At 45.3% G+C, this 72089-nt stretch overlaps 1 protein-coding gene across 1 annotated transcript; it reads right to left on the bottom strand.

Annotated features, from left to right (window-relative positions):
• Nucleotides 1-24910: 24910 nt before the first annotated feature.
• On the bottom strand, nucleotides 24911-28772 carry HEY1 (hes related family bHLH transcription factor with YRPW motif 1). The gene is made up of 5 exons (XM_080799940.1): nucleotides 28518-28772; nucleotides 28141-28216; nucleotides 27931-28014; nucleotides 27561-27642; nucleotides 24911-26657 (listed from the first exon to the last, which is right to left on the bottom strand). The coding sequence occupies exons 1-5, from the start codon at nucleotides 28604-28606 to the stop codon at nucleotides 26074-26076; spliced, it is 915 nt and encodes a 304-aa protein (XP_080656066.1). The 5' UTR covers nucleotides 28607-28772; the 3' UTR covers nucleotides 24911-26073.
• Nucleotides 28773-72089: the final 43317 nt, after the last annotated feature.

The raw sequence follows: 72089 nt of genomic DNA, 5'->3' as shown, positions 1-72089 counted from the left end.
ATCTAAGTCAATATTCCCCCGCCCCAAATCACCCCGGGGCCGGCTACCAGACAACCAAGGACAACTCAGGCACCTCAAAGCCTGCCAGAGTGATTTGAACTAGGCAGTCTTAAGTGGTTTCCCCTATCCTGCCTTGCCTTTCCAGCAGATAACACAGTAAAGGCTCTGGCCTCTGTTTCTCTCTCCTTTCTGTCTCCTGTCCAACACTAGTGCTTCCCCAGGTGACCCTGCGTGGCATAGTATACCCCCTCCTCTTGGGACATGTAAGGAATAAAAATCTCCTTTCAGTGGCGTTAGCCTGTCTGTGCTGTCACTCAGTCACTTCTCGAAATGACAATCCCATGGGCACCATCAGGACACAGGCTCCCCTTCTCCAGAGCTTAAAACGTGGCACTAAATGTGGATATGCAAAGTCCCCGTTCTGTCCATGCCCATCATCCAGTCCGTTGGCTCAGGATGTGTGCAGTTGGGTAAGTATGACATCTAACAAGAGAAAAATATTTTCTCAACTGTGTAAGGATATCAGAAAAATCTCATCTCACGTGGACCCAGTACAGTTTTCCCCAGCTTTTCTCCTATGCTGAGAACAAGAAGGAGGATCCTTACAGAGAGCAGGTGTAGCTCTCCTCACCAGGATGCAGGCCTCAGTCTCAGACCCTCCATACTCTCTGCCTGGACCACAGTGGCCTCCCAGACTTGTCTGGCAGTAACCAGCGATGGCCAAGTGTGGCCCACAGATGTGTCTTATTTGGCCATCACCAATCGTATGTTTAACTACATTTAAGTCAACATGTTAAAATCATGAAATTTCACACACAAATCTAGATTTCCATCCTCTTATAAAATCTGAAAACTAACCTGAAACTCACCCACATGGTGACCACAAGCTAGACAAACGAGAGCTGTGGAGAGGGTGCCCCTTAGCTGGGACGTGTCCTCTCCAGCCCACCACAGGCCCCTACACACTACTGGTTGGAGACAACCTCTCTCAACTCCCCAGGACAGTAGTGGGAGGTGAGTCATGGGAGGTGGGAGGGGCAAGCTTTTGGGAATCGGGAGGAAAGTATAACACATTGAAGACTGGGGTACATTCAAGCGATTGCCAGAACTGAAAGGAATTTTCATCAACTTCAGGAAAGTTGGCAGTCCAGAGGCAGTCCCCTTGAAACAGTAAAACAGCCCACCTGGCAAAAGGTGGGAAGATCTTTAACCCTCTCTGCCTCTAATACATGGTCATAAGTGCAAATTCTGAGAAAACAGAACAAAAGTAACAACATAAAAAGAAAGGAACGACAACCGGGAAAGAAACTAAGAAAGCTATGAATAAAATGACACTCCCTTCTCCCAAAAATTGCAAAGGCAAAGACATCATAGAGTTGAAATTGTTGAGATTATGGATTGCTTTTCCTCTCTAGTGCTGATTTGTAGCTTCTCATTTTTCCAGGACCGCTTTTGTAATAACAGAAAAGTAGATATCATTACTAATTCTTGAAGTTTTTTTAAAATACAAAATAAAATGTCATGAGATGTCATATTGCCCATTACAACAGTGTAGTGTAGCCCTTTTAACTCTCAATCATCCGTATAACTAACATTTATTAAGTACTGACTGTGTATTGAATAATATGGTAAATGACTTATTACCACCTCAGTTTGTCTTCATGCCATCTCATTGACATCTGAGAAACTGAGGTTTGGCAAAACTAAGTACCTTATTTCAAGCCCCACAGCGAGGATATGATAGAGACCAGGCCTACCCAGGCCCCTCAGATGCCATAGCTTCTGCTCAGACCACCAGGTATGCGGCTTCCTGGAGCCCAGTCCTGCAGGGGGCGCCGGGAGACACGGGCATCTGTCCAGGGAAGTGTAACTGGGGACGATCTTTCTAGAAAACAATTGTGCAATACATGTCAAAGGCTTTAAAAATGTTCCCATTCTTTGTAAGTAATATCTCCAGGAATACATGCTGAGAAAATAAGATTTGTTAAAAAAAATTTGCGAACAGGACGCTCACAGTATCATTATATATTATAATGAGAAAATGAAAACAACTCTATGTCAAAGGAAGGAAATGGTTACATAAATCACATGGTTTCAATTTAAAATTGTTTTCCATGACTTCAATGACATGGCAAAATCTCAAATAGAAAAGCATCATATGAAAGCATATTTCGTATAATTCTGTTGTATAAATATAAAAAAACCTATTTACATACCCTTACACAGAAAAATGACTGGGAGAAAAATCACACAGTTGCTATTTATTGTGATGAGACTATAGATTTTTTTTTAAGTTTGTGCTTTCCATATTTATTATGATGAATACATTCATGTTCATATACATGAATTTTCTTATACAAGATTCATTCTTAAAATCCTGGTTTATACTCAACTTCCTGGATTGCACCTGTTGCCTCAATAACACCTTTACTTAAAAGGAATGTTTTCATATTTTCAGAATATATAGAATATATAACTAAACTTGAAGCATATTCCATATGGACAACATTATGTTAATAATGTAACATAATAAACTTAACTCACATAGAGTCCAAAAAATTAAAATGCAATCATTATTAGAAACAATATCAGAAATTGTTTCATTTGCAGCAAAAGTCTGTTTATCTTGAATGCAGTCTACTAGAAGACTAAGATAAACATAATTATTCCATGCTGTACAATTGAAGGGTAATTACTGTTCATAATGATAACTCTAAGGCATTGGAAGACACCAAAATATGGCCTAAGTCACCAAAGAAAGATTGCATTACATTTAGAATAGCTGCATTGTTAAGACCGTTTCATTGTGCTGAATTCTCTGAAAATTGGCTAACCTACATTTGGCAGGTGAGTTTACTTTCAGAAGGCTAAAATTATTTGTTCGTCAGGATACCCTATTCCCTGATATTTTGGAATAAACCGGAGTACACTATATATTCACCGAAAATTGTTCAGAAGGTCGAGAGCATTAACTGCCTCTGGGCTCTTTCCACTGAGCTTACCCTTATGATATGGGTGCTGGGAGTTACAAAAACATAGAATTCATGAAACCAGTAAAAAGAGAAAGAAACCCGTGCAAGGTGGCTCGAGAGAACTTGGGAATGGCCCTGTCTGCAGATAATGCGATGTTGGGACTGTCAGTTTCCATTAGCAAAGGGATGTGAAGGGAAACTTCAATGCAACTGCTGAAAAGAGGTTAGAAGCCAGGAGAATTTTGGCAAGCTCTGAGCTTGGAGTGAGTCCTGCTGTGGGAACTGCACGATGCTCTTGGCAGAGGACAATGGCAGCAGGAACTATTCTTCTCAGAGCTGCCTGGTAGAAACACAGTGCACGGCCATCCTGAGAGATGGAAAATAGGGCTGCACAAACTTCAAGTTTGGGGCAGCAGCCTGAGCAGGAATCCCTGTTCAGGCTGCTGTCCCAAAATTGAAGGAGCTTGTCCTTCGGAGGAGCGTCCTTAGGTTTCCTGAAATCAAAGGCTTGCTGAGTAGGACCAGACAAGGAGTAAAGGGTTTTGCTGACGGAGACAGGGAAGCTGCCGGCAGGTGAGTGGCACTCAATGGCGGTGGTGTTTACCTCTCCCAGGCGTCCCAGAGCCCCAGAGAGAATGCCAGGATAGCCAGCATCACAGCCACCTTGTAGCCTTCTAGATTTACTCATGGACAACTCAAATTGAGCAATGAGGGGAGTAGTTGTCCCCAGAAATAATATTCTACTACAGGAAATCCCGGAAGCCGGTGGCTAAATGCATGGTTTCCAACTAGAGCAGCACTGTCCAATATGGCAGCCGCCAGCCATAAGGGGCTAGTCAAATTGCAGAAAGTTCTATTAAACTTATATCAAAACCATAACGGATATATAAATGGGGCAGAATACAAGAGTCTTACGAATTTTTAAGACAAGATGCAAGAAGTCAGTGACCGTTTGTGCTTGCCCCTGGCTGCTTTGAGCTCAGCCTCCAGGGCCTCAAGGTATACCAATTCATTCTCTCCTTGCTGGAAGTGATTCAGCAGGAAAGTTTGAGACGCATCCTGATAGTGGTCAGCATGTGGAACATTGCATCGGGAATCCAGTATATACTGCTTACCAGGTTCATGAACCAGAGGAAAAGCAAGATTTTGAAATAAAGACGATTCCTTTAGGCTCCTTCTGCTTCTAAGCAGCTCCCTACTCACAGGTAATAATCAGCTACTTTCAGAAGCAGAAAAAGAAGTCTGACATTTTTCTCTACTCCAGATCCTCATGACCCTGTCATCCCTCCCCTCCAATCATTCGGCTGAGTTCAATGAACTGGTGGAGAATCACAGGCAGGCTCCCTCAGATCCCTCCAGCTTGAAGATAGTTCAACTCTGTTCAGAAAGGGACAAATGTGTGTGTGACTCAAGGGTTCTTTCCAGAGTTATTTTAGCATTTATTAGTCATTGTGTGCTCTAGAATGCTCGGGTGTCTCTAAGGACCTCCTGCTTCCTGCGCCCGACGTTTTAACCTCCACCCCACCTTGGTGAGGTTCACGCAGCTCAAGAAGAATGCACTCTAGTCCAACAATTGACTGTATCTTGAGCACAATAAGCCAATCTTAAAAAAAAAAGAAAAAGAAAAGAAAAAGAAAAAAAAAACAGGTTGAAAGTCAAACCTTGTAAAATAATTCAGACATTTTATAGTGTTGTTCTGATTACATACAATTCCCACAAGAAGGGAAGTACCTTTAAAATAAGGACTATTCAATACTAGTACAGGATATCCTCTTGTTGTTGATAATTTCCTCCTAACAGAAGACACGACGCAGTCCAAACCAAATTCAAAGGAGGTGTCCAGAGACAACGCGGCATCGACATTCGGCAGGGAACATTGTTCAATCTAATTGATGTTTTCCTTGCAAGGCAATAGAGTGAGTGGAACTATTTTTATCCAGAACAGAATAGGTTCCCCCTACACTTAGGATTCCTGCATCCCGCACCCCCAACTAGTTTTATATATAGTCAGAATCACAAAGTGTACCTTTCCAGAGTTGAACATTTCCATGAAATAAGTTATAAACAATAGGCAAATTTAAATGCCAAACTATGTTCTCACTCAACAGGCGAATTTTTACTAGCCATAGGGTTTTGAACTGTGGAAATTCTGGTTCAACCATTCTATCTTCAATGGATTCATTCTACCTTCTCGGCAGATATGGTGCCTAGAAAAGGACCCTCCACCTTCATGAAGTTGAATATCTTCCTCTTTGCTAGAACAAGGGCACATATATCTACATATCAGTTTAAGTTACCTGCAGAGGCCAAGGCCTTTAGTTACATATGATCAGTCTCTCAAAGCAGACAATAAACCTTGACTCTTATACACGCAACAGGATTATATCAGTAAGAGTGTTTTGGCAGAACATTTTTCCAATTTCCTCCCTTCAGCCAGAGAGACACAATTCAACCTTCACAATCTGGCCTGACTTTCTAGAAATAAATGAAGGTTAGCCTTTTGTCCCAACTATGTAAACATACCTCATGAAGAAGGTGGTCCTTACTTGAGCTTGAATTAGATAAAAGCTATGATTATGAGGACTATCACTGCCTAGAAGGGGAGAAAGGTAGCAAAATAGTGATAGGAAACATTTATGAGCCTATTGTCAGGCAGACTTTCTAGAATTTTAACATGGGAATGGCATAAAGTAGGACAGCAGTCAACGTAGCCCAGAGCTCAACTCTAGGCATTCAATAAATGTTTTAGAATAAATAAATGAAGAAGGAATGCATAGTCAGATTAATTTTTGCAAATGTTATAAACTCACAGTAAGTGCAGAAAACGCTTGTCATTTGGCTTCATTTACTCCCATTACGATGTAGGTGAAATTTAAGAAGTGGGGCTCAAAATGCAGACAGACTGATACCAACTTGCTGTGTGCTAGTCCTGGGCAAGTTGCTTTCTCTGGGGACTCAGCTTCCTCGTCTGTGGGGCAGCTCTAATCCTGGAACCTGCTTTACTGTCCTGCGGACATTAAAGAAAGGTGTAGAGAGCTAAACCAGATGCCTGGCCCATATAATCACATGCTGTTAGAAACTGTTGTATTATTATAAATTTTATTATATATTGTTAAGTTATTGTCATCATCATTGTTATGTTGTTGTTGTTGTTGTTGTTGTTGTTTTGTGCTGACTGTGGTCACTACATCCGGCTCATTTGTGTTAGTGGCCCAGAGAAGGCTCATGCGTTCTTTCGGCCTCAAGATGACATTGTCCTCTCCCAACTGCTTCCAAAAGTTGCCCGTGTCACCTCAGAGCTGCCAAGACCATGGGAGCATCATGTCTTCCAGGCATCCCTTCCAGATGCCTTGTGTCAGAAGGCTCCCCTCGCTGTTCCATTCTCCACTGGGCTTTGACCTGTGGAGAAAATATTCTTCACCCCAAATCATGCTGGGCTGTGTGGTTCAGCCTGGGGATCTCAGTACCATACAAGCATTTTGGTGAAGTGCCTTTTTAATTTTCTGGACACTTTTTTTTTTTCTTTAGAGAGAGAGTGGGAGGGGCAGAGGCAGAGGGAGAGGGGGAGAGAATCTTAAGCAGACTCCACTTTGAGCTTGGAGCCAGACAAGGGGCTCAACCTCACGACCCTGAGATCACGACCTGAGCAGAAATCGAGAGTCAGACGCTTCACCGACGGAGACACCCAGGCACCCCTCTGGGCCCTCCCTAATGCAGAGCCCTACATGGATCGCTGGGGATGGAGCTGGAAGAAAATCTAGATGGCAGACACCATGTTGTGTTCCAAACAACCGCTTGTCTGGCAAGGCTGTTGTCCTTGTTTTTCTATTTCCTCTTCCCTTGAATTCTGCCCAGAAGTCACCTGAGTCCTTCCTATAAATCGGCTACTCTCCCCCAGATAAGCAACCCCAGACTGCGTCCTTAGGCAGAACCAGCCTGGGGACCCTGATTGATTGAGGCCGAGCACCCTGACCCAACCCTGAAACCAACATGAAGAGCAATTGTTCAAGCCTGGCATTATTTGGCCAAAATATCATTAAATACTACACATTTGGTTTTTGGAAAATACCAAAGTGCCAGTCCAGATTCCTGCATAGGCCCCAGAAGAGTTTAGCAAGTAGAAGTGCCCATTTGGCAGCATTACCACTCTTAGGCAAGGGGACCCCTGACCCCAGCTCATTAGGGTCCCCCCAAGTTACAGCTCTTCAATCATCTCACTCCTGAAATACACCTCTTGCCCCTGGGACTTGCAACCTGGGCCACGCGCTGTGCGTGCAGGCCCCTGTCATCCTTGCATCCTGAGAGCTGAAGGGGGTTCTCATCAGTCAGCAAGGACTTGTAGCAGAAGCCTTAATAAAGCCCACACAGGGTGAGCCCTGAAACCCCCCCTGCATACACCTCCGACTCCGCTCCCCAGCCTTGCTAGCCGCCCCCCCCCATGTAAACACAAACAGAAACAGGCCGTCCTTTAATTGTTTTAAAGCCGGAGACAGCCTTGTAAGTAGTGGGGAAGGGGGGGTCGTCCCCCATCATTAACTCTGGTGGCCGTGTGTGGAGCTGGACCACAAACATGCCCAAAGGTAACATTCTCATGTCATTTTAACTTGATTTGGCCCAACCTTCCTCATTGTCTGGTAGCCTGGAAATTTTCTTTTTGTTTGTTAGTTTTAAATTTAGTTTCTTTGCTGTTGCGTGTACTGAGAAACGATCTTTTTCATCTTGATGTCCTGAGCATCCTCGCAGCACACCGCCCCCCCCCACCCCCACCCCAGACGGGAGGAGTGCCGTATTGTTTTGTTTCGTTTTGTTCCTGAACTCTACAAATAATAGAAGAAATGATATTGTTTGTATTGGGTGCACCTGCTTCCCTAAACCAGGGTGAGGTGTTTTGTTTTGTTTTTTTTCCTCTCCACCCCAACTGTCCTTTTATCTCGGCTCCGCGGGCTTTGTTGTTTGGTGGGAATTTCGTGGCTCCTGCTTTCTTAGGGAACTTCCTATCCCAGGGAATTCAGAGATTCTCCCCAGGGGCCCCCAGACACTGTATTGTTTTATTGCCCCCAACTTACCTCACCCCCATTCCACATAAACCACATAAACAGGCACCCAAACACACAAGATGTTTTTAAAGGAGCAAAAGAAATGCAAATTTGGAAAGTTTCCTGCATATGCGCGTGTGCGTGAGTGTGTGTGTGCGTGTGCGTGTGTGTGTGTGTGATTGACTGTGTTTACATACATGTGGGAATGTTACAAAAAGAAAACATTAAGTCTGTGTGGTTTTCTCTGTGCATTCTCTGTAGTCTTCAGTACAACTAAAGGAAATCGAATCGTTTCTTCTTTTGCTACATTTGCTTTGCTCCAGGTGACAAGACAGCCCCAGATGCTCAGCAACCTGTCCCTCCCTCTTCTTCGTCCCATGCACTTCTGTCCCCAGGACCAGTCTCAGCCCCTGGTTAAGAGTCTCAGGACAGCACCCACCCCAAAGCCGACCCCACAGACGATGCTGGGTGTACAACAGAGGAAAAAGGCAGCAGGAACTCTAATCTCACTTTGTGGATCCTGCCGGAATCATACTCCGCTTCACCTTTGTGTCCCCAGCTGCTGGCAAAGAGCCTCACCCACAGGACCTGCTTAATACGTATTTGTAGAATGAACGCTGAATGATGTGACTTTGGGCCAGCCACTTCCCGGCCTTGGCTCTGAGTTTCCTCTTGATAAATAAGGAAGATGATTCCTTGAAACATTTTCTAAAGATTCATTTTTATTTGAGAGAAAGAGAGTGTGTGTGTGCGTGCGCACGCGCGCGCGGGAGAGGGGCGGAGGGAGAGACTGTCAAGCAGACTCCAGCTGAGCGCAGAGCCTGATTCGGGGCTTGATCTCACATCCCATGAGACCCAGACCTGCTCCAAAACTTAGAGTCAGATGCTCCACCAACTGAGCCACCCAGGCGCCCCGATCCCGTGAATTTTTGTCTGACACTATTATGATGCTCTTTGTCTACAATGCATTTGTATTTACCTTTTTATATCAGTTGGGATTAGAAGCCTGTAGCAGGGAAAAAATAAAATAGTATCTCAGATAAGATGAAATTCCCTCTCATGTAAAATAAGCCCAAAGGTGGGCCATTCAGAGTTCCAAGGTGTCATGAGGGACACAGGCTGCCATCTTCCTGCATTGCCATCGTCAGTCTAAGACAGACCCTAGAGTTAACAGCCACCATGTCTTCCTGCTAGATCAGAAGGAAGAGAAAATGTAGGAAGACAAGAGAGCCCCACTCGCAGCTGAGCCCCAGTGAAGCCCCTTCCTGAAAACACCACCCAACATTTTGCGTAGGTCTCATTGGCCAACTGGTAGTCACGCAGCCAACCTTACCTGCAAGGACCTACGTATGCTCTTTTAGCTGAGCACACTCTTGCCCCAAATACAAACCAGGGCTGTATGACTAAGGAAGAAAGATGGCGCAGATATTGGTGTCCCATCGCCACCTTACCATACCTCTTCATCACTGTTTGGCCTACTTGAATCTTGAGGCAGTTTTTCCCCTTTCTAACTAGCTACCCCTTCTGATGATCTTAAAGGTTTCTCGAACCCTGATGACATTTTCATCAGTCCTTGAAAAGCATGAGCAAGAGAGGGGGAAAATGCATTGTACTTTTCAAATACTAAGCTTATAATTAAATTTATCTGGCTTAAAAAACTGCCCTTTATTTTGTGATTATATCATCTTTTCTCTTCTATGAACATTTGCTTTTTCATCAAATATTCTTCAGGGCAGATGATAGTTTCTTTTCATTAATGCCTTACTGTGAAAAATAAAAAATTGTGAACTCTATGTCAGTCACCTGATTTTTTTTTTTAAACAGGATCTTTCAAATTCAGAAGTCTAGGAGTATTGCCTTAGGTCATTTCCTTTTTTCTCTCCCCTACCTCCCTCCTCTGAGGAAAGATGATTGAGGAAGGTAGATTAGAAAAATCTCTATGCCATCAATAATAATAGAAAAATAGAGAACAGAGCTGTGGTTCATTACAGAGGAACATAAACCTTCTGAGCCCTTGATGTCAAAGGAACTGCCTAAAAGGGGTGTCTTCAATATACAGAAACGAGGGCCCGGCTCCTGAATTCTGCCTACGGAAGATCAGATACCACCCCAGATCATACCAGCTGAGTGAAATTAAACAAGTTACTTAACTTCTTTATACCTAATTTAAATCTGTGAAATGGGGCTAACAGTAGAATCTCTCAAATGATTTTCATGAGGCTTAAATTAGAAAATATGTAAACAGCTTGGGTGGTGCCTGACACGTGGGATATAGTCAATACATGTCTCATATTATTATAGGATTGGAGTCAGCTGTGAATAACCAAAAAGCCAAAATTATCAATGGCTTAAATACATAAATGTTTACTTTTCTCTCCTGCGGTGGAAGCCCAGAGCATGACTGGGTTAGAAGTTACTGGGACACCGGAGACCCCAGTCCTTCTCTCTCTCTGTTCCACCACCCTGAGCTCCTTGTCTCAGGAGCCAATGTGGCTCTGGAGCTCCAACCAACACATCCATGTGCAAGAAGCAGAAATGGGGGAAGACGACTACACCTTTACCTTTGCTTTCAAAAACTCTGCACAGCACTTCTGAGGATAACACATAGAACAGAAATGAGCCTCATGCTCACACCACCCCTAGAGGCTTAAAAGACTGGGTACATTGCTGTCTTGTTAAAAAAAAAAAAAAAAAAAAAAAAAAAAACCTGAGATTCGATTCATAATAAAAAAGAGCGAGAGACTATGAATGGTGTCATAGGCATACAGTCATCTTTGCCACCGATATGTGTTGATGTTGTTATTACAAAAGACGAGATTCTGGGAAAGAGGAGTAGGTGGGAGCCAGGGATTCTGCGAGTCACCAGCGCCGCTGCTGGTAAGGAAGATTAAGGGGGCCAGGAGTATCCTGAAGCAGTGATAGGAACGGACATCCCAGAACCATCTAGGACCGAACACCTAGACCTCCAGGTTCCAAACAATTCCTTCCCCCACCCTCACCCCCCCCCCCAATTCTGATTCAGTAGACCTGGGCGCAGCCCTGAGTATTTCCGGTTTTTTTAACAAGCACCATCGTGGCCAAAACAGCCGTGGGCCCAAGAGCAGGCCTGGTAGGTTACTTCTCTGCTGCAAATTCCAGTAGGATTTCTGCCTCACTGCCGGTACAGCATTAGGCCTACCCCTGGGCCCTGGGAAGGGGAAGATAGTGACGATAGAAGACCCTCAGAACATTTTCACCCCCCTCAAAATTCACTTAGAGATCCGATTTTTTAATCAAATTAGAAAGAATATACATACGTCCTGTGTTTTTAGTTCCAAAATAATTAATCTAATTATATTAAATTGCTCAGTGTCTGATATAAAATAAGAAGAATACAGAAATGCCTTTATTAGCAGAAAAATTTAGATACATTAAAGAAAAACCACAATAGCCTTTGCAAGTTTGGCTCAAGGGCCAGCTACGGATTATAGTCCCGCAGACGTCAGGGTTGACTAGACCGGTGTTTGGCCACACGGTACAGAGCAACTCGCTTCTGGAGAGCTGTCAGCTGGAAAGCCGGGATGGTGGCTCCCTGACCGGCTGCTCCTCAGCCCGCGGGGCCGTTCCCATCCTTCTGCAGGACTCTCGGGGCAGCTCCTCGCCGTCTTACTGACGTCCTCACCTCCAGATCTGCAGGGATGCCAACCCACACCCGGGAAGGCACCCGCAGTCGGACCGCACGGCCCGATCCTCCGCCAGACGCCCCGCCTCCCATCGGAGCGTTTTCTCCCGCCTCCCAGGCCCCGCGCGGAAGCTTCCGCAGGGTCTGTGCTCCCCGGCTCCCGCCGCCCTGGCTTCTAACGTCACTTCTCCGTCTCCCGGTTCCGACCTCCCTTGGCCCTTAGACTTCATACCCCGGGCATGTTGGCTCACGTATCGCACGGGCACTTTCTTAATGAACAAGCTTCCAGTCAGTCCGTGTGACCTCCCTAATCAAAACCGACTCTGTCCCCTCCCCATCTCCATGCCGCCATGCTTTGTGCAATGTGTCTGCCCAGGTCAACCCACACCGAGGCAAGAATGAGGTGCTTTGGGGGTGCCTGGGTGGCTCAGTCGTTCAGCGTCTGCCTTCAGCTCAGGTCCTGATTCCAGGGTCCTGCGATCAAGCCCTGCATCCGGCTCCCCGCTCAGCACTCAGCGGGGATTAAATAATTAATCCCTGTTATTATATTATATATATAATATAATTATATATCAAAATTGATTTTGATATATATAAACATATATTATATATAATATTATATTATTTATATGATATATATTATATATAAATATATATTATTTATATGATATTATTATGTTAAATAAATAAATAAAAGCTTTTTTTAAAAAATGAGGTGCTTTGGTAGTGATACAATAGGAAGAGGACATAAATTTGAACGAAAAACATTCCACAAGACACCGCAGCTCCTTTTATTTCCCTGGATGCAATTTTCATTGGTGTTCTATGCACAGAGCACCTCATCACAGAATAAGCACAGGAAGGAAAGAAGGAAGGGTAAACAGAAGAAGGAGAGAAAGAATGTTTACCAATAAATAATAATAATAAATAATAAATAATAAAATGAATAAATTAAATAAATAATAATAAATAAATAATAAATAAAATAATAATAAATAATAATAAATAAACCTCTCTTTGGAGGTCTTGCAAATCCCAAGGCCCCAGAAAGTTAATCTTGTAGCCCAGGGATGAAACAAAGCATGTTCACTTAAAGTGACCAATTAACCAAGTCACACATTCCTGTATCCAGCTAAGCGACCACAAGAGTCCTCTGGACATCACTACAGGAGCTCAGAGCAGGGTGAAGTAGCGGGCTGGAGGAGACAAGAACGGGGGCAAATCTCCTAGGCCTGATTATGAAGAACTCAGCGTAGTTGGGAACTTTTATTAAGAGCTGGACTAATTCTGTATGTGTCCTTTGTTAGCCCTCTACCGCTTGGCCTCACTTTCTTATTCTGACAGCCTGTCTCTCCAGTGAGGGCTTAGCTACACACAGTGGACTTCTCTGCCATGTTTCTCGAGAGGGTAGCTGTTGACTTCTCCGCAGGAGGATGTGTCTACAAGCCACATGGCTGGAGCAGGGTAAGGGGCATTTCCACAGCTCCTGCTCAACAGCCAGAGCTCACTATCTTTAGAAGGGAGTCAAGCTCCAAATTGACTGAGAAAGGAAAGTTAGGTCAGCTCAAGAGCAGTCATAGTGAGAGTCAACGTCAACAGTGAGGACCCAGTCTCTTTAACTGCTGGGCCAAGTCTGCCACTCTTTTACAAGTGTCTGGGATGAAATCCCCCAATCCGCAGCTTGCCTGGGTGCTTGTGATCAGCTTCACCTAGCAACCTGCCTCTCAGCAACCGGTCTCTCCCTTGTTGCCTGAAGAGTCTGCCCCAAGCTCCACAGCACTCCCCTTCCAGCGTACTAAAGCAGCAAGTAACAATGGCGGCTGCACATTTCTCTAATGGCCTGAATGATTTGTACGAGTATCAGCACGGCCTCTAGAGCACCTGATTTAATTGGTCTGGGCTGGGGACCAGCCGCTGGGATTTTCCAAACCTCCCCAGGTGACTTTGGCATGCAGGCAAGTTGAGGTCCACTCTCCTAAAGCATTGCTAACAAGATGTCACTATTTTTCAGATTCTAGCTGAAGTTTGGGGGTTATGAAGACATAAATGTGGCAGAAGATGAAAAACAATTTGAAGGGACACCTGGGTGCCTTGGTTGGTTAAGCAGCTGCCTTTGGCTCAGGTCAAGATCCCAGGGTCCTGGGATGGAGCCCCGCATCAGGCTCTCTGCTCAGCAGGAAACCTGCTTCTTCCTCTCCCTCTGCCTGCAGCTCCCCCTGCTTGTGCACTCTCTCTGATAAATAAATAAATAAAATTTTAAAAAAGAGAGAGAGAGAGAGAGAGAGAGAAACAATTCCAAAATCAATTTTATGGGGTGCCTGCATGTCTCAGTGGGTTGGGTGTCTGCTTTTGGCTCAAGTCATGATCTCCAGGTCCTGGAACCTAAGGCTCCCTGCACAATGGGGCATCTGCTTCTCTCTCTCTCTCTCTCTCTTTCTCTCTCTCTCTGCCCCTCCCCCTACTGCTTGTTTTCTCTCTTTCTCAAAAAAAAAAAAAATAAGATCTTTTAAAAATCAATGTGAAATTCTTATGTCTTAAAAAAAAAAAAATGCGCTCAGTCTGTCCTCTCCCTTAGGAAGTTCGTCCTTGCTGGAGAGAGATGAACACCAGCAGCCACTTGTTTCCACCTCCGCAGGCCCCACTCTGCCCCACAAGTCCCCTTTCCACCCTGCTCAAGCACCCTGCCTCCAGTTCTGGCACTTCTGCACACCAGTCTCAGCCATGATATGATGTGGGGTGCCCCAAAACTGCAGGAGCAAAGGACAGTGAGGTTAATGAAGTGACCGCTTGAACCCCAGCAGTTGGCCAGCTGCAAATCTGGAGATCTGGGTATCAGGCTGTGCCTTTGAAAGACAGCTGCAATATCCACAGGGATAATTCTGGATGCTCCAGCCGGCTAGGACTTCCAGGACTACACAGGGATTATAGGATCTCTGGGTAGCTGGCAACCCTTTCTTCCACCAGGTCTGGAGAGATTGAAATCCTCACCTCCCAACATTCCAGAATGAGGTGCCCCTCCTCCTCTGATCTGTTGTCTCTGCTCCCATATCTCCTATCCCTGTACTTCCCTCCCCACTACTTCCCTAACCCCTCACCCCACCCTAACCACACCACAGAAGCTGAGAACTTTTGGCGGCCCAGGCGAAAATGAGAGGTGAGCAGGCAGAAGAGAGGCACTAGGGATTGGGTTTTGTTATGAAGAGCCCATCGAAACCGCCATATCCAGCTTGTCACAGCCACACCCACCGACCAGCATGCTCTACACACCAAACAACACCTTCTCCTGTGTGGAATTTGGTGTTCCTTGGAGGTCATCCAGATCAAACTCAAATAACTTCTTAAGTGAGTATTTGTCTTCCTGACACCCTATAACATGCCAGCCACTGTTCTAAGCACTTTAAACACATTGTCCGCATTTATCACAGCTACCCCAACCCCATGAGGAAGGTTCCGTAGATACCCTATTTCTCAGATGAAGATTAAAGCTTGAGAAGTTGAAATAACTCACCCAGTGTTTCAGCTAGTAATCTGGATTTGAACCACATTTAATTCCAGACATTTCTCTATAATAAAAGAGTTTCAGGCTTAAGATCATCTAGATCAGTGGTATGAAAGTTTTTTGGGATTGTGTGATATTGTTATTTATAATAAGATAAAGATATATTTTCTTATAGTTGGCAGAGTTCCTAAAACCCTTGGAATTTCCTAAGTGATAAGTGCAATAAACTTGTCTTTTGATATCCGTAACAAGTCCTTTACAATCACACCTGCATTTCTGTTAATAAGATGACTTTTGGAAAAAGCATCTCAGGATGGAGGCTGGTTGCCAGAGCCAACCGTGTGATTAGATGGTGGAAACTTTCTATCCCACCCCCAAACCTCTAAAGAGGGGAGAGGACCTGGAGATTGAGTTCAATAACGAAGAGCCAATGATTTAATCAATCATGCCTACATAATGAAGCCTTCATAGAAACCCAAAAGGGCAGGTTTCAGAGACCTCCCATGTTGGTGACTTCATCCATAGGCTGTAACAGTGAGGCAGCCCAGTTCCACGGGGACAGCCACTGCTGCACTGAGGACCCTTCTGTAGCTTTTCTCTAAGAAAAAAAAAAAAGATTGTATCTATTTATTTATTTGAGGGAGGGAGGAGTGGGGCAGGAACAGAGGGAGAGGGACAACCAGACTCTGTGCTAAGCACAGAGTTCAACCCGGGGCTTGATCTCACAACCCTGAGATCATCCCTTGAGCTGAAATCAAGTCAGACACTTAACCCACTGAGCCACCAAGGCACCCCCTTTCTTTACCTTTTCATCTGACTATTTATCTGTATCCTTTATAATATCCTTTATACTAAACTGGTAAACCTAAGTGAATGTTCCTCTGAGTTCTGTGAGCCACTCTAGCAAATTAATGGAACCAGGGAAGAAGGTAGGTAGAAACTGGTCAAAAGCCACTAGATCAGAAGCAAGGTGACAACTTGGACTTGTGATTGTCATCTGAAGCAGGGCAGAGAACTGCAATCTTTTTTGGGAATGAGCTCTTTACCTGTGAGATCTGACACTATCTACCCCTCAGAACTAAGTTAAACTATAGGACCCTGGGGCTCCTGGGTGGCTCAGTCATTAAGAGGCTGCCTTCAGCTCAGGTCATGATCCCAGGGTCCTGGGATTAAACCTTGCATCGGGCTCCCTGCTCTGCAGGAAGCCTGCTTCTCCCTCTCCGACTCCCCCTGCTTGTGCTCCCACTCTCACTCTCTCTCTCTCTCTCTCTGTCAAATAAATAAATAAAATCTTTTTTAAAAATTATAGGATACCCAGGCAGTGCCCCCTGAGAGGGAGGTGAGGGAATGGGTGAGACTGGTGGTGGGTATTAAAGAGGGTACGTATTGCATGGAGCACTGGGCGTGGTACATAAACAATGAATCTTGGAACATGAAAAAAAAATAAAATCAAGATGTTAAAAGATAATAATAATAATAATAAAATAAAATAATAATAAAATACAAATAAAGAAAAAATACAAAAAATAAAAGATTTATTTATTTTAGAAGCGATGGGGGCAGAGTGAGAGAGAAAATCCTCAAGCAGACTCCCCGTTGAGTGCAGAGTCCAGGACCCTAAGATCATGACCTGAGCCAAAACCAAGGGTCAGACGCTCAACCGACTGAGCCACCCAAGGGCCCCTAGATCTCATGTCTTGCCCATAACAAAAATATGTGTGAGACAGGCCGAAAGAGGAAGCAGAAGGTAAGTTTCTACTTCCCCAGTTATCAATAAGGAAACCAAGTTTTGGAATTGTCCCTTTGTTCAGTATCCTGTAAGTTTCTGTGTCCTTAGATCTGGGATGGGTAAGAGGCATGCATGGCTTTCTTTTGTAATATAGGGGAAGTCTGCCTAGAGCAGCGAGTTGGGAAAGCTGGAAGTCAAAAATTGCATACATGTGGTGCTTTAGCATTTGGGGATCATGCTTCTAAAATGTGTATCCATGTATCCATTGCCCTTGAAAGTCTTAGGCACCCTGGTCCGTTTCCCACCTGAAGCTCTTTTACGCCATCCAGACTGGACCAGCCTCTGCTTCATCGCTCTCTGTCCGGGGAGCTCATCCTCTCCCAAATGCGTTTGTTCCATTTTCAAGTTGCTGAAGTCATTAGAGAGTGTCACAGGGGACCCCCTACCAAGCTGGAGTCAATCAACCAATGAACTGAGTTGGTGGATTTACACAACAACAACACAGACTTCTGATCTCCCTGATTGAATCCTGGCTTTGCTTCTGAACATAGGATTTTGGACAAGTGTCTTCATCTTGCAAAATCCCATAATCAGATCATAATGCTGACCTTTCAGAATAATCCCTGTTAAAGATCAAAGATGATGGATGCAAATCCCCTCGCCCCGTGTCTGGCATATTGCAAGCATTAAATAAAGAACTGTTGTCGTTCAACAGGTGACTGAGCCTTCTAACTGCTCCATCATCCAGCTCCCATTTCTCTGACTGTTCCGGAAGATAGGGAGGCACTCAGTGAAATGAGTCACTGTAGCACAGAAACATTATTCTGCAGTATGTCCCAATGGGCCAGCAGCGGAAGCCTTTTCAAAAGGAATGGAGGTGTGCAAGGCACAAGAGCAGTGTTTTTCTTTACTTCTTGTAAGTGTTCCAGGTGACAATGTGAAACTTTGTCTTAAAATTTTGCCCTGTGGTAACACTAAACTCCATGATTTGCAGTATAGAAAATCCATATTCTTAAAAAGATCCAGGTTTAAAAAAAAAGAAAGAAAGAAAGAAAGAAAAAGAAAGATCCAGGCTTCTAGAATCTTCCTGAAAGAGGAAAGTCTTCACCATTGCCCAGGATCCCCATGCCTATTTTGGCAATCTCGCGCATTAGCTCCTTTCATGTACTGGGATCTCAATATTGTAACTATGTGTGCATTTCTCCACTAAGTAAGGAACAGTTAATAAATATTTGTGGGGGGATTGTTTGTGTTTTACAGTAACTGCCTTCAACCGTATTCTGACAAATCTTCTGCCTTCTTCTAATGACATCTTTGACTAAAGGACATTCTTGTCGCTTTCGCTAAAGGAAACCAGTCCCTTTTTGAAATGCCAATCTCCTTTCTCATCTGAAACTTATCTCCCATCCCATCATCAGCTCACATGTGGAGAGGAGCCTTTGGAATGGGGGAGGGCACTGTCTGCTTTTTGGCTCCTTCTCCCCCCTCTAGCACCTTGAGGGGCAGAAGTGAGGGATCCATGTTCCAGGTCAGTTCTGGTTCTCATATTCTTTCACCCCTTACCTTCCCCAGTCTGACTACTCTGGTGTTGAGGAAGAGAGAAGAAAGAAGAAGACATCTCATATAAGTTGGGGTGAGGAGCAGACACCCTCTTCTCACTCTGACTCTTTTGCTTTCCCTCTGATGCCCAAGGCCTCTGCTGACGTGATGTTTTTGAAATAGATGATGTGCGTGGTGTCTGGGGGGAGACGTTTGGCTTCAGTCTCACACCTTTCATGTCTAAGAACCCTCCTATAGAAGGTAGCTCTCTCTGCCTTCAGCCTTCACAGCGGTCCAAGCCTCAAACCCACTTTCTGTGACTCCCATACCCACACTTAGCCACTACCATCCCTCATGAAACCTTTCAACTTGCCTACTCCCCACAGGGAGGGGAGAGAAAAGCCCCCCCAGGCCAGGTCCACAAACTGCAATCATTTCCTTTGTTATCTTCCTTACGTAAGCCGGGATGGGGGGTCAGTTGTAGGGCTATTGTAGAACATGGCAGGGATAGTTTGACCTCTGATTAAAAATCGTGAAAGGGTTTGGGCCCCATGTGGGCTTTGGTTCTTCAGAATGTGAGGTCCCTACTGCTCTGTGCCCTCAGCAGAAAAAATCAAAATCCTGCTCAAAATCCTGCTACAAACCCATTACTGCTTGATGGTCAGAATTAAGGTCAAGAATGAAACCCCCTTCCCCATCACAACCCTACACTGTCCTGTTCTCTATGAGAATGTGTGTCTCCACCTGAGAATCACTGGCCTCTACTTCTATAAGGCTCTCTCTTTGCATATTTAAAGCAATACTTTATGTATCGGTTCTTCGGCCTCCAACTTATTACACTATACTTCCTTTAAACTTGTCACATTGAGCCTAAATATTTCCTCTGCGTTGCTCTCCTGTGAACCCTGAATGGCTATAGTCTGTCTTCATGGTAGATCTTTCCTCTTTTCTTTTTTTTTTTCTTTTCCTTCTTTTCTTTTTTCTTCCTGAGAGAGAATGAGCACGAGCTGGAGGCGCAGAGGGAGAGTCAAACAGACTCCAGGCCCAGAGCAGAGCCCCATGAGGGACTCAATCCCATGACCCTGAGATCATGACCTGAGCTGAAACCGACTGTGCCACCCAGGCCCTCCATGGTAAAACTTCTAGTCTCTCCATTTCTATAAATGCAGATGCTGTGCTCCCCCATCCCTACCCAACCAGATAGACGTCAATGTGACAAGATCAAAAATGCTAAAACCCCCTAACTGGCCAGAAGGCGGAGGTGATGATGAGTTAAAACTGAAGGTCTTCAGTGGAGATTAGGATCTTCTGTGGGGAATATAAAAAAGTGACCATGGGACACCCCGGGTGGCTCAGTTGATTAAGCAACCAACTCTTGGTTTCAGTTAAGGTGATGATCTTAGGTTTCTGGGATGGAGACCTGCATCAGGCTCCCTGCTCAGTCGGGAGCCTGCTGGTCTCCCTCTCTTTCTGCCCCTCCCCCTCCTCACACCCACTCTCTAAAATAAATAAATATTCTTATAAAAAGTGACCAATGAGGGCACCTGGGTGGCTCAGATGGTTGAGCGTCTGCCTTTGACTCCCGTCATGATCTCCAAGTCCTGAGTTGGAGCCCCATGTTGGGCTCCCTGCTCAGCGGGGAGTCTGCTTCTCCTTCTCCTTCTCCCTCTGCCTCTCCCCTGCTTGTGCTCTTTCTCTGTCTCTGTATCTCTCTCAAATGACAAAAAAAAATTTTTTTTAAGTGACCAATGTCCCTCCAAGGAAATAGACTCAAAGGATGGTGGTCCAGTTGAATTTCTTTTAAAGCAGAATTTTATAGCAGTGAAGAGAAAATACTGAAGTGAAACATGAATTTGCTTTCCCTGGTAGTTTTTAAAATAAAAGGCTGGGGGAGGGGTGGATAGAGACCTATGTGTTTCAATCTGCTTTGCTATGCTTCTTAGTGGTAACAAAGGAGCGGCTTGGATTGACAAATTCATCCCACAAATAGGGATTGGGTGTTTCTTATATGTGAGGCGCCTTTGAAGGGACAGAGCTCTAGAGGTGAACAAATCAGGCAAAACAGAGAGTAAACAAGTAATTGATCAATATGCTATTGGCTAATGCGATAGGAGAAAATTCCGGAGAAAAACAAAAGGGGGCCAAGGGAGTGGGGAGTGGTGGGAGGGGGCAGAGGGCTCAGAGGGGTGACTGTTTTAAGTAGACTGCGAGGGAGACTGCTGGGGAAGGGGGCTGTGTGAGGAGCCCCGAAGAATCCTTAGCAGATCCCAGCTGGCTTAAGGGAGACCTCGGGGGGAGGAAGGGTGCAGGCAAAGGGGAAGCCAGTGTGCCGGCCTGGAGGTGAGCGCAGACTTGGCCCGTTCCAGCATCCGCAAACAGGGAGCGTGGCTGGAGCAGAGGCAGAGGACAGGGAGCGGTAGGAAACAGTCAAGGCAGATGATTAAGGGCTCAGATATGTCATTCTTTAATTTTATGATTCAATTCCGCATTCATGAACATTCCTACGCACCAGAAACAAAACCATGCTTGGGGGAGGTGGGGGATAGTGGGAAAAAAAACCCACTAAAAGTAATTACAGAAAATTCTCAGTTATCAACTCTTTCGGGGGTAACCTTTGTCTCTCTTTCGGCCTAATACAATGTTTTTACGCTGCTTCTGCTAAACCAAGACCTAGGCCACCCTAACTCCCTAGGAATCATTAAGTTTTCAAATTTAGGCACGGTTTTTAACTTGACTATATGTCAAAACCCAACACAAAGCACTTGACGAAAAATGCTAATTTAAGAGTAAATGTAATGAGAAATTTTACAACATAACTCTGAAGGAGCGTAATAGGACAGCGTATTCACACAAAATCCAGAAACTTACGCAGATCGCTGTGTACCCCGGATTTCCCTGGGACTTATGGGCCTGGGCAACAATTCTGCTACAAATGCTCGTCAATCTCTACAGACAGCTCAAAAAGAGGAGGCCTGGGTTTCTTTTTCTTTTGCTTCCTTCTCCCCTCTCCCCGCTACCCCCCCCCCCCACTCCAGCAGAGCACTAAAGCATCTGAGTGAAAAGCCCTGCAGTTCATCAAGATCAAGGCAGGCATCATGTTTCAAGTTGAGGTTCAAAACAGCTTGCGCTTTGCTGAGACTTCTTACTTCCTGAAATCAGATGGCGCCTTTTAGGGCGACAGTGTGCTGAGTCATGGCGAGCTGCACGCTCACTCTTTCACTGAAGGCCACCACCAGGCTGAGACCCCATCTCCCTCCTTGGTAGAAAGGGAACGCAGGGACCCAGGTACCCCTTCAGAAGTGGTTCCTGTGAAGTGACGAGACTCAGAACAAGAAGAATGATTTTACCTTCTCTCTCCTTGAGGAAATTCGACAACTCAGAAGTAAGAAAAATTCTGCTGCTTATCTTTACATGATAGTCTTGAGAGGAAACCACCTTCTGCTGCCTAATTACCACATTGTTTACGTGAGGTGGGTGTTCATCCATTAGGCATATTCCTAAGCCATGCATGACAAAAATACTAGAAAATTCTAGCCCTCAGAGAGCCATTCGGATTAGGGCCCTAGAAGCTGAGGCCCAGCCCCACCTGCCCAGTCTTATCTGCAGACTGGCTTTGGTGAGTTAGTTTACCAACCCGTATAAATTAGCCTGTTTCACATAAATATCAAAAATTGGACATGTTCTCAAAAACTTGAAGGATCTGGCAACACTGGACCAAAATTCCAGCATAGATACCAGTGGTGTGGCCCTTCGGACAGACCTTCAGATAGAAGGTGCCTGAAACACGTGTTCCCTGGGTCGGCACCCACCTGGCTGATGTTCCTGCCTCCTTTCCCCACTAGCGCCTGTCCCCGTGTGTATGTGCCCAGGAACCCCGGCTAGTCCAGCCACTTTAGCTGACAGATGAGGAAGGCGGGGTCCAGAGAATTTTACATTTTAAATTTAAAGGTCACTCAATTAGGTAAAAGCAGAGCAAGAAGCAGAATTTAAGTCCTCTTTCCAAGACATCCCCATCCCCCAGAACTCTGGTTGTAAAAGAAATTGGGCCACATTTGAAGCAGTGTCTCAGATGGTATTAGCTCTGAAGTTGTTTTAGTTATAAATCATCACTGGAAACTAATGAAGGCATCAAAGCTGCGATACTGGTATAGACCAGAAGGGCTAGGGAGAAGTATAACTAGGAGACAGAACATTTCCTGGGGGATTTTAAATATAAGTAATCTATATTTAAAATATCATGATTTTAGCGAGTAACAGAGTTGGGGGGGCTGAACAAAAATCACATCCTTATTTAACTATACTGAGCAAATTAGAAATGATACTTCCCAGATTTTTCTTCAAAAGTTTTTTTTAATGCAAGAATTCTGCCCATCTATTGTTGATGTCATTAATCCATGGGAATACCTATAATGAAAATAAATGAATAATTATTGAGACCTTCCAAGATTCTTTGTGATGAGTGATATTATTTTCTTCATAAGGGAAATTTATGGGCCACATAAAAAAATTTTTGTTTTCTAGGGGTAGGAATATAATGAATGTAGGTATAGTATAAAAGTATGCTGGCGGGGCGCCTGGGTGGCTCAGTTGGTTAAGCGGCTGCCTTCGACTCAGGTCATGATCCCAGCGTCCTGGGATCGAGTCCCGCGTCAAGTCCCGCATCGGGCTCCTTGCTCGGCAGGGAGCCTGCTTCTCCCTCTGCCTCTGCCTGCCACTCTGTCTGCCTGTGCTCGCTCGCAATCTCTCTCTCTCTCTCTCTCTCTGACAAATAAATAAATAAAACCTTTAAAAAAAAAAAAAGTATGCTGGCACTAATGACCCTGATGTTTCTTCTTTTTCTTACTGCATCAATTTGAAATAGAAATGAGTTTTCCTGCATTCATTTTTCTGCATGCCCCGGGTGTATCATGATCATTCCATCCTGTTTCCCAGGAACATCCCGTTCCACCTGCACCATTTCCAGAAACTTGTCACCTTGAAGGGGTTTAAAAAGAAAACCAAAATATTTCTTTGGAAGACTTTATGTAATCCTGAAAATGACCCTCCACACCCCCTCCAAACAAAAAGAAACAATTAGTAGCCAAATGAGGATCCACAAGCTGATCCTGACACACACATGTCACAGGTCCCCAGTGTTCTCCGCAGAGCCAGCAACAGGACTGGCTTTACTTCTGACCACTTTAGCAACCCTCTAAGCTTAGGTTCGAGTAAGAGAATCTAAGGCAGTCTGAGCACAATGCTGTTCAGTAATGCTTTAATGCCATTTGAAATCACGGTTGCTAAAATTAAACTGACACTTGGCAGAAATTACCATAACACTTTCCATCATGGCGTCATGACAGGCAGAAAGTGTCTGCGTGGCACAGGCGGGTGATCATCAGAACGGAGCAGTGCACTCTGGGAGGGACCAACATGGGAGGCCACGTGGAGAAAGTCTGAGGGGGAGGTAAAGTTGGAGATCCACAATCTCCAAAATCCCTTTGGAGAGACCCAGAAGTCGAAGCTCAAGTTCAAAGTCCGAACTTCTCTCTGCCTTCCTGTCATGTTTTAATTAGAGCAGGGAGGAGGAGCTCAGCGGTCTGGCAACAAAAAACAAAAAAGCAGGCTCTATTGTGTCATCTGCCCAAGTGGGTTTTCTCCCTCTCCTCCCCACCAACCTCAGGATCAAGGTGAACTTGTTTCAAACCAGGAGACAGCACTCCTGCACTGGCAGGGGTACTTTTAAGGTAACAGAAAGGCACTGTTCTTCCCCTGGGGCCCACACTACTGCCTCTGTTCTGGCAGCATCTTGTTCTAACCTAAAGCACATGTCAGTTTCCTCACTACACAGCTCAGGAGTCCACTGCAGCGAAAGGGTTAAGCAAATTCCTTGCAACAAGACAAGGAAAGACTCCTGGAGCTGTGCAGGTGCAGAATTACAGCCTGCCAGAGCTCATCATGCCCGATTCCCCAGCTCCTGCACAGGGTATGAGAGATAGCAATGCTAGGCTTTTCTTGTTTCCCAGCTTAAAAAAAAGAAAGAAAAGAAAATGAAACAAATTTTCTGTTCTCTCGGCACAGAACAATGCACACAGTAGATGCTCTCCAAAAAAAAAAAAGAAAAAAATTGTTGAGTGGTCAACATGGTGTTCGAAGATTTCATCAGGGCTTTCTCCCACCCTGCAACTCCCAGCGTGACTTGAGGCTTCCTAACCCCCACAGGGCTGGCTCAGGGCAGATGGCCCAATGCAACAGTCAAAGGACTGTGTCTCCTGGTGGGAGTCAGGCCAAAGCTCGGCACCATAATGGAGTCACCTTATTCAGCGCAAATTCACAGAGTTTAGGATTCCAAAAATAATGAAGTCATTCGACATAAGAAAACTGGTGATCAGGCAAAATGAAAAGGAGAGAAAATTTCTTTTCTGAGCCAAGAAAGGGAAAGGCCAAGGTATGTAAAACATATGCAGCGAACACTTTGTTGTTCTTTTTTTATTTAGTCACAACACATCAGTACAACAGAGGCCAAACCCAGTTCAGTGGAGGTCGTTTACATTATACCTGCTAAAAGAATAAAGCTGTAAAATGATGCTTTTCCAGCCTGAACCAAATTAAATCAAAAGAAGGCCGGATAGCCCTTTGAATATCTCAACAACCACATGTCCATGCACCGAAAAGGAAAATACAACACTAACAATTCCAGTTAAAAGAAAACCTAGCAGTTCTGGGAAGAAGTAGGTTATGCATTTAACAGGTTCCACTGGACTGTTCCATTGACCGCTTGCAGCCCGAGATCACTTATCCATGTTAACACTTGTGAATTTGAGATCCGTGAGACTGGAACGTCATTGCATTGCTTGGGGCTGGTGAATGCAGGCATATTCTATGCAATTACCTTCCGTCTCCTCCCCACCAACTCCAAATGAGGATCTGGCCTACCAGAGGCTCTCTCCTCCCTAAGCCAGAACAGCCAAACCCTGGCAGATGACACCAGTTGGTCATATGGACTCAGGGCCCCTGATGGTTTATACACTCACCTGACTGCCGCAGGAGGCAGAGAATTAACTCATCTTCTTTCTTGGATAAAGCTGATCATCTGATTTGTCAACGCTTTGTTCAGAAATATAAAATTCAACATAGATCCTTCCCCCCCTCCGCAAAGGAATATTATTCATACAACACCTTAATTGTCAAAATATTAACAAATAGCATCATGTTAACATTGAACTTAGTGGTTTGGAAAATTAATTCTAAAAACAGACTTCAACTATACAAGAAGAAAAACAGACCGAAATACTAAATGTTAAAATTCCCCAAACTTTGAGGCAAAAACGGGATCATTCTGAGACAGAGAGGTTTACAAAATAATGAGGCATAGAACAAACCTATTACCAAGTGTTGGTTTATACTCACTATTTCAATTTACTGTTTGGAACAAAATTTAACAACTAGTTTTTTAAAAACTGCTAATACATGACATGATAAAAAAATTTTAAAAAGAAAAAGTAAACCAACAAACCTTTAGTCTTTCAACAAAATTTATCTGAAAGTGTACCTTTTTCCTTTTTACTGTTACTGACGACTTTAAGGTGATGTTGGCAACAGCCCAGCTCAGCTGGGATTTTAAGTGTTCCCCTCCCTCATTCTACAGCACCAGTTCTTTAAAAAGCTCCAATTTCCGTTCCCCAAGGTCTATAGGGTTTGCCAAGGTTTGCTGCCTGCGTGGGTGTCGAAGGGCTCAGTGCATTGGGAGACAGTAAGTGAAAGGAACCAAAGGAGAAGGGGAAGGCCGACAGGGAAGCCACCGAGGAGAGCAGGGGCGGCGAGAGTTTGGAGGCGGTGGTGACCACAGGGAGCACCGGTCCGAGGCCGCCGCTAGGGGGCGCCCGCAAGGCGGGCGCCTCCGGATGTGCCGAAGCCAATCTGCCCTGGTGGTGTGGTTCCGTGGGCGAGGCCGTGGTGCCAGTGTTCCCGTGGCCGTTCTGGGGCAGCAGCAGGGGGTGAGCGACGTGCGGGTGATGTCCGAAGGCGCTCCCCCAGGGAATGTGTCCAAGGCCTGCGTGGGCGCCGCTGGCCGCTTCCCGCTGGGAGGCGTAGTTGTTAAGATGTGAGACCAGTCGAACTCGAAGCGGGTCAGAGGCATCTAGTCCTTCAATGATGCTCAGATAACGGGCAACTTCTGCCAGACACTCCCGAAACCCCAAACTCCGATAGTCCATTGCAAGGGCGTGTGCGTCAAAATAGCCTGAGGGAAAGAACAAAAGAAAAACCTCAAGGCTTTGCTCATTTCCCCGCATGCCTTCAGTACCAAAGGCAGCCCTTCCTAGTAAATAAATACGTACGGCCTTAAAAACGGCATGCACGGGTTCTTATGAAGGTCCAAATATTCGGGAGTCGACCAAAGTCTTTGCATTAATCAACAGGAGAAGTATGTCTTTGCTAATGCAAGTTCAAAGCCCAATTAGAAGCTGCTGAGCAGAAAGTGGAATTATACCCTACCAGCAGATGAAACTATGTTCATTCCTTTAATGTTTCCCCCCAACAACAACAAAAAATACATCAAGGACAGAAAAACCACAGAACAGTGAAATTCATTAGACACACAGATGTAAGTTATCATCATGGAGCTTTTAGGCACTTGGTCCTGAGTAAAGCATTTTCCGGCTGGAGACAGACACACAGACCCTGGTCTCCTATCTTCTGTTAGGTTTTCTCTAATTAACCACAACAGGTTTCTTTCCTCAAGAGTCATGTAGGAGCTTACTTTTTAATGCTGTCGATAAAATAAAGACCATATACTTTAAAAAAAAAAAGTAAGTCTTTTTTTTAAAATGTCAATAAACAAATGTGAAATCTACCTGATCTTAATCAGGACTGTTACAACTTTAAGGCACCTTTACACATAAAAGGTACTCTCCAAAAGAAGGCGCATTAGCTCACTCTGAAGAGGACTAGGGTGAGGAATTCACTGGAGAATATGTGCATTTGCAAATGCCTTGACCGGGGACTGTACACGCCACAGCATTCTCTCCCCACCCCCAAAGCACGCAGCAAAAAAATAAGGCAGCGACTGCACCAAAGCTGGCCTGCTGCGGCTGTTCATTCTACCCAGAACACTCAGGCCCGCCACTAGACTAGTGACATGTACCTTTCCCTCCTGCAGTGTGCAGCATTTTCAGGTGATCCACGGTCATCTGGAGGATTTCGGCTTTTTCTAGCTTAGCAGATCCCTAAAGAATATGACCAAAAAAGAAAAAAAAAAATTATTTGGCACCAAGTACCTTTGGGGGAAAGAATTAAAATAGATACGCATGTATATGCTCTCTAAATCATAAAAGTACAAACTAAAGCAAAATGGGTTGTCTTCGCAAAATATGTTGGAATCCATATGTGATTCATCTCTAGTACAAGCAATATGGTTATTTTTCGAGACACATATGAGGTTCAGATTAATGAGGGTAAGGATTCCAAAGGTATGGACGGCTACGGTGAGAGCTCTATGCACTTTTCTCCATTACCTGCTTCTCAAAGGCACTGGGTACCAGCCGCCTCAGCTCAGACAAACTGTTATTAATCCGGTCCCGTCGGCGCTTCTCGATGATCTGTAGAAAGCAGGCAAAACAAAGAGGGATATTTCCAAGAAGACTGTAAATTTCAAAATGAAGCAAGGTAGTTCTTTCCATTAATTAATAACAAAACAAAACAAGAAGCACTGTAAATAGACTCACGCCTCTTCGTCGTTTCCTGGCCAAGATCTGTGAAGATGTAGTTGGGGACATGGAACCTAGAGCCGAACTCAAGTTTCTGAATGAAGGGAGGGAAAAACACACACACACACACACACACACACACACACACAAGAATCGCTGTTAAGCGAGGGGAGGTGATATGAGGGGTCTCCCCCACGCCCTCCCCGCACTCAAGACTGTTTTGGCAACTTGGGTTTGGAAGCGCCTCGGGGGTCCTTCACCCCGGACGGCGGCCGAACCGAGATGCGCAGAGGTCAGCGGAGGGCACCGACGTGCCCCGGGCCCTCGCCCGCTGTCACCGCGGCCAGCCGATGCTCGCCTCCTGCCCAGGTTCCGCGCGGCCGCGGCCAACTCACCCATTCTCATCCGCACTCTCCTTTTCCACTTCGATGGTCTCGTCCAGCTCGCTATCCGAGGAGCTGTACTCGGGGTGGGCTCGCTTCATGCTGGCTGCGTGGGGGCTCCGGGGGAGGGTTGGCGCGGCGGGCAGGGAGGAGTTAACAGCAGCGGCGCCTCTCCGCGCTCGGGGGCTAGCGTTCCGCACACACTGATCCCGCTCACGCTCAGCCTCCGGTTAAAATTCAACCATCCCTTTCCCACGCTGCGCCCCTACTCAGGTCCCGGGGGAGGGCAGGAGGGGTGGAGGAGGCGGGCGAGGGGGCGGAGGGGCGGGGCGGCGGCTCCAGGGCAACAGCCTCCCCTCCGCCAACCGGTTTCTCGCTCCGTTGATTGGCAGCCACTCCGGGGAGGGACCAGAACTAGGCTCAGGGCGAGGGCGAACCCCGCCCCCGCCCTCCACGCCGGCCCCTGCCCGGCGGCGGTGCGTCGGCTCCGCGGGGGCTCCGCTGGGTCTCCGCTGCGGGGGGGTTGGGCAGAGGAGGCGCGGGCGGCTGTGGGCCGGCGGCGGGCAGGCGGGGGAAGCCGGGCCGGGACACAAGCCCGCCGGCGGCCGCGGCCCCGCCCCGCCCCGCGCGCCCCGATTGGCCTGGACGCGCGCCAGGGCCGCGCCTGCAGCGCCGCCGGTGAGCCGCACGCGCCGCGGGCCGTGGGAAAGTGCCGGCGCCACGGCCGCCAGCCAATCCGGGCGGCCGGCGGCGGCGACGGCGGCCGCGCTGGCGGCGGCGGCGGCGGCGCTGGGCGTCCGCATGAATGGAGAAGAATGGGCAGGCGGGGGAGCGGGGCCGCGCGAGGGCGCGCCGGCGGAGGCTGGGCGGCCGCGGGCCGGGCCCCCCGTGTGAACCTGTAATCGGAGCCCCGGCGCCGGGCGGCCCCGGAAACCGCCGCCCTGCGCCGCGGTAAATCTCGGCTGCGGGGCCACCCGTGCCCGGCGGCGGGAGGCGCGCGCCGCTGGCGGAGCCGGGTCCGATGCACCTGGCCGGGTGGCGCGCCGGCCGCTCGGTGGGGGCCGCAGGGCGCCGGCGGGGAACAGAGCCCATGCACCGCCGCAGTGGCCACCAGCAAGACGTGGTTTCTGGGGATGTCGTTTTTCGTTTTGGGGGTGGACCGTGTCCCCACATGCAGCCAGTCTCGCTTCTGCAGGGCTTCCCATACTCCAGAGTGGAATGAGTACCCTGTGCATCTAATTTCCGGGCAAGTGGAACGCTTGTTTTCTCGGCTGACTAGGTGGAAAAAAAAAAAAAAAGACCCCTGGGGATATCCATTATGGGTTTTTTTCTGTTGTTGTTTTTTGTTTCCAGGCTTTGGCGGCCAGATCTCTCAGCGGGCGACAGGGTGGCGGGGCTGGGCATTTGCGTCTGAGGCCGCCCTCTCTGCGGGAATGCACGTCTCTGACCCTTACACACACGCGCGCGTACACACACACACACACAGACACACGTACACACACACACACACCCCACATCTCCGGCTTGGGTTCTTGGCGTGTACTGGGAGCTCTGCGAAGCTACCCAAGTCCTCCAGAAGATACTGGGGGAGAAAATTGTGTATCTCTGGCCTGATGCCCTATTTGAGGATTTGTGGAAGCAGCCGGATGGGTGTTTTGAATTTGGAAATCCAGGGTTCTCTACCCCTTACAAAGGAGCAGAGCAATTGGTATTCCTCTCAGGTCCATTCTTTGGCTGCTGACCTTGCAGTCCTGTCAGTGAGGGAGCACTTGATAGATACTGAGGATAAGAAACGTTTTCTCACTTTTGCAAATATCTTCACCGTTTCTATCCCTGCTTAATTAGTGAGCCGTGAGCCCAGTGCCATCTAACACATTTGAGGCGCCACATCCTCTGAATGGCCTGAGCCTAATAGGTGTGTTGGATTTTAACCCCTCACCTCCACACACATATTATTCCGCCTCCTGGCTCCCACTGAACTCTTGTTTCACTTCACCTTCACCTCCAGGCCCTCACTCCTTTTCCTGATCTCCTCTGCTTCCCTGTCTAGGCTGGGTCCCTCCCTCAAGCCATGTTGGATTTTTTTTTCTTGCCCTTGCGGCCTGATATCCCCCTACATGCCACTTGTCAGTTGTCCACCCAAGATCAACCCCATTTTCTGCTTACTCTGCCCATACGCACAGGTAACAGCTCTTTGGGGGTTGACAGAGGTTCAGCCTCCCAAACTCCTTTCCAACCTCCACAGTCTTCAGTCAGTCCTATTGCTCACTGTCACCTGCCTCTTCCCTCACCCCCAGAAGCTAATGGTCCAGGCATAGGAAACCCTCCACCGCTCCCCTTTGCCAACCAGAAGTCCCTCTGACATTCGGTTTCTTCCCCCGCCTACCCCAGAAATTAGTGTGTCTCCTCCCTCTCTGTGATTCCATGGTTCCCAGCCTCTGGAGTCTACAGTAAGTGAGCCTTTCCCGCTTTGGCCCATTCTTGCTGCCTTGCAGGGGCATGGGCGGGCTGCAGATAGGTGGGCAAGAGGAAGGGACAACGCTGGGGTTGAGGATTCCTGATTGCACACGAGTACCTAGGCAAATTATTTCTCTCACATTCACTTATTACTTTCTGTCAAAAATGAGGTTTACATTAAAACATTACCTTTCTCCTGCTTCTCAGTCTTGACTCTCATTTACTCATCCATCCAACTAATACTGAGGTCTGTGTGCCGGGCCCTGTGCTGGGGCTTGAGAATGCAGTGGTGACCCAAGAGTGGTATGGCCCCTGCCTTTCTAGAACTCACATCCTCCTCTGGGGGAAGGGGAGGGCGGGGGGGAGCTAGGCAATGAACAGGTGAAATCGCTGTAGATGTGCTAATGCTCGAAAGCACCTTTTGCTAAAGAAAAACAAGGGGGTGAAGATACGCCATGAGGTCTGGAAAGGACTTTTCTGAGCTTGGGAAGGCACTTAAGAACTAGGCGGTTCAGTTAGAGCCACCAAAGAAAGGGCTGAGGTCCTGCCATGGGTAGCAGAATCACGGGAGAGAGTTGGACTGAGAGTATGAGGCCGAGTTTTCTGCCACCTGCAGACTGGAGGGGATTTATCCCCGGAGGCCTTGAGTAAAGCACGGCTGTAAACTTCTTAGCAGTCCCCTGAGCAAGACACAACCTGCAAAAGTGACCCGCTCTCCAACCCAAGGGGGGCTGCCTAGACCTGGCCCCTCAGGAAAGGGCCTTTTTCCAAAGAGGGAGTGTTTTTCATAGCCCACCTGTCCTGTGGTAGCAGCCTCTCCAGATTTGCACATGAGCCCATCTCCTGGTCCGTCTGTGGAATCCGGGTTTATTTACTCACTTATATCCAGCGCGTTGCCTTTCTCTGTGTTCTCTTGCAGAAGGGATGCTCCAGACACCTTGGAAGGTATAGGTGCTCCGTATTTTGGAATTCACTCACAGGGCCAGGCCCAGGTAGGGCCTTCCCACAGTTGAACCAGTGAGACCTCCAGAGGGAAAGAGCCCATCCTCAAACTCCAAGTTCCAGCATTTCTGGATGAAAGAGCATTAAGGGTGGCCAACTGGCTGGAAGCGACACAAACAGTGGTTGGGTAGGGGACTGCCCAGGAAAAAGCCCTGAATCTTCAGTTGTCCATTCATCAGAGGTTTGGCCACTGTCAAGGTCCCTACCTGAGTGTCCTAGACGAGACCCTTTCTCTGTCAGTTTGCTAGGGAGCACAGGCGATCTTGACTGTAAGTGCTAGAAATGGTATGCAGGAAGGCAAGAGACTATACCAGCGCCCCCAAAAGAGAGAGGGGCTGCCTCACTCTGGTCTTTTAGGCAATTTGCTTCTTTATCAAGGCTGAAACAAAACACCTTTGTTAAAACCACTTTCAGGTGAAGTCAGCCAGTGTTGGAGACATCTGAGTCTTGCTTGTTTATGTAGTCACTTGTCACACTTGTATAAAGCCCCTACTGTGTGCTGGGCACTGAGCCAGGCCTGGAGCAACGAGGGAAAAAGCCCACAGTCTTCATCGAGCTGCTCACACGAGGGTGTGGTAAAGATTCCGTCAGACTAGCCTTAGCGGCACAATAGTGGGCAAGTTCCTCAACCTCTTTAAACCCTGATTCTCGTATCTGTAAAATGGGGATATTCATAATCATGATTTTCCGGTGTCATTTTATATAAGATCAGGTCTATCAAGCATTTTAATGGTGCTTGGCCAAGAGGAAGCAAGCACTTAATAAACAGCTGCCGTCTTTATGAGCTATTAATATGCCTGATTCACCAATGAGTAAAACTGAGCACCGGGTTACCCCTCAGTTTTCTTCTGATGCTCTGTTACACATCTAATGAGGCTGAAAGGAGGAAAGAATTATTATCTAGTAATTGGATATATTAAAAACAGTCTCTGGAAGGGCACCTGGGTGGCTCAGTGGGTTCAGCCTCTTCCTTCAGCTCAGGTCATGATCTCAGGGTCCTGGGATGGAGTCCACATCAGGCTCTCTGCTCGGCGGGGAGCCTGCTTCCCCCTCTCTCTCTGCCTGCCGCTCTGCCTACTTGTGATTTCTCTCTGTCAAAATAAACAAACAAAATAAACAAAACAAAACAAAAACAGTCTCTGGAAAGTAATGTCCTTCAAAGATGACGAAAAAGAACCTGTGCATTTTGCTAAGAGCACTAGACTATTTTGAGTAGAGCTTAAAATAAGCATCTGCTATTCATTATTAGTGAAAGTTGTGTTTTTTGAGTTTCTTATTAAGGAACATCCCCAAGCCCGCGGTGCTATAAATGTGTGCATAAATAAGTTGCATACTTAGGGAGTTCAGAGATGGCTCCTTTAGGAGAACACCCCAAATCAGAAACCGCAAGACAAGAGTCGCCGAAAACTGTCATACCAAAATTTTGACCGAACGCCAGTTTCCCTCTGTGCCTCACTCTCGCTGTTTTCTGTGGCTGCTGCCTCAAACGCCAGATTGCCTTGAGGCCTGTCATGCCACGCAAAAGTGCATTTCCACTATCAACTCCCCTAATTGAGGTCAGATGTAAGACGCCTTGGTGTTCGCCCCGGGGGAATTGCTTAATTGGAAACCCAGCAGGCAGCCGTGGGTCCACGGGGAGAAGAGGCTTCCAAGCTGCCTGCTAGGGTTAAGGGACCCTTTCCTAGTTCTGCGCCCTTGAGCCCACCTCTTTCCTCCCAACCTGTTTCCTCATCGATAAATAAGAATAATCCCTCCGCTTTGGTTCTGTTTCATTTTGGTTTTTTTGAAAGGGAAAATGAGACAAAGCATTTTGTAAAATGCTGCACACGTGTTATGTCTCATGCTTGTGAGTTATGATGATGATGGTGGTGGTGGTTGTAACACGGGCTGCTCCTCCCGAGCTCTGCCAGGCTACCTAGGAGAATGACTTCTGTAAACTCTCCTTGCTCCCGCCAGAGAATTCCTCCAGGAGGAGCCACTCTGTCTTTCAAAGGTGGGGGGGAGGGGTATTTAAAATGCTAAAGTGCATTTCACAGACCATTAATCTCTCAAGACCCTGTAAATAAAAGAATCTGTTTTCAAATACATTGGGGAAATTCTTGGAGATCTCAGGGCGCGGGAGAGAGCGAATGGCTCTGAGAAGTCCTTAGTAAGGGACCCTCATGGACATGTGTCTAACTCAGCACTTCCCCAACTTTGGACCCAGAAGAAAATTAAGCATAAGTGAAAAGCAACTTAATAAAAAGTATTGTTGAGTTCTGATTATATAACTTCTGCTTTGAAAGTTCTTTGCTAACTACTCTGTGAAACCAATTCCTTCTAGAAATTTACAAAAACTTTTTTTTCCAATATGGAACATGCATTTGTGTGTTATTCTTGTGCTCGGGGGCCATGCTAATCTTTCTGCATAAATTCTTTGTAATAGCAGACATTTTAATGGCACTTACCATATGCCAGGCACAGTTTTAAAAACCTTTTCTATAATGAATTGAATCCTCACACTAAACCAGGAAGGAGGAATTATTGTTTTTCCTGGTGTTCACGGAGGAAGATAGGAAACTTGCCCAAAATCGTATCTGACTCCGTTAGGGGTTTGATACTCAAAAAGTAATTTCCAGAGTATTCTTTCCTCCATTAAAATGACGCAAATAGTAATTTACAGCACAGTTTTTGCAAAGTAATTCAAGTACTAACTTATAATATATTCTTTTCATTATTTAAAGAATCCAACTACTTTTTATTTCCAGACTTTCAAGACAGCTCTGGATATAACTGAGATCAATCTTAAGGTGTCACAAAAGCAAGTGTGCAGACTCTCAAACTTGTGTTTGTGGACACCTCTGAACCTGTACCCAGTTACCTTCAGTGGAAGGGAAGGCTTGTGATCCTAGCCGCCGAAAGGCTCACAGGGAGGCCACAGTGAGGTCTGCAACTTCACTGGACCCCAAGTATTCCATAATTTGGCATTTCTGCCTTCATAGATACTTATTACAAATAAGTCTTCAATGATTTTAAATTATCAGAATGCAAAGTGTGGCGGGAGGTACCAGGTGAGCCCCCAATCAGAACTCACAGACTCTGTCTTTGAAAATAGCAGGCTAAAAAAAAAGAAAAGAAAAAAGAAAACAGCAGGTTGCTAACCTCCTAGCTTGTCTGTGTTCCTGAACTGATATACACTGGAGCTTTGGTTTTAAATGGAAAGGAATGTTGTTGAGTGTTTTTGGTTTTCTTACGTTTCAATTTAGGGGCCCAGGGCAGAGATGAGGAAGAGAAGAAGAGCTGAGGGCATCGACTTTGAGTCTCAGAAGAGAGAAGGATTAGGACCCAAAGCTGAAGGAGCGGTTTGTGTGATTACTCTGGGGGAAAAAATAATGCTGACCAGCACCCCAGTGACAACATGATTCAGACTGGGACAGGGTCACTCTGCAACCCGCACCCACCCCTCCATGCACACTTACCACCAAATGGCACTGTAAGTGTGAGGGGTAATGTACCAGCGGGAGACTAAGGGCTCGGCAAGGCAGAGGCTTAAGGCAGTGATGAACTCAGTCCTGAATATCAAGGAGGCACGGCCCAGGTAGGGCTGAGAACTTAGAAAGGGGTCAAAATCTGACAGGCAGGAAGGGTTACATTGTAATCTGGGTATTGATGTGACTTTGTTTATACTCCAAGGCTAATGGGGCCAGGCAACATTCCAATTACAAGAGCAAAAATGAAGTGAAAGATGTTTGGATATGATCCCTCCATGTACTGAATTATGTCCCCCCCAAATTCGTATGTTGAAGCCCTAACCCCCGATGTGATGGTATTCGGAGATGGGGCCCTTAGGAAGTAGTTGGGGTTTTTTGTTGTTATTGCTTTTTGGGATTTGGGGGGTTGGGCAGAGAGACTCTGAAGTGGGCTCCGTGCCCAAGACAGAGCCTGACACAGGGCTTGATCTCATGACCCTGAGATCGTGACCTGGGCAGAAATCAAAGAGTTGGACGCTTCACTGACTGAGCCACCCACGTGACACAGCAGTAGTTAGGTTTAAATGAGGTCACAGAGCGGGGCCCTCATGATGGGATTAGTGCCCTTAGAAGAGACACCAGAGAGCTTGCTCTCTCTCTGCTGTGTGAGGACACATTGAGAAGGCAGCCTTCTGCAATCCAGGAACTGTGAAAAAATAAATCTGTGTCGTTTAAGCCACCCAATCTATGGTATTTTGCTACGGCAGCCCAAACTGAGAAAATTCCTATTTCAAAATTTATAGAATGTTAATATATATCTCTGTAAGTAGGCATTTCTGTTATAGATGTGTTCTATTCCACAGCTTTTAGAATCTATTTTCCTTTTCAGTAACTGAAAGAGCTAAACAAAAGGTTTTTACAAATGTTTCTACTTAAAAGGTCCCATTTTATAGCATCAAAGATATATTTCTATTTTTCTCTTTTTTTTTTAAGTTTTTATTTACTTGAGAGAGAGAGAATGAGAAAGAGCATGAGAGGGGGGAGGGTCAGAGGGAGAGGTAGACTCCCTGCTAAGCAGGGAGCCGATATGTGACTCGATCCTGGGACTCCAGGAAGTGTGGAGTGTGACCTGAGCAACTCAACCAACTGAGCCACCCAGGCGCCCATATTTCTATTTTTCAGTGACTTTTCTTTTTAGAACACCTTATTAATTATAAGTTAATGAGATCAGATAAGTATTTTCCCCCAAATAGCAAAGGGCTTAGTTTTTCTGGTTAGTATCACCATTTTTTTAAAAGATTTTATTTATTTGACAGAGAGAAAGGGAGAGAGCACAAGCATGGGGAGCAGCAAAGGGAGAGGCAGGCTCCCCACTGAGCAAGGAGCCTGATGCAGGACTCGATCCAAGGGCACTGGGACCATGACTTGAGCCAAAGGCAGATGCTTAACAGACCAAGCCACCCAGGAGCCCCAAATCTTTTAAAATTATAATAAATTATTCCATCCCTTAGACTACCCACAAAGCAGGGAGCCCGACTGAGGGCTCAATCCCAGGACCTTGGGACCATGACCTGAACCAAAGGCAGATGCCCAACCGACTGAGCCACCCAGGTGACCTCGTATCACCATTTAACAAGAGCTTGGGTTTTCAGTCTGGAATCTTCCTTCCCGTCCCTCTCCTTTTTGAGATATTCATCAAATGACAATGAAATGAAGAGATAGTTCATCTCTGCTGCAAGTTCGCCCTGTAAGGAACTACTGAGCCTCTCACTGGCACATGAGACACAGGAACCCAGGAAGGCCTTCTAACTCCTCTCGCCATCATACGAAATCCCCAGAAGTGGGACGGAGGTTTCCTTTGGCCAGTCTAGCAACTGTGGCCATTCCTTTGTGAATGACCTTCTGGACTGCAGCGGGCAGATCACTAACCACCCCCCCCGCGAAAGTACCCTCTGGAGAACACAACTTGTTTCCTCAGATTTTCATAAAATGTACAATTGAATGAACTTTTCTTTTGCCATCTAAAGACACTATAAAATATTTAACTATTTTGGCTGTTTGGGGTTTATGTTCATTACACTGCATTCAGTAATTACAATACAAAGTATATAGAGTAAAGTTAATGTATTTTTTCCATTGGGGGAAAAAACAATAGAAACAGAAAGATGAGTTGGCAGAATTTTTCATAGGATTTAACACATGCCAGAATTTTTGAAAAGCACAATGTATTTGGCTCTTAAGGAGCTTGATTTGTCTTTGTTTCTATGAGCTGTAACCCATCCTACCTCTGTCCATATACTGTTACCATAATAAATACTGAAGTGCTTCTTAAAACTTTTATCAAGGGGCACCTGGGTGGCCCACTGGGTTAGGCCTCTGCCTTCAGCTCGGGTCATGATCCCAGGGTCCTGGGATCGAGCCCTGCATCGGGCTCTCTGCTTGGCAGGGAGCCTGCTTCTCCCTCTCTCTGTGCCTGCCTCTCTGCCTACTCGTGATCTCTGTCTGTCAAATAAATAGATAAAATCTTAAAAAAAAAAAAAACTTTTATCAAAAGTACACTTATTTAAGAATCCACAGCTCTGAGTTAAGTTTTTGTCCTCTGTAAGATATATGACTCTCAGTAAATTTCCATACCCAGTTTCTTTTTTTTTTTTTTTTAAGATTTTATTTATTTACTTGACAGACAGAGATCACAAGCAGGCAGAGAGGCAGGCAGAGAGAGAAGAAGCAGCAGGATCCCTGCTGCGCAGAGAGCCCGATGCGGGGCTGGATCCCAGGACCCTGGGATCATGACCTGAGCTGAAGGCAGAAGCTTTAACCCACTGAGCCACCCAGGCACCCCTCCACACCTAGTTTTAAGAGTTCATTCAGTATTTGGCTGGTGTTAGTGAAGCAAACCAAAAGAAGAAATTTCAAGTATTCCTTAAATTGGTCACCTGAGCCAAAATTTCTGCTATCAGCCCATGTTAAACTTTTTAGTATTTAATTCGTACCACCTTAGTGTCTAAAATTTCCATTCAAAACACAGACTTAAAATACAAACACACACACACACACACACACACACACACACACGATTTTGCTTTACAGTTGTTAAACACTAAGAGTTATCTACACAGGGAGGGCCCAGGTGACTCAGTCAGTTAAGGACCAACTCTTGGTTTCAGCTCAGGTCATGATCTCAGGGTTGCAAGATGGAGACCCAAGTCAGGCTCTATGCTGGGCATGAAGACTGCTTAAGATTCTCTCTCTCCCTCTGCTCCTTCCCCCTTCTCTATCCCTTTCTAAAGTTTTCTACACAAGTCACCATATTATAGACTATAAATATTTTTCTTTCTTCATTTGGACAGTGTGGCCCACAACACTGAACTGAGCGAACACACCAAAACTCTTAAAGAAGATTCAGCAAGAGCACATCATAGGGTCATTTTACTCAGCATTTTCTCTCACTTTTTTTGGAATAAGACTGGCAGGAACCCAGAAGGCCATCCATATTGTTCTCAGGAGGAATTTCCGTATCACTTTTTCCATGTGTTTGTTCATGAAATCTGGTCTCCGGGACCCTCATTTTAAGGGCAAGCCGGGGAGCGAGAGTATGTGGGTCGTGAATAAAGAAAGAAGTGTGCGAGAGTAGACATTTCGATGAGATGGGTCAACAGCAGTTAGCTGCCTTTATTCCCTCTACCTGTGCTTGTGGCGTTTACGGAGTTAGGAGAGAAAACAGGGGAGGGTGCGGTGGTCTGTGCCTAAGTGGGGCGAAGAGGGCCTCGGGGGTAAGGAAACAGGACAGCAGAGGGAGAGAGCCATGGAAAAGTGATCACTATGCCCAGGAGGACAAAGAAAGTGAACCGGCACAAGACACTCCAGCTGCGCTGAGAAACAGAAGGGGGACTTTTGAATCCCCATCACACATAATTGAGGTGATACAGAAAGAAATACACACATATAGGAGAAAGAAGGCCTGGAGCTGGAGAATCCGCTAGCAATGAACCTGGATTCAAGCTATGGTTTCGGGGAGGGAAAGAAAGAGGGATAGGAATTCTCAACTAACCTGGAGCATTACTTGGCAGGCCTTCAGGAGGAGATGTCAGAGCCCCGCCTGGGAGAGAACAAGAATCATTCCCAGACTTCTTGCTCTAAAACCGTGGTTCTCAACTTTTAGCATGCATTGCAATTAGCTGGAGGGCAAGATACAGCCGCCGCTGCTGCGGCTGCTCCTCCACGGGCCACACTTTGAGAACCACTGATCTAGAACCCATTTGTCTTTGCTAATCAAGAAACCTAGCTCCAACAGAGGACAGGGGAGGAGGAAAGTTGCTTGTTTTCCTGTTTGTCAAAAAATCGTGAAGGGATACACAGTATACAAGTCAGCCAGACTCTTCCAAATGATAAGAACCTTATACTTTTCCAATTAATACAGGATATATGTTAAACTCCGCTGAGCTATTTGGATTTACTGGTTTTGTTGTTGAGAATGGTTTGAGGTTTTAAGGAAGTCACTGCCTACTTGAGAAACCATGGTCTCTCAAAATAAATTTCCCATGGGAAGAGCTCCATAGAGAAGAAAGGGAGCTGTTGTTCCCCCCACCCACCCCCCTGTCAATTGAAATGTACAGGCATCTGAAACCCAAATAAATGAGCAAATAAAAGATGAAAGCATACAGGAGATCATCCTCCAAATCCACAAAGGTGAAATAATTAAAAACTAGGTGAACATTACAGTGGTAATAATAAAACTTAATAATATGTATTAATTATATCAACAAAGAAACTGTGTTCCTCCAGGGTCTACTCCATCATTTTGTATTGAATTATGATTCACCCAAAATACATATATTCCAACTTCAGATCTATGTGTAGATCAGCGGCTCTCAAACTTCAGCAAGCCTCAGAATCGCAGGGAGGGCTTCCTAAAACACGGAGGCCTGGGCCCAACCCACAGAGTGAGTTTCTGGTTCAGTAGATTTAGAGTGGGATCAAGAGTTTGTATCTCCAGCAAGTTTTCAGGCAAAGCTGATGGTGCTGGTTCAGAACCATGTTTTAGGAATTGCTGCTTTAGATCCATAGTTCCCAACTTAGCCATAGACTAGAGTTACCTGGGGAGCTAATTTCTAAACATTCCCAATTCTTACACTACATCTCAAAACCATCAGAATTTCCTGGGATGGAGCCCAGGCATCAGTTTTTGTTTGTTTGTTTGTTTGTTTTGCTTAAGCTCTCAGGTGATTGCAGTGTGCAGCCCAAGTGGAGAATTTCTAGGTAGATCAGTAATTCTCAAACCTTGGCATGTGTCAGAATCACCTGGAGGACTTGTTAAATCCCAGAGAACTGGCTCTTCTTCTAGAGTTTCTGATTCGGTGGGTCTGGGTTGCACCCAAGAATGAGCATGTCAATCAAGTTCTCAAGTGATGATGCTGTGGATCCTGGAACCACACTTTGAGAACCATGGGTTAGACTGACTTCAACTTGGCTGCACTTGGAATCTATTGGGAGAGCTGGTATAAAATACTGAAGTTACCTCTCCTCTAGCACCCCCAAAACAACAAAACTGGGCATTGGGATTTAATCCTTTTTTTTAAAGGATTTTTATTTATTTCTTTATTTGAGAGCAAGAGACAGCATAGGGGTAGGCAGAGGTAGAAGGAGAAGCAGGCTCCCCTCCAAGGAGGGAGCCTGACGCAGGGCTCAATCCCAGGACTCCAGGATCATGATCTGAGCCGAAGGCAGATACCCAACCGACTGAGTTACCTAGGCACCCTGGGATTTAATTCTTCTGGGATGGTGTCTGGCATGCATGTACTGTTCATCCTCCCCAGGTGATTCTGATGTGCAGCCAAGACTGAGAACCACTGGTAAACCAAGCAAAGGTGACAATTCACTCAATGCATGTGTCTGTCACCTGCAATGCTTGCTGCTCCTCTGGTTGAATATGACCTCTTCCAACTAAAACATATTCCTGCTTTAATCACTATAGGCAACATATATCTTTGCTTAAGAAAAATACTACATTGAAATAAATGGAAGATTATGACAGTCATTTTTGAATTTGAGAAATAACTAGGTTAAGCCAGGAGGGGATTCTCCCCCCTTTGGTTGCTATAAATACAACTGACTGTCTGAATTTTTTTTTTTTAATGTAACATGGCAACCCACCCCTTTGGTGATCTGTAGCTAGTTATGTAAACAGAAACATTATAGCTGTTATTATAAAAGTAGTTTCCTATAAATGAGAATTTATGCTTATATCTAAATAAACTTGAAACCTGATCAAACACCTTGGCTCCAGGAAAATAACTTTGGGTTTGGACAACACAAACCAGGGTAATGTTTTACTGCCAGTTGAAGTTTTTTAACATACAGGGTCATTTTTAATCATATAGTATGAGAATAGTTTGTCTGTTACAGACAGTAGAAGCTAAGATGCGTAAATGGGGTGGGGGTGTGGATGGGGAAGTAGCAAATGGAGTCGACTCTGAACTGGGAGTGTTCTTAGCTGGCTCTCTGATACCAGATACGTGTTTGTAAATAATTACTTTCTACTTCAATTTTCACTAGAAACAGTAATACTATTGTGTTTTAGCAGCTGATTCACTAGGTTACCATTCATGACCCTTCTCAGATATACTATGCAAGGTCCAGATCTAATAGCCAGAAAGACTTTACCAATTTAGCACGGGAAAGGCTGAGAAACCACTTCTCACCCATCAGAGTGGCTGTGATTAAAAAAAAAAAAAAAATACCGTACAGCAAGTACAGGGGACCAGCCACAGAAAGTAAAACCCTCATACTTTGCTGGTTGGGAATTTACCACCAATTTGGAAGCTGTCAGTATCCTTAAAAGTTAAACACAAATTGGGATGCCTGCATGGCTCAGTCTGTTGAGCTTCTGCTGTGATCCCAGGATCCTGGGATCCAGTCCCTGCACATCGCACATCAGGCTCCTTGCTCAGAGGGGAGCCTGCTTCTCCTTCTGCCTCCCACGCCCTCTATTTGTGCTCTCTCTCTCTGACAAATAAATAAATAAAATCTTTTTTAAAAGTTAAATACAAATTGATCATGTAACTGAGCAATTCTGATCCTAGGTATTCACCCAAAGAGAAATGAAAACATGTTCACACAAAAACTTGCATGTGAATGTTTACAGCAGCATTATTCATAATGGCTCAAAGGTGGAAACGATTCAAATGTGCATCAACCGATGAAAGGATAAACAAAATGTGATTATAGCCCATGCAATATTACTCACCAATAAAAAGGTAGTTGATATATATTATGGCATGAATGAACCTTAAAAACAGGCTAAGTCAAAGAAACCAGTCACAAAAGATGATATATGATTCCATTTAGATGAAATGTCTAGAACAGGAAAATCTATAGGAAATAAAAAGTACATTAGTGGCTGCTTGGAACTGGGGAGTAAGGGAGGGAGAGATAGAGAGGGAGTGGAAGCTAAAGAACCCAGGGGTTTGTTTTGTTTTTTAAGAGGATGAAAATGTTTTCTTTTTTCCCTAAAGATTTTATTTATTTATTTATTTGTTTGTTTGTTTACTTACTTGAGACAGAGAACACCAGCAGGGGGGAAGGGCAGAGGGAGAAGCAGACTCCCCGCTGAGCAGGAAGCCCAAAGGGGGACTTGATCCCAGGATCCTGAGATCTGACCTGAGCCAAGAGAGATGCTTAACAGACTGAGCCACCCAGTCGCCCTGAGAATGTGTGACTGTGACTCCGGTGAATATACTAAAAACCACTGAATTGTCCACTTTAAGTGAGTGAATTGTATGATACGTGAATCCTATCTTAATAAAGCTAACATATAAGGAAGGCAACGTACTGGGTAAGGTCGGAAGCAAATTTCCATCAATCCATCTCTGAAATCACTTTGAACAAGCCCTCTGCGCGCAAGCGGACAGAGCTGCTAGCAGCTAGCTAAGGTAAGCGAATAAGCCGGGTTTGGAGGTGCGGGCTTTCTCCCTCCTGGCGCTCTTGCTTGCGGCCGCTGCACTTAGGCCCCCGGGACCGCCCCTTTGCAAGAGCACGAGGTCAAGGCCAGGACCGCGTGCGGCACACAGAATCTAACCCAAGTGCGCTGTGTTCTTTCCCGAGCCTGCAGCTCCCAACCCCCCCTCCGCGGAGGTCAGTGGGATGCCTGGCCCTCAAGGCGCGGGCGGCGTTCCTAAACTGGAGGGTCCCTAAGCTGTCGCAAGGAGGCTATCTGATGACGGTCTTTCTTCCCTCTCTCTTCCTCAAGAAAGGATAACTGACTTGCCCGGTGTCCTGGCAAGAGCTGAGACTCCCTAAACACGCTTTCCCCCTATTGTGTGCGGGCGCTCTGAGAAGCAGAGGAGTGGCGGGACCCACTGGAGGGACGCTGGGGACAGGGAGGCCCCGGGCGCCGGGATCCCGCTGGCCCTATCCCCGGGCGGACAGCGAGTCGCCCGCGGGTCTGGGCGGGGCGGGGGGGGGGCGGGCGGTGGAGGAGGGGAGCTGTAATTGCGCCGCAGTCCTGGTTCCCACGCTCCTATTGTTGGCGACTTTGTTTCCAATTCCCATCACGTGTGCTAATTAGTTAGAGCTGCTGGCTGGCTGGGAGGCGTGTGGCTGGCCTAAGAGCAGAAAGCTCACTTCCTGTAGGGAGCCGGGCAGGCTGAATAGTACTGGGGTTCTTTCTCTCTCCTTCTCTTACCGGGCCTCCTTCTCTGCCTCCCAGGAGGGTGGGAGTGAGAAGGCAAGGGGAAGAAATGCTGATTGTGGAGCAAATGCCACTGAATTGCAATAGCAACCAAGAAGGGGAGGGGGGGAACTAAGGGCGGGACGTAGTGGACGAAGCGGGATTAAAGGAGAAATTCTCGTTAGACGTCTAACCTGATTAAGAGATGCTTTACAAAATTACTTTTGTTCAGGGATTCTTTTCCAGAATGGAATAATAGATGAAAGGTATTTCAGTGTGTTCATTAAAAAAGAGAAAAGTTAAAAAAAATAATAAAAATAAAAGAAAGAAAGAAAAAAGTTTCCACACCGAATAAAACCAGCACATGCATCAGTGTACAATGGGAAAGAAGGGTGAAATAGAGTTGAGTCATGACTTTGGACTGGTGACCTGTCCTTCGACTCAAACTTTTGGGATTTTTGCTCTTCGGTAGTAAGCTCTTAGAAGGGGTGCAGGGACGTGCTGGAGATCACTGGCAGAGGACATTAGTACGCTGGACAAAATACATGGTCTCTATTAAAAGGAAAGTTCTTTCTATGTTTCTTGGCTTTTCATGGGGTCACAAGATTTAGTAATGCTTTGGTTCTCACATGGAAGTCTCCACTTTGAAAATACAATATTATCCATACTTCCTCCCTATACATGAGAGGAAGGCTGGCTTTTATAAGGACTCACTGTAAAACCTTATCTGCTGCAGCAGCAGGGAGAAGGTTCGGCCGTTTCCTTGGAAAGCAGCGGTGTGGCAGAGGAATAAGATCAAGGTGACTTCACTTCACATGCATTCAGTAAGGACATTTTTTAGCATTTCATATGTGCCAGGCACCGGGCTAGGGCTGGAGATGGAGAGATGAAACATCCGGAACCTGTGTTTAAGTCGCTCACAAATCTAGTTGAGGAGACAGATAAGTACGTAAACCAGTAATTAAGGATGACTCAAAAGTGGACGTCTGTATTTGGGACTGTGAGGGCTAGAGGAATGGCACAGGATCCAACCTGGGGAATTTGGGAAGGCTTCCTAGAGAAAGGATGACTCACCTGACACTTAAATGGCGCATAACACATGGCCAAGAGAGGAAGGCAGAAAAGGGCACTCCAAAAAAGGGGTAAAGTCATGTGCAAAAAGCCTGGGGGTCTTCACAGAGTATGAGGTGCTCTGCAAACAGGTGTGCACAGCTACAGCACCAGGCTGGAGGGGTAGACGTGGAGGAGCTGGAGGGGTAGGGGTCATGAAAAGTCTGCTTGAGGACTTTGGACGTCACCCTAAACACCATGAAAGATTTTAAGCAAGAAAGTAAGATCATCAGATTTGTCCTTTAGGAAGATAACTTGGGCAGTAGTTTGGATATGGACTGAGGGGAGTCGGGCTAGAAGCATGGGGAAGAGGTAGGGGACTAATCCAGTAAGAGACTGAAAAGAGGAATGGGATAGAGATGGGTCAGGTTCAAGAGATATTTAGAAGGTGGAATTCGCAGAAGAGCTAGAGACCAGTGTTACTTTGCCGTAAGCAACTAGGAAGAGTCGGGACAACTCCAGGTTTCTATCTTGTACACCTGGATGAATGATGGTGGGATTTCCCCGGGACAGGCGACTTGGAGGACGAAGAACAGGCTTGAAGTGGAATGAGGTGATGAGTTTGGCTTTGGCCATGTTGTGTGAGAAGTGACTGTGGGGTATCAAGTAGTAACATCTGAGAGGCGGATGATTGTATGCCTCCGGAGCTTGAAGGGGAGAGGCGGGGGCTGGGGTGGACGATGTAGTGATACAGGAGAGGAAGGCAGCGTGCTTTGCTTCTCACTCAGGGAGGGCACACTCACTGACAGTTTCTCTGCAGGTAGCTTCTAGATACTGTTCCAAAAGGGACTTTGGGGGACTGTATGATCCCACTTATATGAGGTATCTAAAGTATCAAATTCATAGAAACAGAAAATAGACTGTGGTTGCCAGAGATTAGTAGGGAGTGGGAGGGAGGGAGAAAAGGGGGATTGTCTTTTAGTGAGTATTGAGTTTCAGATTTGCAGGATGAAAAGATCGAGAGATCTGTTTCATAACGATATAAATATACTCACCATGACTGAACTGTATGCTTAAGAATGACTAAGGTGATACATTTTGTTGTGTTTTTTAATAGCAATAATTTTTTTAAAAGGACTCAGGAGGAAAGGAGATAGCAACCCTATCAGCTTCCTTTGGACAGCACTAGGATAAAATCCTTTTACCTTCTGCTAGTGCACTCTCTCCCATTGTTGGTGGGAAGGTTAAGTTGGAACAGACATTGGAGAATAGACAATATCAATCAAGAGCCTTAAAAATGCTTATGCCCTATGACCTACATATTCTACTGCCTGAAATCAGTTATAAATAAGAAACCAAAAATACTGAAAGAAAATGTGAAATATTAGATATAATTTTTAAATGAAGTATTCAATAATATGAAAACAAACATAGCAAAATACCATACAACTGTTATAAATTTTTACAAAGATTTACAGCCACATGGGAAATATTTATGAAGGTAAAATGAAACAAAATTCAGGACACAAAATTGTATTTGTGCTTTGATCGCAACTATGTCAAACACAATCTGTACACAGAATCAAAGCCTGGAGGAAAATATACTAAAATGTATATAGTAGCTATTTCTGGTTGGGACCATTGGTGATTTTTTCTCCATATACTTTTCTATATTTTCCAAAGGTCCCTATTAAGTATATGTTCTTTAATAATGGGAAAGTAACCTATATAAATTCCATCTCCTTAATTTTTCTGCCAAATTTTCTGATTCCTTCGACTTTAAGAGAGGTGATTTGCATTTAGTTCAAAGCTGCAATAGATTATTACGTAACTGACTAATAAATGTGTCAAAAGCCAAAGGGAAGGAGAAATAAACATCCAGCGAAAATTCAGAAAGACTTTGAAAACTCCTCCATTTGAATATCCTTTGCTTTTTGCTGCTCTTGTGTGGGAAAGAGGAAGCAGGGGATCTTAGCGTCAGGAAGTGATGTCGAACATTTTAGTTGATTATGAGTGCTAGAAAGGCAAATTAAGCCCTTCCCTTTAAATGGCTGTAATCGGTTAAACAAGGTAATAGACCACCTGTGGCCGAGATGGAGCCAAGTCCTGAGGAGCCCCTGAGACCACAGCTTTGGCACTGAGCTGCCCTAAGGTCAGCTGGGATGGGCTTTTGATTCCATATCAAGTTTCTCAGACTACGCCACAAAGAAACATTCAATCAAAACCCGAGTGTACGATTTGGTTTAGAATATTTTTATAAAAGGAAGAAAAGTATGCAATTAAAAATTATCGAAGAATTTATTTAAAAAAATAATCAACAACCAAGCAAGGAAAGAGCATTTCCTATATGCCAAGGGCTTCTCTCAGCATTTCAAGTATAATTGACTCATTAACAAGCCTGTGGGGTAGATTCTATTGGTATCATCATAATCATCCCCAGTTTGCAGATGAGGAAACTGAAGCACGGAGGAAGAAAATTGGGTCACACAGTTCATAGTGGTGTAGCTAGGACTTGAACCCAGACAGACTGATTTCATCATCTACATTCCTAACCACTATACTATGTTAGTTCTCAAGATCTCCCTCGAGATCTTATGCTGTACTAGTTACCTGTGAGTCAATCTAGACCAAAAAAACAGAAAAGGCGTGTTTCAGATTTCTCGGAAAGAGAAGCCAATTTCCCTCCCATCCTATATAGACAAAAAAACCCTTCACTGGGTGTGGCCATCTGTTGATGTGATAGGAAGTCAATCCTGTGAATGGCAGAGTGGAAAGGCAAGGAATGTTGGGCTGCCGAACTTACCCTACAGCGGGTCCTAACCTTAAGTTTTCTGTCTAGAGAATACATTTCCTTTGTTTTTGCCAGCGTGAGTAAGGGTGTCAATTATCTGTGATGGAAATCATCCCCACTGATCTATATTGCACAGCCAAACAATCATCAAGTCCAGTCTGTTCTCCTTCCTCAATATTTTAAAACCCACATACTCCAGCCCCCCCCACCCCCCGCCTCCAATCCCCATACCTCATAGTGATTCTGTTCAGGCCACCACTGAGGTCTCATCTGAATTACTGCAAAGCCGCCTTTCACCAAAATCCCTTGGTTCATCTGAATAGGCCCGAAGACAAAGTTAGAAAAAGAATGTGAAAGGTTGAGGCTATGGCAGACACAGCAAGAATTTCCCCATCTGGTCACAGGGGGAGCTTTGAAGTCTGCCATGCCTCAGCCCAACCCAAAAGGCATAAGAGGAAGCAACCTCCCATTCTTGGCCCCTTTGATCTTGTTGGCCTTGTGCTGAGTGGATGTTGAGACCACCTACCTGTGGTCATATCCTTATCTGTGGTATATCCTGTCCATGGTTTGTCAGCTGCCTTGGCAGTAACCCCAAATGGCACAACCTCAGCTAGTCCAAGTTATGGTTCTTACCTGCCTTTGGACCTGGGCCAGCTGTTATGGTCAGGCTTCACTTGGATATTCAGTCATATATACTGGGGCCACCAAGCCAGGAAACATGCTTATTTCTGTCCATCCTAATTTCAGTTCAACTCTACAAATGCTTGTTGAGTGCCTTCTCCATGCTGGGCACATGCTAGGTCTTAAAAGGGTAGAGAGGGAGAATGTCCTGCTTTTTGTACCTTACTATTTGACACACAGTGGTGCTCAAAAATATTTAAGTGAATCAAAGAAAGATAAAATGGTGAGTATGTTTTAGTCTGCACCTCAGCAGCTCACAATCAGTTGAAGAAATAAACCCAAGGGCGCCTGGGTGGCTCAGTTGGTTAAGCAGCTGCCTTCAGCTCAGGTCATAATCCCAGGGTTCTGGCATCAAGCCCCAAATCAGGCTCCTTGCTCAGTGGGGAGAGCCTGCTTCTCCCTCTCCCTCTGCCTGCTACTCTGCCTGCTTGTGCTCTCTCCCTCTCTCTGTCAAGTAGATAAATAAAATCTTGGGGGAAAAAAAAAAAACAGGAAGAAGAAGAGATAAACCCAAAGTCAGGCTACCATTAGCCTCACTGGTATATAAAATGCAAAAATAAAAACAACAACGTCTAGCAAGACTTAGCCAATGTTCCAAGAGCTGACACATATTCACTTATTTAATCTGCATAAGCACTCATGTTATCCACGCTTTACATAGGACGAAACAGAAACTCAAGACAGGTCAGGAAAGTTGCCCAGAATCACATAGCTGGTAACATGAAGAAGACGAATTGGAGAATAGGGAAGGGAAATATCTATTTAGTTGGGAATCTGAAAAAGCACCCATGGAAAAATGGGTTTTGAGCTAGATCTTCGGGATAAGTAGGTCTTCAACATACTGGGTGAGGGTGCGTGTGTGTATATTCTAGATTACAGAACAGCATGAGTAAAGACTTAGAAGGGGAGATTACAGGATATATTCCAAGAAAAACAAATAATCCCACATGGCTGAGTGTAGGGGGTGCAAAGGAGGCGGCTGTGGTGAGAATTGAAATGGGATAGATGGTTGGTAACTCAATCGTGGAGGGTCTCTAGAGGCACAGCAAGCTTTCAATCCTTCCTGTTTCAGTCCCTCATTTCTTCAGGAATCTCCCAAGTATTCAACCCAAGTACTTCAGGTGACGTTTATCCAATACCCATGCGCAGGGTAGTCCCTAGTTTACTTAAGCCAACCAACAGTTTCCATTCCTCTGGCCACAAAGATGGGGTCCAGGTTGGGCCAGTGACCTACACCTATCCAATCAAGCAAATCTCGGGATTCTTGCCCAGTGTCCTGAGACAGCACTCTCTCCCTTTGAAAGTAGTCTGGGAAGTTTGCATTCCTCCAAGCTGTTGGCTTCTTCCTGCAAGACCGGGGCTAGCCCATGCCAGGACAGAATGAAGCCGGCACCAGCACAGGAGGCACAGTCGGGAGACACAAAGAAACTCGGTCCTGAATCACATCACTGAGCCTCGGGATTAAACCATCCTATAGCCAGTCCTTCCAACTCTGGACCTTCCCATGACATGAACCTAAAAAGTAAATTTCTCATTTAAGCAGTTTGAGTCCAGCTTTTTATTATTTGCAATAGAAAGAGGGCTAACTCACAAAGTCTTCCTGTGAGGTCATGTGGTTTTCCAGTATTATTCTGAGAAGTGGTTTAGAAAGGTCACGTTGTGGCCATGTGGAGGGGACAGTGGTTAGGGAATCTCGAAGAAGAGAGATGGCTAGTGGCCCAGTGAGACTTCATGGAGACTTCCAGCACTGACAGTGGACAAAGGGGAAGATGTGAAAGAAGAGGCATTTATGCAAAGTTTATTTAAAATAGGCTAGGAAATTCCTCTGGGGTTGAAATCGTCATTTGTTCTATTTCATTCTACAGCAATGAATGCTTGTGTTGGAAAAATAACTTTTCAGCTCATCGGGGTGCCAAAGGCTGTGTATTCCTCTCTTCCCTACAGAAAGAAGACGAAGGAAAAAAGAGACTTCCTAGTTATTGTTCCATTATCCAACTTAGGTTTCGACTTTGTACCGTTCATTCCTTCATCATATTCTGTGCTAACTAGCTCACCATGTCCGGCATTTCCATCCTTCAGAAATGTGCAGCCTGCTATCACATCCCTCGTAATCATCAAGTAGCCCAGTTCCATGTACTTAGCTCCTTTCAATCTCCCTTCATATGTCAGAACTTGGAACTCCTCTACCTAGCAGGGGCCATATGCACAGTTCCCTCCGTTGCATTTCACAGCTCTCGAGTGGCCACGGCCCCGCTGTGTATGGGCTGCTGGATGTGTGCCGTCTCGGCAGGGAGGGGGCCCCAGGAATATGCAGGCTTGAAGAGGGTTCTTTCCTACCACTTCCAGCGCTGCCCCTTGGTGTGACGTAGGACAAGCTACTGACCCTTCTGAGTCTGGGGATGGTCTGCTATAGTACAGAAAGGCTTAGCATCCTGAAAGGAGGCTCTCAGCCACCAAACTCTCTTCCTTTATCCTTCCCCGCCTATTCTCCATGGAGGAAGAGGGAAGATAGGAGCAAATCAAGGACTCGTCCCTGGACTGAGCATTGATGGGCAAGGTCTCACTCTCTAAAGAGTACTGATGTTTAAACTGCAAATCCCTCAGGGCCAGACATTCAGGACAGATCCCAGGCCACTGAGGCTACTAGGAGCTGTTCTGCTCTGTGAAATAAGCCAGGCCTGCACCAGACTTAAAAGGAGTCTCCTATTCCTCTCCTTTGCTTATCTCCCATTTTCTTGGACCACTCTCTCCTAGGACTCAGAGCAGGAAAACAGGGATCCGAGAATTAAATGTAGCTTGCTGGCAACCACTGAGAAAGAGCGTTGGCCTACTTGTCTCATTGCTGCTTCTGCCGGTCACAAGGAGCCCTCCAAGCAGTCCAGCCTGTCTCCCGGGGGACACACTGGTATTTTGGGGCAAAAGACTTGCGCTCACAAAGGCTGTGAATTAGCCCTCACTTGGCTTCAGAGTATACGTAGCTAAGAACAGAGAGAGGACAGTATTGAGATTCTAGCTTCTCTCAACCTTTTGCTACCTCAACAGAACTATCCATAGTTAATAACAGCACCATCTTCTAGGATTATTATTATGATTAAATGAGATGGCACCGGAGGAAATATTTTGAACTCTCCAAAAATGTAAGGTAATCATCTTAAATTCTAAACTCTTTCTATTCAAGTTTGCTCCTTTGTTAATTGTTTAAAGCTACTCGTGAAGCTCCGAGGGATGGCGAGATGAAAAATTGGTGGAAAAAATGGCAAACCACGGCCGTAGCCATGGGAAAACTTCCCTTTAGCTTTATAATTAACAGTTCAGCACTGAAATCCTCTATAAAGTTAAAACAGTGTTAAAACTCTTCTGGGTCTGATGCATTATTACTGATTTTCTAAATCTGCAGAAAACAGAAAGATTCTTTTGGTGTGTTCTCCCATTGACGCAGTAGAGTTGTTTTACCCTAATATCATACAACTAACTGTTCCAGTTCAGAGTCTGTGTAAGGACATCATTTCGAGCAGCAAACAAGCCTCTTCTGCATCATACCAACCCTAACCCCCGTAGCAAGACGACTCAGCCTACCCTACTGTTCACATCTGTTTTGTTGAGTACACTTGCTAACCCACGTGTAGTTCACAAGTAGAAGGTGTGGCCCTGACCCCCGGGGGCTTTTCCTTCAGGTAGTTGTCATTAATCTTAAGAGACACTAGAACACAAAAATCTCAGCCAGTCTCCTAGATATGTGGCAAACATCATGTCTCCACCAACATAAACAACTAACCATGTTGAGGTTTTAAGTAAAGTCTAAATTTCTGAAAGCACAGTCTGCATCTTCAGGGGAAAAGGAACCCCAGCAGGAATGGAAATTCTGTCAAAGAAATTCCAGCAGTTTTTCTAGCTTTAAGGCAGTCAATGAATGGGCACCTAGAGGTCCTTAGAGCCAGACAGAAAAACCAGCCGAATAACCGTACAGCCAAGAGCAGATCTCTTTGGGATTTCTCCAAAGCCTCATCATTGTCACGACTTAGGTGCTATGCACCCCACTTTCCTTCCCAAGGGGTGCTTTTGCTGAATGCTGTGCCATCAAGGGACTGAGTCTTTGTCTTGTCTTCTTTGCCTCCAGGTGAAGGTCTCCAGGGGATTCCATGCTGGAATGCACACCAGAGCCCGAAGGGAAGAGGCAGAGCACATGTTCACCCCTTTCCCTGGCCACCAGCCCCCTCAGGCTCCCGCCTGCCGCGTGGCCGCAGCGCACACACAAAGCTGGGGACCGAGTTGCTGATGCCATCTCTGAGGAGACTCACAGTACCAGAGGACAGTGGACTTGCTGGCTCTTGTCAACTGTCCTGCAGCCACATACAGAAAAAAACTTCAAGGCATAGACCCCCCGGGAAGAGATCCACTCCAGCATCTCCCTTGTCATTTGCTTGTCGCACTACTACGTTTTAAGCATCTACAGTGTGCCAGACCCTTGTGGGCTCTAGACATCTGCGGGTGATTACAAACACCTCATGCTTGGCCCAGTCCTACAGCCACCTGGAGAGGCCCTGTCCCCCTCAAGGTCAAGCGTCCTCACCAGTGAGGGGTCCAGCACTCCCGTTTCCTCGTTCCTAAACCATAAGGGCAAGTCTCACTTGAGAACACTAACATCTAACAGTAAAACCATTCATTCTTTTCAGCATAACACTCTCTAATAACATACTGCCGAGAGACTACTTTTCCATTTAGCAGGACTCCAGGCCTGCCCTTCCTTGCAAGGAGGTGCGAGAGGCTCCTTCCTGCTCGCCTGAGGCCAAGTGTTGCCCCTAAATCACGAAGAAAATGGCACTCCAATGAAATCCTTTGGATTCAGATTATCTAAAAGGGAGCCGGGAGTAGCTAGCGGTTGGGGTGGGGTGACTTCTGTCAGCATTTTAACACACAGTGGAAAGATACGGACAGTTTCTGGGCCGGATTCAAAAAGACATCCCTTGATTAAATTCGCATTTCTCAGATAAGCAATTCTAATCACCCCTAACTAAATTACAGTAAATTCCATTCTGTCACAGGATCTGAATCAATGAGCTTTGCCGAATTTCTGTTTTGTGTGTGTGTGGGGGGGGGAACCTGGTGGGGGGGGGCTCACTAAGGCTGAGAGACCTGAGGGGGTCACCACTTTCCACCCCAGTTCACCATAGAACTCACTCAGTCCAAAGCTACCCGGGGCCACGGCTTCCAAATTAATGGCCAAAGCCACAGAACTTCATAGGTTCATCAGCATTTTTTTTTTTTTAAGAACAAGAATACAGTGGACGATACCAGAGCGCTAAGTATTGTAAGTATAGTAAGCCAAGTATTGTTTTGTGAAACTTTCATCTCAGGTAGGAGGGTAGGTAGGTGATTCATGGTTATTGTGGTCTGGGTCACAAAGCAGAATGCATTTCTACTCAGAATCTGGTCAGAGGGGACAGAGGATGGGCAAGGTGTTGCCCATTACGATTTTTGAATTAAGATATCATCGGCATACAACATTATCTTAGTCTCAGGTGCACAACATAATGAGTCAGTATTTGTATGCAATGCCTAATGATCCCCACAATAAGGATAACTAACATCCATCAGCATGAAGAGTTACAGAGTTTTTTGGCTTCTGATGAGAAGTTTCAATATCTACTATCGTAGCAATGTTTCCAATATACAATAGAGTATTATTAACGATAGTCCCCTTGCTGGGCATCATATCCCCAGGACTTGCTTGTTTTAAAATTGGAAGTTTGTATTTTTTAACCCCTTTGGCCCACTCTCCCGTAACCTCTCATCTCTGGAAACCATCCATCTGTTTGTTCTCTGGATCCATATCTCTTTACCACGGAGGTCTCCCTTTTTCCACTTTGCTATTTTTAAAAAGATATCATTTATTTATTTGACAGAGAGAAAGAGAGCACATACGCAGGGAGAGCAGCAGGCAGAGGGAGAGGGAAAAGCAGGCTCCCCACTGAGCAAGGAGCCCAACGTGGGACTCGATCCCAGGACCCTGGGATCATGACCTCAGCCGAAGGCAGACACTTAACTGACTGAGCCACTCAGGCATCCCTCCACTTCACTATTTTTAAATGTGAGAGGTTTTAAAAGGAGCCTCTCTCACTTTTTAATGTTTTTAAATGTTTTTTTCAGTGTTGCCGAATAAACAGTGCGCTTCACTTCTCATTCTCTTACATTCAGATTCCCCAAAACTGCCAAACAGTCTCTGCCTACCTGGGCAGGATTTCACCTGCCCCAAAGAGGCGATTCCAGATTCCATAATTTGCAGAACTTAACAAACTTATCGTACACACACACACACACACACACACACACACACACTTTTTTTTTTTTTCTTTTTCTGGTGAAAGTAGCAAATGGTAGGATGCTTTTAGGATTTGGCCTGAGATTCATGAGAGTCCCAGGCATGGTGGAGTCCACTGTTTTCAGGCTTCTAGAACGCTGCATATTTGCAAAAGACCTCTGTGGCCATAGCCGGACTGACCCTCCGGGCTCCAGCGTGTGCCGAGACTGAAACAGACCCGCTTGCAGCAACTTTGCTGCAGGCAATGGGTTAATCCTCCTGGGCTGAAGCCTGACATCCTGCAAACCACACACTGCCCCTCACAGCTGTCTGAGCATTTCATGAGCCTGACAAGAAGCATTTACATCTGACTAAAGCTCACCTGTTGCAACGTGACTCCCCTTCATTCATTCACTCTGTCACACGGCCACCAGAGAGTTTTGAAGCCCCCGCGGGGGGCTCACCCTTGCACGAGGCTCTCCGGAAGCCAGGGCGCAGGGGCTCACAGCCCCCACAGAGACGTCACGCTCGTAAATCCCAAGGCCAGGCTGTCACTTGTGTGATGAAGGCAACGGGACTTTTGGTGCACAGGAAAGGGACGAAATGGGTTGGCCTCAGGAGGTCTGTTTGAGCTCATGGTAATGCTGGTTATGACCTGTTGGAGATGGAGATGGAGAATAGTTGAGTAACTTTCTCTAAACTTCTCTTTTGAGTCTGGTTCAATATTCTAAATTAATTTTTCTTTTTATATCCAGCGTTTAGCCCTTCCATCAATTCCATTACTGAAGTCTGTTTATTCTCCATCTCTCCCTCTACAAGGAAATAACCTCTATGAAAGGAGGGACTTGATCTATTTTGTTCCCTTGCTCTTCAACGTTTGGTACAGTACCTGGCAGTCAATATTTGTTCAATAAATATATGTGGCCCATTTTCCCAGGGTTTCATTAGGCACTAATGTTTAAACTGCGTTTCTGAAACAAATAAAATATAAAATAAAATACAATAAAATGGGGCGCCTGGGTGGCTCAGTGGGTTGAGCCTCAGCCTTCAGTTTGGGTCATGATCTCAGGGTCCTGGGATTGAGCCCCACATCTGGCTCTCTGCTCAGCAGGGAGCCTCTTTACCCCCTCTCTCTGCCTGCCTCTCTGCCTGCTTGTGGTCTCTCTCTCTGTCAAATAAATAAATGAAATCTTTAAAAATAAAACAAAATAAAATAAAATGAGTTCCTCTTACAAATAACAAAACAGACAGCTCACTCTTACCCACCATCGCAATATCTCTATCCCCGCCAGCTCTCTCCTGCTCGTTTCTGAGCATTCCCAAAACTGTCTTTAATGTGCTCAGGAATAAATTGCTGTAGGTATGGCCACCAATTAGAGACCTCAAAAAGCTGAGGGGAGGGTCTGCATTCTCTGGTGCCCTCCATGCATCAGGGCTATGGCTGTGAGCCATGAAGGGGAACGAACACCTCCTCTTCCCCTTGTGTAACCTGTATTGCATATACGTCAAGGCAGTGTAGCTTTGTGCCCTATATTTGGAGGATTTGTACAAAAAAAATACTTCCATATTTCCTTGCAACATCTTATTTCCCCTGGATTCAGACATGAGTCCATGAAGAGCTCACCCAAAGGCAAGGGGCAGTATTCAGTATCTCTCCCTGCAGAGCTTTGAAACTTTGGTATTGGGCTGAACTTGGAAGCCCAACTCTTGTTCAGGGTGACAGATTCCCAGGAGGCTATTCATGCCCCCTACAGAAGGGACCACTTGGTTAGCCCACCAGCCATTACTAGACACACCTAGACTCTAGTGACCACGTTCAACCTTGAGCTTGAGAGACACCACTAAATCTCTTCTTTTAAATAGAAACTCAGGCAGGCATAGAAACTTACCATGAGCCTGACCAGACGTGTGTATATGTCATTCATATTTTTTATAATATTTGGAGCTTGTGTGTGGCCAGGAAGCTTGTCCAGGAAGCCACAAACCCACATGACATGACCAGTGGCTGGATCCTGTGAGAGGACACTTAGCTTCTCTCTCACCTGTGGACATTCTGCCAGTTGAGCTATTGCAAAGGCAGCTTTGAGAGTGAGTATGGACCTAAGAGAAGAGACCATCAATCCTACCCATGCAGCTGCTGTGACCAGACCCACTGCTGGTCCTCAGATCAGGACCGTTCACTCAGCGGTATCCCAACAGCATGCCAGTCAATTTGCCTAGGACACTTAGAATTAAACTTTAATTATCTAGTGTTTTGTGTTTCATACATGATAGAAATCCATTTGCAACAGAGGCAAATTTTAGCTATTTTTTGATGGCTTATTCAACAATCAACCACTAATTACTGACTACTTACTGTGGCCTAGAGTTGCTTCTAGTCACGGTCCTAAACAAAAGATCCAAGGTCACAGTCTTGTGTAGCTTACTCTAAACGAGAGTACGCTGTAAGTAAGAGAACAGAAAAATAACAAGGGAATTTCAGATAATCATAAGTTCTATAAAAAAAGTAAACAGGACAATATGGCATAAAAGGTGATTGGGATTAGCTGCCCCAGGTCATGTACATCCCCCTCTTCTGCCTTGCATTCTCTAGTATGCAGGCTGGGAAGGTAAAAATGCTTATGTCACCGACACCCCTTACTGCTGGGGCTTGTGTGACCCAAGTCCATGACTCCAGGTTGAACATCCTGAGGAGGCCTTCCCTGCCCAATAAAATGCAGAGCCATGTATGAAAAGATTTTGATCCTTTGGACTCTCCCTTCCCCTTGTTTGGGACACAGATGGAACGCCCAGAGGTGTAGCAGCTGTCTTGCGGCCTTGAAGTGAAATCACAAGGAAGAAAGTCAAGATGTTAAGGGTGGCAGAGTAGAAAGTGAGAAAGAGCCAGAGTCCCTGATGACACCATTGAGGCTTGGCCTAACTACCCTGGATATCTTAAAACGTGAGACAAAAATATATTGGCTTAGGTCTTTATTAGGTTTATTCTTTATTAGGTTTATTCTTATTCATAGCCAAAACTTTCCTAACTAAGAGAGGGACATGAATTGTGGGTGGAAAGATATTTTAGCAAGGTGCTCATGGAAATCTTCTCTGAGAAGATGATATTTTAGTTGGGACCTGAATGATAAGAAGGAGACAGTCATATGAAGAGCTGGGAGAAAGAAATCCATTCAGAAGAAATAGCAAGTGCAAAGGCCCTGAGACAGAAATGAGTCTATTGCATTCAAGAACCAAATTTCAATGTGTCCGAAGCATCACAACAAGGGAGGCTGTGGCCATACCGGAGGTCTTGGAGGAGAGCAGAAGCTAGACCACAAAGAGCCTTGTAAGTCATGTCAAAAATCTATTTTAATTCCAAAGCATTTTGAGATAGAGGGCTTGATCTACATTTTGAAGGTAAAGTCTTCCATGGCACTTGATGATGGATCAAAGTAGGATAAGAGGAAATAAGGAATTAAGGTTGACTCCTAGATTTTTATCCAGAACAATGGATGGGGCCATCACTTATGTGGGGAAGAATGTGAAAGGTCTGGATGGGGAAAGGGAAGGGAACACAGTGTGGAGACAATGTGCATGCTAAGTTAGAAATGCCCATTAGAATTGCAAGTGGTGATGTTGTAGGGGAAGCTGAATCTGTGAATCTGAAACTCCAGGGACAAGTCAGGACTGTAGTGAGAAATCCGGAACCATCCACATACAGATGGCATTTAAGTCATGGCTCTAGACGTGATTTCCTGGCCAGAGAATACAGATAAAGAAAGGAGTTTCAGCCTGGAATATGTCCACATTTAGATGCAGAATGGAGGTGAGTAGGCCAGCAAAGGGAAACAAGAAGGAGTATCCTGGGGACTGAAACAGAAGCCAGGAAGCTCTGAGAAAAAAAGTGTTTTAAGGAGAGTCATTAGCTCTGCTGAATGATGCTAAGAGGTTGGGAAAGCGACAGAGAAGAAGCTGTTGGACTTGTTCATCTGATATATTTGGTCATGTTGCTAAGAGCAGTTTCAGAGGACAGGAGAAGCTCCTGCTTGACTTGAGTGGGTTCAAGACAAGACGGGTGGTGAGAATACGAGGTACAGACCACTCTTGTATCCAGAGTAGTTCTGCCATGAAGGGAAGTGGAAAAGGGGGGCAGTGGCTGCAGGGTCTCTGGGGCCATGGAGGATCTGGGAGGAGTTGTTGGTTAGAAGACAGATTCTGTCTGGACAGCTAGGTAAATGCAGTGAAGTAGCAGGATGGGATATTTAGTGAGCACCTACTACATACTAGGCACTTTACAAATTCCAGTTAATCCTCCCAACAAGCCTGTTCAGTTGCTGTTTTTCCCCCTCTTTATGGACGCGAGGGAGGCACTAGAGCACATCGATTGATTACTTCAGGTCGAGTTCAACAAAATCTGAGTTCTGCTGATCATTGGCGGCTGTGTGACCTTGACCAGCTACCGAGCTCTCTATGCCTCTGTTCAGATAAAACCAGTACTTGCCTCAAATGATTGGCATGAGGAGGAAAATTTCATAATCCATGTAAAACAGGTACACTAGCTTCACACATAGTGAGTCCTCAGTAAATACTCTTTTCAGAGATGAGAAAAGAGAGCCTCTGAGGTTAACTATCTTTATTTATTGAACAAATAAAAAAATTGAAAAAAATGAAAAATTGAAAAAAAAAATTGAGATTCTACTTTTTGCTAAGCACCACCTGAGGCCAGGGAGTATAGCCATGGACAGGATACAAAGTGTCCCTGTCTTCATAGAGCTTAGAGTTGATGATGATGATGATGGTGGTGGTGGTGGTGGTGATAAAACCCAACAGTAGCAAACATGTATTTACTACGTGCCAGGCCCTGGAGGCTTCACAGTCATGAGTAACAAAAGCAGAATCTATCTTGCTCCAATTTGTAGTTCTATTATGTCATCCTTCCCAGGGGTATCATTTTGCAAGGAGAATGAAACCCAACTCTAGCGACATAATCCTGGGTTGTGAGGACATGTTATTGAAAGGAAAACATTAGAGGTGATGACTAACCTTCCTTGCTTTCTCCACCATTTCCCCAAGATGCTATCAGAAACAGGTTCTGAGGATTGTTTTTCTCTGCATCCTGCCTTGTGTCTCCTTCCCTGTTTTTTCCCCAAGTTGTTTAACCAATGACACAAATGTGACAGGCCCCATGTTAGCTCCTTTGGGGGTATCAAAGATAAGTGCTATGGGCTGAATTGTGGCCCCTTCAAAATTCATATGGTTGAAGTACTAACCCCCAATATCTCAGAAAATGACTGTGTTTGGAGATAGAGCCTCTAAGGAGCAAGTAAGTTAAAATGAGGGCATTAGGATGGCCCTACTCCAATATGTCTGGTGTCTTTATAAAAAGAGGAGATTAGGGGGCAGGTGGGTGGCTCAGTCAGTTGAATGTCCAACTCTTGGTTTCAGCTCAGGTCATGATCTCAGGGTCATGAGATCAAGTCCCACTTCAGGCTCCACACTCGGTGTGGAATCTACTTGAGATCCTCTCCCTCACCCTTTGCCCTTACCCAGGCTCATGCTCTCTCACTCTCTTGAAATAAATAAAATCTTTTAAAAAAAGAAGAAGAGATTTGGACACAGGCAGGTGCAGAGGGAAGACCATGTGAAGACACACTAAGAAGGTGGCCATTTGCAAGCCAAGGAGAGAGGCCTCTGAAAAATCCAGCCCCGCCAGCAGCTTGCTCTCAGACTTCTGGCCTCTGGAACTATGAGAAAATAAATTTCTATTGTCAGACCCACCCAGTCTGTGGCATTCGTTATAGCAGCCCTAGCACACTAATACAGTAAGCAAAACACACTGGTGGTGTGGAGGACTTGGCAATGTTTTCGAGGTGGTCAAGTTCACACGAAGTACCATGCAATGTGGGGCAACACTGGACCAAGTGAGAGGCGCTAAGGTTAAATTTCTGGACACCAAAGACAAAAAGGCCACTTCCTTCGGCAGGGTGGACAGTCAGGTAAAGATCTGAGGAAGAGGTGGACTATGAAATGGATCTAGAATGATTCCCAGGGATTTAGTGGGTATCATGTGGGACTCCAGAGCATCCTAGGGAAATGGTCCAGAATGAATCATCTTTCTTCTATCATTAGATCACTCTCTTTGTCAGCCCCGTATGTGTTCTCCTTACCAGTTTTGGTTCAAATTAGCATCCTATCATCATTATGTATTAATATGTTCATTAAGTATTGCTATTGTAATATTAGTAATATATTATATACATTATATGTCATAATTATACAATAATATTATAATATATTGATAATATAATATAAAGCATTAATATGTTCATTAAGGAGTCTAAGTATTATTTTCCCCATTCTACAGGTGAGGAAGCCGAGGTGCAGGAAGGTAAAGCAACCTGCTCAAGGCCACACAGTAAACGGTGGAGCTGGAAACACACCCGGCCGTCCTCCACCTTCATTGATCATATAAATGGGACCAAGCTCAGTCACGGAGCAGGGTCAGTGTCGGAAGCGTCCATGAAGAATTCACAAGGGGAAAATGGAGATTCCTCGTTGGAGACACGTATGTGGAATCCAAAGGACAGAGCAATGCAGAAGGTTGAGAAGGAAAGGAAGGAGAAGGAAGTTTTTATTTTTGAGAAGAGGGAAGATTAGAAACTGCAAGTAAAAGACAGGAGGGAGATATTGAGGATAGGAGGGAAGCAGCTAGCAAAGAAAGTTCTGGAAGGAAAGCAGAAGCCTCAGATAAAGTACATGTGCAGTGTGGGGACTTTGGGGGATGGTGAGGCCAGCCTTGAAAAGAAATAGGGGACACAGTTTCCTCTGAAGTGGAAGTGAAGAAGAACTAAAGAGAAGAGGTTAGAAGACGGGGTGCAAAGGATTGGCCTTGGCCCTGGTGCTGCCTGCCTGCCTGCCTTCCTGATCCTGTCCTCTCCTGCCTGCCTTCCTGCCTGTCTTTTTTCTTTCTCTTTCTTCCTTTCCTTCTTCATTTTTAAAAAAATTTCTTTTATTGCGTATTTTTATTTTTATTTTATTTGTTTTCTGCGAAGCACAAGGTATGGGGAGGTGGGGGCGGGTGTGGGGGAGAGACCTAAGAGGAGTTGTACAGTTTGGGGAAAGGGCTGAGGGGAATTGGGAAAGAGGCTGAGGACAGGAAGAAGGGCACACAGCAATCAAGCACCCACAGGACATGAGACTCTGCCGAGAAGTCCCAGCTGAGGTGCATGGGTGGAGGGCATGGGAAGGTGGAGGCCAGCGGGGGACAAAGTCAAGGGGACCAGGGACCTGACTGAGTAAGGAAGGCATGGAGCAAGGGACCCAGGTTAGGGAAGGGAGGAGAGTAAGGAAGCAAGTGATGGTATAAGAAAAACAGGAGAGTTTCTAGGACTAAGAAATATCCCATTCCAATATCCCCTGTTAATTACTCACTCGCTATTTCTCTTGTATTGTTTTACACAAATATTTAAAAGTGAGACTTCCAGGTAAATGAAGCAGAGGCAGGATTTTGATCATGCTGAGAATACGTGGCGGGCACGGATGGTACAAGGTGTGATGGGGTGCACGATTTTTCACAGACACGACAACTCATCTGGTTGAGACAGTCTTCTCGGTGGGTCATGCTTGTCCCTGGATGCCGCAGCTACCCTCCGTTCTGTTCCTTCTCTCTGCACTGTCCCTTCTCCTCAGTTGTACCGCACCATCATTCTTTCTATGTAGATTTGACTTGACTGTGTTTCATTTTCTAAAAATCATCAAAAATCTTTCAAGCATCATTTGTTTGATGAGGTAGTTGACCAAATGGAGTATTGTAATTTTTAGTCAAAAACAACTGACAATAAAATAATGAGACCAAATTCTTGGGGAGGACTCACCAACACTGCAGACAACTCCTGGAGGAATTCTGCAACAGCTCTGTGCAAGACAACGTGAGATTGGAGTCTGTTCTCCCAGGGTGGATATAGGAAAAGACAATATTCATTTAAATAGATGAATTGATGTACTCGTTTAAAATCTTGTCTCCTTTCTTCAAAGGGACAGTTGACATGTTGCATTGACAACTTCGTGTATTACCCTGGAGAAGCCCATGTCCCCAGATGACTAAGGCAATGTATGAATGCATCACAGTAACACGTAAATGAGAATATGTACCAGATGTCAGCCCCAAATGCAAACATGATCTCAATTCAATAAATATTCTTCACAGAAAAATACATCTGACCATGAAAAAAAAAATCTTTAAAATTTCATCTTGAATATTAGAGGAGAAATAAATTCTTTCTTATATTCAAAGCATTTTCATTCAAGCTACTGTTTTGTTTTACTAAATTGCTTAGAGTGTAGAGGAGAGGTGAATAAATGCTTAGGGAATAAGTCTAAGGTAAAGTTACACTCACCCCAGATTTCTCCACTAAAAAAAAGCTCCTTGGGATGCCTGGGTGGCTCAGTCATTAAGCGTCTGCCTTCAGCTCAGGTCGTGATCCCAGGGTCCTGGTATCAAGCCCCACGTCAGGCTCCCTGCTCGGTGGAAAGCCTGCTTCTCCCTCTCCCACGCTCCCTGCTTGTGTTCCCTCTCTAGCTGTCTCTTTCTGTCAAATAAATAAATAAAATATTTAAAATTAATTAATTAATTAATTAATTAAAATTTTAAAAGAGCTCCTTATCACAGTCTGATAAGAGTCCTGGTCAAGGAGCCAGGAATTTTGACAAATCCAGATTTTGGTCTTTCCCTGTAATAAAGTCATTGTGTATTCCTAGGGAGGTCCCTCAAAGACCCTCTTCAGCTCTTAATAAACACAATATTTCCTTACCTCTCTCTCTCTTTTTTAAATTTTATTTTTAAAGTAATCTCTACACCCAATGTGGGGCTCAAACTTACTACCCTGAGATCAGATCAAGTCATATGCTCTTATCAGCTGAGCCAGCCAGGCACCCCCCCTTATCTCTCTCTTGTCTGCGCTACAAAATTCCCTTTTGTAAGCTTTAGGAAGAAAGGAGCACCTTTAGCCCCTAATTACATGAAAGTATGTCATTTCTTTCTACATAAAGAAACACCTTAAAAGTTATATACCTTAGTTATCTTTGATGTATTAAATCATGAGAAATGATAATAAATTTGGTTCACTGTTATAAAATAAATTCCCTTCCTAGCTTTTTTGTCTATTTGCTCAATTCAAAATTTGAACAGTATAATCAGTTTATATTTTTGGTATTCATATAAAATTAGTACTTCATAAATATGAATCATGCTATTAACTGTGTGTATTGTAATGCTGTTTAATTAGTGTCATTTGCATACTACACCACTCTTAAATAAGTCAAAAGATTAAAAGGAATTTTAGAAAGTACACTGCATATTTCTGTTTGCAGGGTCCAGCATATTACAACCTGGTCTTTATTCTATTTTATTTTTAAAGATTTTTATGTATTTATTTGACAGAGAGACAGCAAGAGAGGGAGCATAAGCTAGGGGAGCAGGAGAGGGAGAAGAAGGCTTCCCACCAAGCATGGGGCTCGATCCCAGGACGCTGGGATCATGACCTGAGCTGAAGGCAGTCACTTAATGACTGAGCCACCCAGGGACCTCTACAACCTGCTCTTTAAACATGTAACTTGATCTTGAACTTATGTAGAAGAGACTTTCTACTTTCTAACCACTCCCACCTCAGTCAAGCCTACAAATTCCAGGAGAAACTCATAAATAACCTCACACAATAGAAAGAAGAGATGAATTTGTTTCATTTCAGACAGAATGAGGATTTTTTTTAAACATTTTTAAATGTAGAGGTCTTTTTTCACATTAACTGGATTTAATTATTTTCTGTTAAAATGAGGGGAAACCATGGTGGTAAGTTTTAATTTCAATATTAAAAAAAAGCAAAAAGATCATGGAACAAAGATTATTACTTCTGTTTATATAATATTTGAGACAATAAATGATGTGAATCTTCGAGAAGCAAGGCAATCAGAAAAGTACATTATTTTGAAAAGTAACTTTGGCCAATGTTTTCATACTTGGATTCTGAGAAGGGTTGACTGTGATGGTGGCCATCCACTACACAAAACTCAGTAATACGAATCCCATCACAGACATGGCAGGGGCAGAGCTACTAAGAAATATGCTTGCTGAAGGGATTGACAGAACCTATCTCTGGAAATAACACCCAGCTTTAACCAGAGTCATTTCTTCTGGAATCATAAAAGCATTGTTTTCTTCTTTCACCATAATTTATTCTTAGCCAGGAAGCCATTTGAGAATAGAAGAAAAAAACAAACAAACCAAGAATGTTCATTGTTCTACTCAGATGGAGACTCCTCAGTGAGGAAAAGAAGGAGAATTAATGGTATGTGCTCATTTATAATACTTTTCGGTAGCCATCGCTGGCCAGTCTTACTTCCCAGTATTTCCCCCAAGGAAATGCTAGCGCTCTGGGCATGCTGATAGAGCCACGGCAGTAATTTTCAAAGTGCAGTTTCCCGGACCGGGAGCCTAAGCAGCATCACTAGCGAACCTGCTAGAAATACAGCTTGCCACACCTCACACCAGACCTCCTAAATCAGAAATGCTGGCGAGGCGCCCAGGAACATGTATTTTGATAAGATCTCTGGAGGTCCGATGCTCTCTAAAGTTTGAGGACCACTCACCTTCAGCACACGGCCCACCTGAGGCTCACTCCACTCATTTTTCCTTCTGCTAATGCCTTAAGTCCCGGTCCTCCACAAGTCTGGCCCAGCTCTCTCATCAAACTCTAGTGACTTTCTTACTTGAAACAGCATTTAACATTTCCATACCACAATAAAGCATTAGCTATATCCGATGTGATTTGAGCATGCTATGTCTTATACTGTCCTCTAAATTTTTTCTTATGTGTATCTGTTTTATCACTTCAGCTGAACTGAAAGCCTCCTGAAGGCAGGAGCTATATCTTATTTTACTTATATTTTATTTGTTTTAGCAACCATTTATGCCTTTTACTTCTTCCCACCAACTTCCCTGTATCCAAATTCTACCCATTTTTCAAGGTTCAGCTTAAATGGCATTTTGAATGATTTTTCTCTGTATATAAGTATTTTCCTTCCTTGGAAAATCCATAACTTTCTATCTTTTTTGTTTTCTGCTTCTTATTGCAGTCATTCATTTGTGACTTTATCTCTCTCATCATTGAAGTTGGAGATAAATATTCTAAACCGCTCTTTAAAAAAAAAAAAAAGTAAGTAATTTAACATACCTCAGGGTAGACATGTATAATTAGTTTATGTTCCCCCAATATTTATGACTCTGATTTTTGGTAATCTGACCATTTACATAGGAAGTAGCTCTCACATTTCAGAGAGATACAGATACTGTATTTCTCCTAGGCACACTGGGGGTCTGGACCTGGGTCTGGGCGCTGGAGACAATTGTTACAATTTGTGTGGTCTAATAAGCAGTCTCAGAAGATTAGACATGAAGTAATGGGAATCTGCAGGAAATCGAGCCATAAGGAAACCAGGGGGACTTGAAGTCACATTGGTAAAAGGAAGAAAAGAGCCTCACCCCAGGGTAAGGACCAGTAGCAGAAGGCTTAATTGTTACCATGTCATGGTGTGAACCCACCGTGTTGCTGCCTGAGCTAATGGGAACCTGATGTAGCCGGCTTCCTGAACCCCGCCAGTCTGGACTTCAAACACAGGCAGCCCATCCCGTAGGATCAGGCAGGCTGGAGTCACAGGTTTATTTCCTCTCCAACAAAAGAGGACCTCACACCCCCCGCCCCCCCGGCCCCACGCCCCCATAAGGGGCTCTGCCTTCCTTGGGACCCTGGCTGGGCTTTGGGACCACTCCTCCTGTTTTCTGCATTTCACACTTCATTCTAACCTCTCCCCCTCTCTCCTGGAAAGTCTTCCAGACTTATCTCAGTAGCCTCCAAGGGCCTCCAACTCTGTCTTCAGACCCAGGAGTGAGAGAACGTTCGAGGGTCACTTGGCCACAAATCCCTCTGGGCCAGCGGCCAGCTGGGAGGGCACACGGCTCTGCAGATGTGCATAGTGAGATCAGGTATGGACAATTCATGCTTGAGGGGAATGGGCACTGCTAGCAGAGAGAATCCCTGAGGCAGCAGAAATCTTCGGGGTCTGTTTATCACGTCCCCACCTGCGTTTTGTTTGTTTGGTTTTTTTTTTTTTGGTTTTTGTTTTTTTCACTTGTTTTGCTGCAGGCCCTTAAGGAGAAAATACCAAAGTAGCAGGCACAGAATCCTTCATATCTGTGACTGGAAAAGTGTTTACAGTCCCTGGTGTTTGGGGTCAGCCCAAAGGCCCAAGGCAAGCAAACAGTACACCAGCTCTCCTCTCTGAGGAGGAGGGGTGTTCTGGAACTTAAGGCTTCCCGGGGCTCCTTCTCTGACTGCAATTCCCACAGGCAGCCTCGGTGTTTTTCCTTTGCCGAGATTTCTAAAGTTCCCTTTTTTACATCCCTTATCGACATGTAAACTCCACACTAGGGTGAAAAGGTAGGTGTTTAAGACAGATGGCAACAGCTGGGATAAAGTGCCTCTTAAAGGCTGTCTTAATGAAACGCATCTCTTTATATTTGGGGCATTTGTAAGCAGAATGGGGATGAAACCCGAGAAGACTATGTGATAACCAGACCACATCCTGTCAAGAGAGAGAGTGTTTCTCCAATAACACAAAGATGAGCTTCTAGATAGCCTACTAGATAGCCGCCTTCCGCCCAGCGTCTCCCATCGTAAATCTGCATTCTGACTCAGGTTTTTTTGTAGATTTTTGAGGCTAGAGCTCATTTCCCTGGAGAGACAGGCCTAAGGAAAGATCTGGAATTCCACCAGTTAAAAAAAGCCACCATTCCGCTTAATCAACATTTGCTCCATCAGAATCAATATCCTCCCGGGGGTGGTTTTGATTGTTCTAAAGTCTGTTTCAGGTGACAGAGCAAAGATTCGGTTTGCGATAAAGATTTGCTGAAAAGGAAAGGAATATATTCCTCAGAAGAGCAAACAAGACTCCCAAACTCTCCTTTTACAAATGAGCTTCCTTTTGTGAGATACTCTGCCTGGTTTTGCACACTCAAGAAATCTCAGTATGCTGACCACACATCCTCTTCCCGCAGTTCCCTATTCTTTCTCACTGACAGGGCTCAGCCCTTTATGAGGCATCTTATAAGTTAGTGGTCCTCTTCAAACCTTAATTTATCTTTTTTTTTTAAGATTTTATTTATTCATTTGACAGAGAGAGATCACAAGTAGGCGGAGAGGCAGGCAGAGAGAGAGAGGGGGGGAAGCAGGCTCCCTGCTGAGCAGAGAGCCTGATGTGGGGCTCCATCCCAGGACCCCGGGATCATGACCCCAGCCGAAGGCAGAGGCTTTAACCCACTGAGCCATCCAGGTGCCCCAAATTTCTTTATCTTTGCTACGAGTCCTCTACCCTGCAGTTTGTGAATGAAAAATAGTGTGTGTGAAATTACCTAGCCCATGCCGGACACGCAGCAACAAGCTCCCTGTTCTACTTGATTTAATGGAGAGGAGGTGGACAGGCTCGAGAATCTGAACTGGGTCCGGGTTCTGGCTGCTTTGCTTTCTTCATGAGGTAAGCATGAGGTGTCCCGCGACAAATGCGTTAACCTGGCATCTTCCCCGAATTTCAGTTTCCTCATCTATAAAAAGAGGATAATGACATCTCTCCTCATTTCAGAGAGGGCTGATGAGAGCCTAAGGAACAATATAAATCTTATAATAGACCTTTGTATATATATACCGAGAGCACATAAATCTTGTTAATTATAATCATCAATTTCTTCACAATTGAATGCAATACATCGAATACTACCGAAATCACAAAACACTGAAGAGATCAAGAAAAATATTTCTTAGAAAGCAAGTATTGTTATTTTGTTCTAGTTTTGACCGGTTTTCTTAAAAGGCGTACTCCTTTTTTTTTTTTTTAAGATTTTATTTATTTATCAGAGAGAGATCACAAGTGGGCAGAGAGGCAGGCAGAGAGAGAAGGGGAAAAGGGGAGGAAGCAGGCTCCCCGCCGAGCAGAGAGCCCGATGCGGGGCTCGACTCCAGGATCCTGGGATCATGACCTGAGCCGAAGGCAGAGGCTTTAACCCACTGAGCCACCCAGGCGCCCCAAGGCTTACTCCTTTTAAGAAAGGAAGGCTTTTCTAGAGAAGTTGGGCCAACTGAGATCATCAAAGCAAGTGCTCTTCAGCTACAAGGAGATATTCCAGATAATGAAGGTCTCCCGAAGTTCAAAATATATGGATAACCAAATAGTGTATGAGACTGCACTTGGTTATCTGTGTTCATGGTGCTCATCTTTCTGTTTGGGCTCCCTTGGCTTCCTGAAGGAGACCATGGCGCTCTGGGGTCCAGCGTAGGTGGAACAGCTGGAGAGCCTCCCCTCCCCCCCTGGTGTCACAGCTTATCAGTGTTGACGGACAGAATACAGAAGGTCCTGCTTGCCCTGTTGACCAAAGAGAAAACACACTTCTCAGTTTCTACTGGGCTCTTCTTTTCCGGCCAAGGAGAGAGCAATTTCATTTCTGACACTGAAGTAGGAAGCAATCAATGCATTAATGTCAATGGGCAAATTCCATCCCTGAACCTCACCGACCTCCTTCTTATTACGTACCCGATTCTTAGGAGCTGGAAAGTCTAACACAGTCATCTTTTGATCATCTTCAAAGGAATTAGCATAGATTTTGTGAAAATCATAGACACACAGGGCCATCCTTTCGATATAACTGGAAGAGAAGAAGTCTGAACCAATCTGTGAATTGAAGACGATACATAGGAAATAAATGGAACGCACGAACACCCCACAACCCATGAGTAATCGTTTTAAAAAAAGTTAATCTCTGTAAATTTGACTTGGGGTTGAAGAGTTAGCTTTCCAAGTATATATAAGCTATAGGGCAAGGTTTTAGTGGAATGTATTGCTAGTGTTAAGTTCATTTACATCTGAAATGAGAAAATATGCATAACCCCAAGAAGTCTGAGTATATTTTCTCGCAAGCCTAAGAAGTAAAAATCAATAAATTCATTTATCCTTCATTCCGTAAGTATTTTGTGAGCACCTGCAGCATGCTGGGCCCTGCGCTTGTACCGAACACGCACTGATGAGTGGAGCAGACTTGATCCCTCCCCTCAGCACTGGCATTTGGATGCGAGAACGAGTGCAGCTTCATGCCCTTTGGTCTAAGGAAGGGGACACTGAGGGCACCTGGGGGGGCCTCAGTTGTTAAGCATCTGCCTTTGGCTCAGGTCATAATCCCAGGGTCCTGGGATGGAGCTCTTCATAGGGGGGGTCCCTGCTCAGCGGGAAGCCTGCTTCTCCCTCTCCCACTCCCCCTGCTTGTGTTCCCTCTCTTGCTGTGTCTCTCTCTGTCAAATAAATAAATAAAATATTTCAAAAATGTGGGGGCACTGGTATGAGAAGACTATCTTCACACTCATGGCAACGTCCACCTTACACTGGAGCAATAGGTAGGAAAGAGTCTCCTCTGTCGCTTGTCAAAGCCAACTTAAGCTCTCCGAGCAGCCTCCTGCCATAACCATTAAGTGCACGGGCTCTGGTGTCCAACTGTCTGGGTTGCGTATCGGCCTCCACTCTCTAGTTGTACGCTCTCTGGCAAGACACTTGATCTTCCTGTAACTCTGTTAAATAGGAGCCATTCTAATACCACCTCACAGGGCTACTGTAATGATAAGTCAAAACATATAAAGTGGTTAGAACAGTGCCAGGAAAAGAGCAGGTGCTCAATAAATGCTAGCAATTGTTACTCCTATCTGACCTCATCTCCCCTTGGGGATCCACACGCAGCCTGGGGTCCAGGCAGGATGACATCTGCCACAGTGTCCCTGGCCTGCCCTCTCCCTACAACCCTTCCATGCTTGCACACGTGGTCTTCTACCAGCCTGGGCAACCTCAGTGTGTCTTTTGTTCCTAGCAAACTTCTCCTGTATCCTTCAAGCCTCAGTTCAAACTCGCTTTCTCTGGGAAAAATCTCCTTACCTCTGACGGCCAGCGGTTGGGTGCCCCTCCACTCTGCTTAACGAACAGCTGTGCCCAATTCTAATTCTCTAATGCACTTGGACTTGAAGTGCTTGTGTGTTCCATCTCACCAGATGGGGGATCCTATGAAGCCATAGGAGAGACTCAAACGATGTTTGTTTAAATGAACACATGAATTGTGAGTAAATTGATGGAGAAAAGGAAGGGAAGAAGGAAGGAAGGAAGGAAGGAAGGAAGGAAGGAAGGAAGGAAGGAAAGGGAAGGGAAGGAAAGAGGGCGGGGTGGAGGGAGGGAGGGAGTAAGGAAGACCCCAAGAACAACCCAACTGGGACACTTAATTGTAACATGTGGAGCAGGTAGCTCCCTGAAAAGCTCCAGGCAGTGAGACGAACTCCCTGAAAAGCCCTGAGTCTGATGATTATTGACTCTTCCAGACTCTACAGTGCTCTACTATTGGCCTGAAGACATAAGGGCAACCAGAGATAGAGCTAAAAACAGGGAACAGCTAACTTCTTTTTTTTTTTTAATATTTTATTTATTTGAAAGACAGAGATCACAAGTAGGCAGAGAGGCAGGCAGAGAGAGAGGGGGAAGCAGGCTCCCCGCGTAGCAGAGAGCCCGATGCAGGGCTCGATCCTAGGACCCTGAGATCATGACCTGAGCCAAAGGCAGAGGCTTTAACCCACTGAGCCACCCAGGCGCCCCAGGAGCAGCTAACTTCTTATATGACTTTACCCTCCACAAACTCTGACCACACCAGACGTATAAGCAGTTTTAAGATAGCATCTGGACTGGGGACCCTGAGTGGCTCAGGCAGTTAGCATCTGCCTTCAGCTCAGGTCATGATCCCAGGGTCCTGGGATGGAGCCCCGCATCAGGCTCCCTGCTCAGTGGGGAGCCTGCTTTCTCCTCCCTCTGCCTGCCTGCCACTCCTCCTGCTTGTGTGCTCTCTCTCTGTGCCAAATAAATAAAATCTTAAAAAAAAAAAAAAGATAGCATCTGCACCAACCCTCTGTCTTTATGCATATGAATCCCTGCATTTCTCGAGAGGGATGGTTACCCATAGCTCTTTTCAGGTCTGGAAAGTGCACAGTTCCCCTTGTAGCACTTGCTTCAGGATCCTTCTCTACAGAAATGACCTTTCTTAAGCTGCAATTTGAACCCATGATTGCTGTCCTCAAAATCAGTTCAC

Source organism: Martes martes, assembly GCF_963455335.1.
Source record: "Martes martes genome assembly, chromosome: 4".
In the NCBI taxonomy this organism is placed as follows: Eukaryota; Metazoa; Chordata; class Mammalia; order Carnivora; family Mustelidae; genus Martes; species Martes martes.
Note: the sequence above shows the minus strand (reverse complement) of the source record. Positions and strands in the feature narration are given on the sequence as shown.

Coding starts and splice junctions, on each gene's coding strand:
- HEY1 (XM_080799940.1), bottom strand. CDS start 28,606: ATGAAGCGAGCCCACCCCGAGTACAGCTCCTCGGATAGCGAGCTGGAC. Junction 28,217..28,517: donor GAGAGTGCGGATGAGAATGG/GTGAGTTGGCCG, acceptor CCCTTCATTCAG/AAACTTGAGTTCGGCTCTAG. Junction 27,643..27,930: donor CCAGTGCCTTTGAGAAGCAG/GTAATGGAGAAA, acceptor CATATTCTTTAG/GGATCTGCTAAGCTAGAAAA.